Source organism: Notolabrus celidotus, chromosome 10 (genome assembly GCF_009762535.1).
Source record: "Notolabrus celidotus isolate fNotCel1 chromosome 10, fNotCel1.pri, whole genome shotgun sequence".
Lineage (NCBI taxonomy): Eukaryota > Metazoa > Chordata > Actinopteri > Labriformes > Labridae > Notolabrus > Notolabrus celidotus.
This window is the reverse complement of record NC_048281.1, coordinates 29107943-29180031: the sequence shown is the minus strand read 5'-3', so window position 1 is coordinate 29180031 and position 72089 is coordinate 29107943. Positions and strand designations below refer to the sequence as shown.

The window sequence follows — 72089 nt, the reverse complement described above, 5'->3', positions numbered from 1 at the left end:
CTCAGTAGCTCTAGTGACAGGTGCAACTTTTCTTCAGCCTGATTTAAATCATTCTGAGCAGGGATTCAAGCTTTGCCTACTCTAAGTAAAGTGATCTGATAAGGACGTGTGTACATGTATGAAGAAGTTCATCACAATAAAACCAGTTTGAAATGTGCAGTTATTCTCCTGGTCTTATGCACCAAGAAGAAGCATTTCCTCCCACCTGTACCTGTACAAACACTGCTATCACTGCATCATTGTACATATCATGTTAGGGTTATCACTGCACACTTCCTCATTTTACTCCACTGTTTGCTCCTCGCTGTGCACCTGAGGTTTAATTCTCCTCCTCTCTTGCATCTGTGATTTTGATTTGATTATTTTTAGTTCATCTTTTTTTTCCTTAAACTAAACACTGAGTCGTTCTACAAACCTAACTTCTTCTAAAGTCTGCAGTAAAAAATCTGTGCTGGCTACAAATCACTTCTGTTAGCTTCTGCAATGGAATGTATTCTGAAGAGTGGAAACTCATCCTATCACCTGAGGCAGACATGTGTAGTAGAATAATTAACCTCAACCAGGAACTAACAATCTTCTCTTATGTAAACAAAGAAGTTAAGTAGTAATCTTTAACCATTAACCTTTTCAACGTAACCTTAATATAACATGACAGTTTGTATCCGTGTTTGTCTTCCACTGTCGGCCTCTTCTCGTCACACTGAACAGCTCTCTGTCCTCTGTCCATCCTGTACTTGCTCTGTTCCTCCAGTGTCTATTTTTCACTTCTACTGACTGCTGGGCCTCTTCATCTATTTTAGGACTGCTCACCTCTTCTTCCTCGTCTCCACTTTAACCTCCCCTCGTCATTCCTCTTTGATCTGCCCTTCTCCTCTTCATCCACATCTCAGTCTGTCCATTCTCATCCCGTCTCCCCGTCTCTGTCACATCACGTCTTCTCTGCAGTCTCTCAACGTCTCCTCGTGGTTTCTCCACCTACAACTTTGTCACACTGAGGTCTCTGCTCTTTCTGTCTTTCTTTTTCTGTTCACCTCTGCTGTTTTCTCTTTCAACCACCCTCCCACCATCACCACCACTTCATCCTCCCCTCATCTCTCTCTCTCTCCCTCTCTCTCTCTCTGTTCCCCTCCATCACCTCCTGGGTAATGACAGGGGGACAGGTGGAGACCAGACCATCACTACCACCAGTCTGTGTCATTTACACACACACACACACACACACACACACACACACACACACACACACACACAGATGGTGGACAGGGGTCCCTGCCGGCCAGCCTGTCTGTCTGGTGATGGGGTGTTGTTGTTGTTGAGTGCACTCAGCCACACATGATTAGCTAGACAAACACACACATACACACACACGCACACACACACAAACACACACATGTATTCCTTTCTACGTTGCACATATGGGGCTCAGCACCAAAACAAGTCACCTGCTATTCCAGTCACACACACTCGCACACACACACACACAGACACACACACATTCACAGAGAGGACAGATAAGGGATCAGAGGGCTGTGTGACTGTCGGTGCTGATTGGGCATCATTTTTTTCATCACTCTCTGATTTATGTAACACTGTCAGTATATTGATGACACATTCTGCAGCCAGAAATCAAGGTGATATTTTCTTACATAAATCTAATATAAAAATCACATAATTATAAACACTGACACTCAATCCTTATTCATACTTTGAAGTTATTAATGATTCTTATGAGCCCAAAGTGGTTGTTTTGGGTTTTAACTGAGCACCATTCATGGACTGTGAAAGGCTCTAGAGCACAGACTGTATAAAACATGGACGAGTCTCGGTGGCGTCACCTATTTGTTTCTTAGCCTGAATTTTGAAGCCCAATAATGACGGCCACCATATTGGAAATGCTGACTCAATCTAGCTTTTGGACAATCTAACAAAAGGTTGTCAAGATCGGCTTTTTTTATTTATTTATTTTTATTTTATTTTATATGCAACAGTGCAAAGACATAAAGGAGCTCAATATTAAACAGAAAAGAAAAGAAAAGAAAAGAAAAGAAAAGGCAGTTTTTGAAAGCAATAATCAAATAAAGTTACCCGGTATAGACTACCTTACACAAAAAAGAGTTTAGAGAAAGGAAAAAAAAAAAAAAGTTGCACTATGAATGACGATCACAAAACAAACAAAACAAAACAAAAGAATAGGCTGTAAAGAGAAAAGAGAGACACAATAGAAAGAGAAGATAAAGACTAAAAGAGAAAGACAGAAAGAAAGAAATGTTTTTGAGAGGGAGAAGAGAGATTTGTGAAGGGGGATTCTGAATGTGTGTATGCAGTTATATGAGTGTTGTAGTTTGATAGGTAGTACACGATATTTATATGTGGACTTTAGGAAGCTTGTGCTCTGCCACTGTGGATGAGGTTAGGGCGTGAAGGAGGGAGGAGCTGTGGGTACCAACAGGGTGGTATTTGTCAGGCCCGGTTCTGCAAAGGCAGTCCCTAGACCCTTGGGAGGAGACTTGAAAGATCGGCTTTTTTAATGTGTGTGTATGTGGCTTTCAGTGGTTCTGGAGCCAGCCTCAAGTGGACACTGAAGGAACTGCATTTTTTAGCTCTTCATATATATCAAGCCTTGAAGTCGTCACTTGCTCTACAGATCAGGGCAGCATCAGAAATCTGTTTTGGCAGATATCCTAACAGACAAATGTTATTTTTCTGTGACAGTAACAAAGTGTCTCAGAGGTTTTTATGCAAGTAAACATTAACTCCATTAAAAGCTCCTTTAACACTGCTCATTGAAATCACAAATTTGATAAGCTTTATCTATCTCCTCTCTTCCACCAGTGGCTATGTTTACATGAGTCTTTTAATTCCTCTTTAATTCTGAATTAAGATTAAATCCTCCTTAAAAAGATTTAAAATGACCATGTAAACACCTAATTCCGAATGAAAATGATAATTCCGAATTAAACTTAAATCCGATGTAAGTAGCTGGTTTATTCTGATTTTAAATCCGAATTGAATTATTCCTCGACATGTATACGTTCATTACGCTTTAAATTAATTCCGGTCGTTCTGCGCATGCTCGTTCCCTTGTCCTGTCGCAATGACGCACATATTCCGCGCTGGCGAGCTCATATTTCAAGCTGAGGTAGAGCAGCCGTTGCACTAACCGGCTTTGATTCGCCAAAGTACGGTCTTCCGCCTCCCTTCTCCGGTCCTCTATCTCTCTTCTCCTCCTCAGCTGATGAAAGTGAAGCAGTATGTTTGTGTCGAGCTGCTTATTCAAAACTATGATCAAAATCAAAGTGAAAGTTGTACTTATTGTGTGGTCTTCCATGTTGTAACCGAAAATGAAAGAAGCAGGAACTGGAGTCTGTTTTCTTCTGGTAGACGTAAATACGTCACGCCCGCCCCTGTCCAATCAGAACCCTTCCCAACCCCCAGACCTTAAGAGGAATTGAATAAAAACAATTAAATGTGTTTTCCATGTAAACCTCAATTTGGAATTACTATTTCCATGTAAACACCAACGAGAATACTTTAATTCGGAATTATCCATCCATCCATCAATCCATCCATTTTCTTCTGCTTATCCGGGGTCGGGTCACGGGGGTAGCAGTCCAAGCAAATTGACCCAGACATCCCTCTCCCCGGCGACACTTTCCCAGACCAGGCGGGAGATATAATCCCTCCACCGCGTTCTGGGTCTACCCCCGGGGCCTTCTCCCAGTTGGACGTGCCCGGAACACCTCTAAAGGGAGGCGTCCGGGAGGCATCCTTATCAGATGCCCGAACCACCTCAGCTGACTCCTTTCGACGCGGAGGAGCAGCGGCTCTACTCCGAGCTCCCTCCGGATGTCCGAGCTCCTGACCCTATCTCTATTAATTCAGAATTAAAAAACATCATGTAACTGTGGCCAGTGTGTCGCATAGCTTAGTTCACATCCTTATACATGTGATAGAGGAGCAAGATGGGACAGAGGAATGACAGTTTAAGGACAATGCATGTGCATGTTTAACCAACAGGTAGCTTAAGGAAGAACGAGAATAAGCTAAGCAAACAAAAGCCGAAAGTTCAAACTGTAGGCAAATTACAGAGAATTAGTGGTCTGGGAGCTTTTATCCTCAGAGCAGAGGAGGTCCATATAACAGTATCTGCAAAGTACCATCATTATTGTTATAAAGGCTGTGTCACTGCTTCTTATACAACATCACACTATATACTAACCCTGTTGTGAAACACCTTTGAGACTGCTGTATAATTATGGCATTAAGCAGGATATCTGTATCAGAGCGTGCAAAAATGCATTCAGTTCTTTGTTAACTTCATACAATAATGACTGCAAAGGGGGAAAACCGGCCTGACTGGAAGCTGAGCGAAACCGTTTCAGATACACTCCTGTATTTCTCACTCTGCTTTGCTCTGTTACATTTCTGAGCACCAGAGATAACAACACTCCCATCAGTGTGTCTGTGACATCCAGTGATGTGTCACCTTGACATCAAAACTTGGTGACACATGTCAGATGTTTCTAACAAGGAGGAAATCTGGAGGATGGAGAGGTGAAAGTGCCTTTGGTATTTCTTCTGTCAAACAGCTCTGGTTTAGAGGCTCAGTGGAAATAACACCAGACAGTGGCTGTACTATGGAGAGCACGAAATCTGACGAAATCTGTTAAAACATGGGTGTAGTTTCATTGATGTCACAATTGGTTTCTGAAGTCCAAACATGACTGTCATCATATTGGAAATGCTAACTCAGCCTAACATTCAGTCAGTCTGTAAACAGGCTGAGGTGGGCTGAAAGCCTCCTGGTAAACAGCTACAATACACCTACCTGTCTGTCAACTCTGTCCCATCTCTAATTCTGCAGATTTGTTTTTGACTCTTAGCCTTAATATTTGTTTGCATTAATGAAGAACTGAGCTATATAGATAAAAACTGTTGTCTAAAACAGGCTATGAAAATGTTGAAGTTTGCATCCAGCCTCAAGTGGACACTGAAACTTCAGTCTTTTGCACTTCTCCATGGCTTCGTTTCTTGAACACCAGAGGATGCCGCTTGGTTTTTACTTTAATTTGTGTCTTGTATACCAGTGCCAGAACTATGTCACCAAACACCCCTCCCCTCCTCCACACTGTTCCTGGAAGACTATTCCCCAGTGTGTTTGCGTGCGCGCATGTGTTTGTGTGTGTCCAGGGACTGCCAAAACAAAGGAGTGTGTTCTGTTGAAGCTCGTTAACTTCATTAAAGTGAATGTTAGTTTTATTTCCTGGAAATTGTCAGACTGTTTAATTAGGAGCTGATGACGGCCACAGCTGCAAATCACTGGACAAGCTTTAAAATAATCCAATATAACTGAAGACATCAATACTTAAGTAATGAGGAAAGTTAATATAGCTTTTTAGAATTTCATGGCTACGTATTTGATATTCCCAGAGTGTCTATAAATGCGGTTAGATTATTTTAGCAGAGAAGAAATAAATTAATTAACCGAGTAGTCAGAGGAAATACTAACCACTGGTTTAGTCATTTATCCCATGTGTAATTAAATGTTTTAATTAAATGTTCCATCTGTTAACATGGAGGAGGCAGGCTTTATTGACCTATACTGCAGCCAGTCACCAGGGGGAGCTCTTTAAGTTTTGTCTTCACTTCAGAGATTTGGTACCATCCATGTCAGTATACAGTCTGTGCTTGTCCCTACTAACGGACAAATTCCACCAGATCCATGTCCGATCTGTCACAGCACCGGATCTGATAGGTTTCTATTCTAGTCAATCTGTTAACTCCCCCTGGATCCGCTCCGTTGCGTCCTGGCTGCATCTCTGATCCAGCAGGTCGGAACACAACAGATCAGATACGCAAGACTTCTATTTTTGCCGGATGCAGGAGCACGATGAGAGCAATCTCAACAGAGCAGATCGAGCGGGACAGGAAGTCAGGAACCTTTACAAAATAAAAACATCCGGTTCATTTTCAGAATAAAACACTCTGTGTTATCACCAGATCGTATTTCACTTAACTACAACAACAAACCAAAGTCATGATGAGCGGAGCCAGGCCTGGAGTCAACAGGTCAGAGGTTTTCAGAGGACCATAAAGACAACATGGATGAGGAGAGGAGGAGGATATTTATTAATACAGTAATTACAGCGGGAAACCTCGGTCACATGACTCCAGCTGTCTGGCGGTCCAGCATGGAGCCGGACCGCAGCGGATCGGAGACGGACCGGACACAGATCTGGTGGAAGTCCCATGTAAGAGTGAGGTTTCAAAAAACACTTGATCCTACATTTCCCAGAGTGCAGCTGAAGTGCCTCAGGTCCCAAATTGGTTTTTTTTTAGCCAACCTTGAGATAACTCTGACATCATCAAGATAATCTTCTTAGACTTGTCAATGTCTACACGAGCCACTGAAGACACACCGGCCGAGTAGAGCCTGACAGGATGAGTCAACAGATCGTCCCATGGGAGACTTGGTGAAGCATCCTCTAACTTAAGGAACTCAAGGCTTGAGACCGTCGGTCAGTCTTTTTAGCAGGTGCCCTTAAATGACATTTAAGATAAAGTGATAAAGCCCTGCAGCAGAGGTAACAGAGGTACTGATGTGTTGTGGTGATCCTCTTAGAAGACAGAAAGGTAGTCAGGTGAATAAAGAGTGATACATTCTGTTGTTGGAGGAGGAGGAGGAGGAGGAGGAGGAGGAGGAGGAGGAGGAGGAGGAGGAGGAGGAGTTTTGATGGATAAGTTTACAAAACATGGCAGATAATGTGGATTTTTGCTTTTATTCTTTTCACATATCTATTGGAATATTTCCTTTGCTTCAAGTATGAGGATACCATAAGAAATAAAGGTGTAGTTACTGTTGCAAATTAGTAATTCTGATCCAAATTACAGCTTGTCCTGAACTAAATCTGAATCCTCTGACAGAGGGATGGGTTGTCAAAAGAAACAGTTATGTCTATCATTTTGTAGGGTATTTAAAAAACACATTTTTTGGGGGGGTACTTCCTGCCTTGTCCACTATCAATTAACCACAGATTAAGGAAACACCTGGAGTTACTAACACATCCCAAAAATCCAGGAATGTCTTTGGGATTTTGGGGGTGCTGCAACAAGACAAAAATGATGCTTTGTGCTTCCAAGTGTGTCGGTGTGTGTGAGTGTGTGTAGCTCGTATCTCTTCCCTCCACAGTACATCAGCAGGAGCTGTCAGATCAGCATCAGGCCTTGCCAGTCAGATTAAGGATGTTACAGCAGCAGCATCCTGGCCGGCAGCCGAGCGGCGGCAGATAGATTTCACAGACTCTCTGTTCATCTCCCCTCTGACTCTGCCTCCGTCTCCTTCTCTCTGTCTTCTGTGTCTCTGCAGGACTCTGCCGTGCCGTCGGCCCGGGTCCCAGGGTCGAATGGAGGTGAGATGAGCTAAGTGGAGAGGTGACAGGACAGGTGGAGCAACGCCACAGTTTCACCACAGCCGGCAATGAATCACGGAGCACCGAAAGTCCCAATATGGTAAAAATAAACTCCTAACTCTGTGCCAGGTGGTGCAGGAGCAGAGGAGCAGCAGCTACTGATGAAGAGACGTTTCACCAGGTGGAAAGGTAAAATTTAAAAAGCATATTTCACTGGTGGAATAAATCATGTTAATACCTCATTAAGAGGTAAAATAGGATTACCCAATCTCTTACTGCCAGACTCTGCCAGACGCACTGTTGGCTTTTTCTTCCATCGATAACTCGAGAAATGCGTCTGAAATGATGCAAAAAAAAAAAGAAGAAGAAAATTTCCATCTGATGAAATGATGCAACCCTAAAGCACAAGCAGAGGTTTGAATATTTTACTCAACGTGAGCTTCATTCAGTTTGCTTTCAATCAAATGTTGGAGCTGGTGTACTTGGCCCATCATGGGTGTGTTACAGTGATATTTTCTGACTTTGACTTTAACTCATTCTTGCAGCAAATGCAGAAGTTTTCTGTTACTGCAGAGTCTGTTGCCATATTTGGATGGATGCAGTCAGTCGCCCCCAAAAAGGCAGACATTTTTCCAACCCCATTTACATTTGTTTTGTATTACTAATCATTACATGGTTATGGTAGGAACTTGGTTCTGATTGGTTATTCCACTGCAAAAGTTAGTAACAGCCTGCTATTTCTTTATAGCAGACCATTGACAAGACAAAATGATGCTCTGTGCTTCCAGGTGTGTATGCGTGTGTGTGTGTGTGAAGATCTACTAGAAACTGTGAAAACTTTTTCACATCATGTGCAGTATATAACTCAAATACCTCTCCTCCCTACCTGAGTGTAAATATTGGACATTTCCTTTTATATTATATTCATATTGTCTTTTGAATATATCTTTCTACCAGTTTTTATTCTATTTTATTTATCACATGCACCTTCAGGAGCAGCACTTCTAACTTCATTGTACACCTGACAATGACAAATAAAGGCTGTTCTATTCTATTTATGTGAAGAACAAATGATTGCTAAGGATACAGCTCTAATCACAGACTCTTGCAGAATCAAATCATTTCATTTCGCCTGTAAACTTTGACATTGGCTGGTTTATTAATCTGTAATCTTTAATGTCATTGTTTGTAAAAACATAAATCACTCACAACCATACCATCCAGCTGTTAACCTGCAAATGCAAAACCTTGTTTAAACAGCAGTGGATCAGTTGGTCTGTGAACCAATGGCAGCGATCGCATCTTGGTTTTTTTTAATCACTATTTTGAAAAAGTAACAACAAACCATTTCCTTTAAAGATAACTTCCTCTGTATAAGCCATAAACTGTATAAAGTATGGACATAGACTCAGTGTAACTCTCTCCAGTCAAGACACGGACACATGGCATTCCTTTTCTTACAGGTATTTATTTCACACATCTGTGCCTTTGAGCATGCCGTGAGAACTGTGATAAAAGATAATAATATCAGCTTGATAAAACTGAAATACAAATCACATAAACATATGACACACACTACTTAGCGAATCAAATCAATCTACATAGAAACAAGATGCTTTTTAGCTTATCCATTAAAGAAAATAATTCAGCAATACAAACAAACTTTAACACATACCTCATTGGCTTCATGAACTGAAAGGGAGTAAAAAAATGAGTTTCTGGTTTCCCAGGTCCTCCAATGTGCAGCAGCTTTCTCCTCTCTGCCATTAACCTTGCTGCATGGCAAGCATGAGGTGCATCTTGCTAAGCCCCGCCCCCTTTCTCATGATCTTGAAGTACTCTGAATACTTTCACTTTCTATTAAGAACAAATTTTTAATAACTTATATATTAAACAGCAAAATACTTTAACCCTAAATTATTCTAGTTATTAACTTAAATTATTATATTAATTTGAAATTAATTAAATTAATAAACTTAAATCGCTAGCAGCTACACTTAGTGATGTCACCCATTTGTTTCTGAAGTGCTGTTTTGAAGGCTATTGATGGTTAGCCTATTAAAGAATGCTGACTCAGCCTACATTTTGGACTCTAACAAGAGGCAAAGAGGTGAAGATGAGATCGGCTTTTAGCCTCCTCTCTAACAGCTACAGTGTGCCCGCCTGTCAGTCAAATCAGCCATCCCTCTAATTATTCAAAACTTGTATGAACTGCAGTTTCTCTGACTTTCACGTTGGCTTTAGATCTGGAAGTTGCCGCTTGGTAAAACGTGGATAATGTCCCCCTGTTCTGTTCTTTGTTTATTTTTATGGAACCTAAACTCAATACATATCACATGAGCAGACACCGCTTATTTATACCACATACTCCTTGCTGAACCTCACTGTCTTGTGATTTTTGTCAGACTTCAACGTGTAACACAAAGCTGCTGTGATCTTAAGAGCTCCACTGTGAGGGAGCATGACATTCGTGCCAGTCTGAAAACTGTGCACAGCTACAGCACAGACAGCTTTACCGAGCGTGACACGACCCTGTGAAGGTCACTCATCCATGTAAATAATATGGCATCCATGAACAAACACACACTGAGAAACACACACACACACACACACACAATGCAGGACAGTGATACAGAGACTCATGAGGGTATCAGAGTATCAGATGTGAACATGAATAAATCCATAAAGTTGCTGTGAAATATGAGACGGTATGTGTCCCAAGAGAAACAGCTCATGGTCAAAAACACGCGCTGCAATTTAAATTAGGTACACACACACACACACACACAGAGAGAGAGGGAGAGAGAGAGAGAAATGTAAACAACCAGAACAGAAGTGTAAAGGAATTTTCAAACTATTTTGACACATGGCCTGGGACGGATCTCAAAGCTGATTATTCCTAGGGTTCCTATCGCTTTTATCTGGATAACAGATTACAGGGTTGTGTTGAGTGCTTGATTCTGATTGGTCTTGACATAGCAACAGTTCAAGGGTCTGTTATTTCTCTATTTGTTATTTCTTGATAGCAGATCAGGAGATGCATGGAGGCAGTGAAAGTTTTGCACACACGCAGCAGATAGTTGACGAAATGTTCACTGCAGCCCTCAGTTAAGTTAACTACAGGAACGCATTTCTTGTATTCCCACAGTGTGGGAAAATATTCTTGTTTTTGAATCTCCAGCAGTCCACCTCTAACATTTGAGTCTCGTTTCATCTCTTCAACGAAAACAAAACATGCATTCAGTAAAATGTCTTTATCTATTTATTTTCACAAAACCTAATTTTGACCCTTATCCTTACATTAATACTTCAGTCCTTATTCACGACAAAAACATCTGTCATTGGTTCCTACAAATATTTAGGTGTCCACCTGGATATTAAGTTCAGCTGGGAGACCCACATTGATAACCTGTGTTCCAGCATACAGCAAAGATTGTACTTTTTACGTCGGCTCAGGGTGTTTGGTGTGAATCAGCAGGCTTTGTTTTAGTTTTATCAGGCTGTACTGGAGAGTATTATTAGGCATGGGATGACAGCATGGTATGGTAATCTCTCTGTTCAGCTCAAAACCAAACACTCTCGCCTGGTGCAGACTGCCATGAAGGTCATAGGGAAGACTGACAACCCTTCCCTACAGGCCATTTACGAGCAGTGTGTTCATGGGCAGGCTCAGAGAGTACTTTCAGATCCATTGCACATCCTTTACTCTGAGTATGAACTTTTACCGTCTGGAAGAAGGTACAGAGTCCCCAAGTGTAAATTGAATTGTTTAAAAACTCCTTTGTGCCGATCTCTATTAGAATTTTAAATAGTAAATAGCCTGTTAGGATTGGGACAGTGTTATGGTGTTCTCTCTTTAAGAGTATGCTGTGTGTTGTATGAATGTGTACTATTTATGTGTTCTTGTGTAATTGTGGTGATTTTTGAAGGAGCAGGTAACATGTGCAGCACTGATGTCAAAGACAAATGTCCCTACGGGGACAATAAAGTACATCGTATCGTATCGTATTGTAAACTCATTAAAGTTCCTGGTCCCATGTGCTGCAGTGGAAACATGGATTTAGTTAACCATTTGAAACAGGGCAAATATTATACCATGGATTTATGTTTGCTAATAACTGTTCACCTGGTGTTATTGATAACGTCTGTATAACAGGAGCACAGAGACTGAATAGGTTAATATGCAGTGAAATCAAAACAACGTGTTGAAAGAAGCCAAAAAGGTCATTTAAGCTCAAGAGCTGTGGATAATTCATTCTCAGTCTGTCTCTTTGAATGACTCCTTGCACATTAGTTTTAATGTCAGTGATCTGTTATCGGCTCCTTAATCTGTAAATAAAGTAAATTTCCTCTCAAGGTAACTGGCTCAAAATTGTATTATGTATGTTAGCATCCTCGCTGGTATATAAGTACTGATGTGTTTGTGTGCAGGCTGTGAAAGATGTCCCAGCGCTGTCCATGCTCCTCCACTGACTCCATGAATAATGCAGAACTCACATCTTCATACCACTTCCTCTCCCCTCCCTCCGTCCCATTTTCTCCTCCCCCTCTGCCTCCCCCCTGTGCCGTAGTAAAAATAGAACCGCAGACCTGCAAGCTTTCGCTCTGGTGTTTACACCATCATGACCCTCCTCCCCGCTGCTCTCTCTCTCTGCTGACAGTCGGGTTATTACTCTCATTCATCTCGGCCTGTTCTCTCTATCCTCCACGGGCAGAAACAAGAGGAGAGGTTGTTGGGCCAGACTGGGAGAGAGAAAAGGTCCTCAGGTAGCACATAGATGCTTCATCTCCATATCTTTATTATGTGTCTCATAAAAATAGCCGTGCTAAGGCCTCTGCCGCTCGCCTCCTCTCGCCTCCCACTCCTCCTCTGCATGCACTCAGGCTCCGCTCAGGGGAAATGAGACGCTGCTCTTCCCAGACATTAAATGTAGAAATGAGGATGCACAGACAGAAAAATAAGAAGCCTTCTCCTTTCTGTGGATGCAAAGCAGAGATAAAGTTCATTGTCAGTTCATGAATGTGCTCATCAGGGATGTAAGATGTGCACTCTTAGAAATTCCCCTTGTTAAAAAACGGTAAACAACTGGCAGTAGGGTTGCCAGGAAGTTACTGTAAAATTCACGGTATATTGCTGTAGCTGAAATTTACAGTTTGTTAATGTTTTTATAAATACTGCAAAAAGCTGTTATTTTAAACCTTAACAGGAAAATACTGTTGAAAAGTTTAGCAGCTTCTTAACGTATATTTACACTTTTTCTTAAGAGGTATATTTGCAGATTTTTATTCTCCTTGCATGTCATGTTATAAACAACATGTTTTAATGTGATAAATAAACAGCCTTTGAAACTGCAACTTAAAATGTCAACACAAATAATCAAATTTCAAGGTGTCTTTTCAAACCATGTATGTCTTTATTGAAATTAAACATTCATACAGGTATGTACTGTATTAGGTATCGCTGTGTGTGTCTGCATGTGTGTGTGTGTGTGTGTTTGTGTCTGTGCGCGCGTGTGTGTGCGTGTGTGTGTGTGTGTGTGTGTGTGTGTGTGTGTGTGTGTGTGTGTGTGTGTGTATGTCTGTGTCTGCATGTATGTGTCACTGACTACACAAAGTCCCACTCGAAGTCCATTACTCTTTTTAGGAGACTTGAGAGCGGAGATCTGCCAGAGCTCTTTTTGACCTTCTCTTTGCCCCGTACAGCCTTTGTGCCCCGCTCAGGGTTGATCCCTATGTCCCGCCTGAAAAACAAGAGTGCATGTTCAGAGTTGGGACTATTAGTTATTGAATTACAGGAAACACTTTGGTGGCTCATCTAAACATAAAAAGAATAAGAAAATGTCATACATACCATGCAGTATCAGCCGAGGAGTTGTGGGAAGTGGGAGGGTTCTCTCCATATCAGCTGCTGTGACGGATTCCTAGGACAGTTCAAATTGTAAATAATTTTATGATAGGTAGTTTGAAAAGAAGTTAAAAAGTATGACAAGGACAAAATAAAAGTAGCAAAAATGCAAAAATAATTATCTGTATTGTATTATTGATACTATTATCAGTGTCTCCCTTTTTGAATAAAGAAAGAGGAGGCCTGTTCTGCTTGTCAGACCAATCTCTGGCATCATAAAGAATAATAAACAGAAAAAGTAGACTAGAGAAATGTTTACTGTACCTCCTTCTGAATTTCCTTGCCAGACAGGAACTGCAAGGATTCTGTAAAGGGAAAAAACAACATTAGAACAAGAACAATCTAGAAATATTCAAGCAGCTACTCTCTTTATAACAACGTGTTTATTCTATCTCATGAATTGATCAAATGAAAGACACAGAAGTTTACTGCTTCACTCTGTTCAGCTGGAATGTTCCTGACTCCTGAATTGTAATTATGTTTCTGTCCATTAATAATCGATATGAATCTATAATATTTCCTGCAAAGTGCAGGCTACTTCTCAAATCAGGTCAAACTTTTTAACAAAGTTCATACGCTGAGCTTTTATCATTCAAGTGTCCCTCTGTAACCAAATAATATGAATTAATCCATACACTGAATATTAATTAAATATATTATAAAATATTAATATGTTATGCTGTTAAAACAGCCTTTTTGGAGGTTGCCACTTTTAATTTATATGTTTCAACGCATTGCAGACCCATATAACAACCCCTACCAACATTTAAATTACAAGAAAATGTTTTGTGGAGATATTCCATTTAGCAACTGTTAAGATCAAGCTAATGTTAGCTGGCAAAATTTACTCACTCTGTGTGACTGCTGTTTGTGTGTCATGTCAAACTCTAGCTAATGCTAATCTTACAAATAGCTTCAAACTCAGTAAGTGATGGTTTTTGCCTATTCTAACACGCAAAGCAGGAAGGCACTCACCTGTTTGTTGTTAGGATGGAGTTGGGTGGAAATTTGTCTTGTTACTCTGCTCTCCTTCCAAGCATGTGGTCTCACATTCTTTTTCCCAAAATGCAATGCAAAAATTACAAGAAATTGCTGTTTTCTTTCCTTGAAGCAATATTACAGTAAAATAACGTTATAAACCGTAATTATACAGGGTTGTCCTGTACTTAAACATAACAGGATCTTATCGTTGAAATTTCCTTGTAAATTTACAGCAATTCGTTAGAGTGTGGAAACTTAGACTCAGGCATGTAGTCGAACTGAGATGGTTTGAGCTGCTTTTTGGATCAGGATATAAGGAGACAGAAAAATCACAGAAAAACAACTCAGGCAGCTATCACACTTCCTGAAACCCTTAAATGTATTAACTGGTTCAAGTGTTTTATTCTCTTTTGTGAAGTTGTTTGAAAAGCATTTATGTAGCAAGACAAACTGAACATGTGCTCTAAAGCTAATGAAAACTGGCAAATCAGCTCAGCCTTGCATGTTTAAATGATAACGTCAAATAATGTGCCTTAACTCTGATAAATGAAGTCAAAGCTAAGTTTGTTGGACATTTTCTTGTAAGTTGAAGTGGTCCCACAGGACAAATGATCACCTCCTCCAGAAGAAATTGTTGTACCTTGCTTTTTCTAGTCTAGCGGGGTCAGACTATAGACTGTATAATCAGAATCAGAATCAGAATCAGCTTTATTGGCCAGGTATGCTTGAACACACAAGGAATTTGACTTAGGTAAACTGTGCTCTCTTTGTACAAGGCATAAGAATAAGGCATACAAATAAAAAAAAAATTAAAATAATAACAGTAACATCAGCTATAAAAACAGCAGAACAACAAATAGGCATGACTAATATGTACAGACTAAAATAATATGATAAAAGTGCAGTGGTGAGTTGCAGAGGTAGTTTTTACATTAAAAAAAATAGTATTTAAATAATACAAAAAATGGAAATATGGAATAAATAATGGACATAGTATCTGTGACGTCACCCATCTGTTCCTGAGCGCTGTTTTGAAGCCAATTGTTGGCGGAAGCCATATTGGTAATGTTGAACTCAACCAAACTTAGTGTAAGGTAAAGAGGCGGAGTTTGAGCCTCCTAGCCAACAGCTACGTGTTCCCGCCTGTCAGTCAAGTCAGTCGTGTCCTTAAATGGGCAAAACTTGTGATCTTAATATCTTCTGAACTGTCGCGTTACAAAAAAAATTCACCCCCTGTACAGTGTGTGCCAAGAGAGAAATTAGCTACTTCGACTGAAGCTGTCTTTTGAACCAGGCTGTAAACATAATAATAATAATAATACCTAAGTTTTATATAGCGCTTTTAAATAACTCAAAGACGCTTTACAAGAGAGACAATAAATAAATAAATAAATACAAATAAAGACATACAAGACAAGCAGACGACAAGGGAAGAGGTGGAATAATTAATGTGTGGGGAATGCCTGTTTGAAAAGGTAAGATTTTAACTGTTTCTTAAATGAATGAAGTGAGTCAGAAGCACGGATGTGTGGGGGGAGAGAGTTCCAGAGGGTGGGGGCGGCTATGGCAAAGGCAAACATGTTTATTTCTGCTGCAAATATCGTATTTTTTGAATTGGTGTGTATGTGGTTTCTGGTGTTTCTGCAGCCAGCCTTAAGCGGATGCTCAATTAATCGCAGTTTATAACACTTTCGCATGGGCCTCATATTTTGAGACCAGAAGTTGCTTCTTGGGTCAAACACATGGAGCTGTTGGTTAAGGCGGCACCTTTGCCTCTCAAGTTCCCCTTAGTTGACTTTTTCGAAAAATACAACAGTAAATATAAAAGGTGTTAGCCTGTATTTGGCTTAAAAAGTATTGTGTTATGAAGCAATATTACAAAATAATATTGATTTATTTTTTAGGATTTGAAATGTATTTATTTTTACAAACATTCAAATAAAGACACACAAATAATGACAATGCAATAAAAAGATCAAGAAAAAACAAAAAAAAAACAAAGACAGAGCAGAACAAACACAACCAAAAAAAACAGACAAAACAAATTCAGACAAAAAACATAAATTTGACAGATTATTTACAGAAAAAACAGAGAACATAACACCTTGTCTATGAGAGAAACATATACCAAAAACAATATTGATTTATGATGTAAGACTGCCATGGTTCAAGAGGAGCTAGTTAGCTTGCAAGCTAGCTACAGCTAAGGAAAGCTTTTGGGAGTTACTTTGAGAAAATCAATCATTAAAGATGAGAGGCTACTTTGTGAAGTTACCAAAGTTAGGGCCCATGTCTGTTAGCTGTCTTTTAGGCTAGAAGCATCCACAGTGTCAATTCTAGAGAGCCAGCACTTTGGGTGGCAAGGTTATGAAAGCTGTCATCTCTGCCTATCTTGGTAGAGACTGTTGAGTCTGCTTTAAATCTCTCTGTATGCTTGATAATGGATTTGTTTAAGGGAATTTTAAAAAGAAAATATCAAACCCACAGAAAGGAATCATCTTCTGGTGTAAGCAGTAGCTCTAGAGCTGCAACTTGTATTGGATAAAGCATTCAGCCTTAAAATACAGCTAACACTGAGCATGTTTTTAAACTTAGGACTCTGCTGAAAATGCTGAGCTGCCCTGGTTTTCTTTGGATGACAGGTAATACTAATGAAGAAAAAACTGGAAGTAGACACAGGCCCTTACTCCTATGCTTCTGAACAATATGACAAAGCTAGCCAGGCCTAGCAAGCAGTAATTTTGGCTACTTTCCACCAATTCACATATACTATATCTACTTCATACTTTGATTTTCAACGTGTACATTTCATCTTTTTGTCCTTTGTGATGTTACTCTGAACAAACTTAAGATCCTGTATCATAAATGATTACTTTTTTCACAGATACATATGAAAAAGTAAGAAACAACAGTCTAGTTAACACTTTTCTTTTTGGGTGGCAAAGTGGAAAATTGCACAATGAGGATACACTTCATTTGTAAAGGTCTCCACTTCCCTCTTCTCCTGTCTCCTCCCCCTCATCCTGCACTCTTTAAAGGTCACAGTGGAAACAAGGAGAAGATAGATGGAGCCGACAAAACCGGAGTATTTTAATATCAGCGCATGTCTGATATGAAAAGGTGTTTGAAGACGCTCTACCCACACATGGTTCCCTCTACACACCCACTCTTCACACAGCAGATCTGTGGCTGAGAAACAATGAGTGTCAGACTGCGACTTCAGGTGTGTGGGTATGTGTTGAGTAGACTTAGAGTACAGCTGTGTGTGTGCCGTGCAAACACTAAATCTGTGACAGACACTGTTTGAATGAAGGAGTCAGTTCAGGAAGCAGAGAGGGAGATGGAGAGAGAGGGACCTATGTTAAATGAGAGAGAGGTATGCTAAACAAGAAAGAACGAGGGAGAGAGGGTAATAGTAATTTATGGGCTAGAGTCCCAAATTTCACGGTTTGGCAGCTTCAAGGTGACAACATGTTAAAAGATGTACAGTTTGTCAGATATTATCAAGTATGCTGTGTACGGTAATGCTGAGTCGTAATTTTGCTCATGAAGTGAATCCCCCTCTTCTTGATGTGCCTACTTTTTTCAGCTTACTTTAATAGATTATATTTAATGGAATAAACATTTTACTGGGTATATTTGAACCTTTATTTGGACCCAGTTTTAAATCTGTAGGACAATAAGAGTATTCTCAAGCTCTTTAAAACTTCCAATTCACATATTTTTTCCACACTTACTGTCTAAAAATGTTTTTATTGACCCTACAACAAATATGCATATCATAGAAACAGGAACTGTAGAGTCAAATTTGCATCGACACATAGCTGAGGGTTTGTGTGTCATAAATTTATTCAAACATATAACATACCTACAAGCATGCTCCAGGGCTGTCAAAACAAGTTCTAATAAACACAAGCTAACAATTCATTTAACCCACCGTAATTCTAATGACATACATGCAGCTGAAGCGTAAACAGTCTGGTTCAGTTTGGTAATTTTAATAATAATAATAATAATAAATTTTATTTAAAGGCGCCTTTCTCGGCACTCAAGGACACCGCACAGATAGAAATATATATATACACGAATTCACATTAAAGGAAACAAAATCAGAGTCAGAAATGAAAACAATATAAAGTAACAAGGGGTAAGAAAAAAATAGAGACAATAACAAAATGACAGAGCAATTGGAGTCAGACGGAGTAAGCGGTTTTGAACAGATATGTTTTGAGTTGTGATTTGAAATGGGGGAAAGAATCTGTGTTTTTGAGTTGAGGTGGCAATGAGTTCCAGAGACGGGGAGCAGAGCGGCTGAATGCTCGGCTCCCCATAGTGGTGAGACGGGCGGAGGGGACAGACAGGTGTGGAACATGGAGGAGGTCGGACAGATATGGGGGGGCGAGGTTGTGGATGGTCTTGAATGTCAACAGAAGGACTTTGAACTGAATGCGGAACTGAACAGGGAGCCAGTGGAGCTGTTGGAGGACAGGAGTGATGTGGTGGATGGAGGGGGTTCGGGCAATGATACGGGCAGCTGAATTCTGGACCAGTTGGAGTTTATGGAGGGATTTGTGAGGGAGGCCGAAGAGGAGAGAGTTGCAGTAGTCCAGACGGGAAGTGACAAGGCTGTGGACAAGGATGGCGGCAGTGTGGGGGGTGAGGGAGGGGCGGAGACGATTGATGTTACGAAGATGGAAGTAGGCAGTCCGGGTGATGTTATTGATGTGTGATTGAAAGGATAATGTGCTGTCAAGGATGACACCCAGACGCTTAACCTGGACACCTCTCCACACTCTCCACCTTCTTAATGTGACGAGGCACGGGCATGGAGGGACTGTGAGGTGGTTGGATTTTTAAGAGATGGGTAAACAACTCACATTAATCCACAAGTTACCGTCTATAAATCTGTGCATGTTGCTGAATCTAAAATCATTCCATATAATGTGTCTCATTCTGCTGGGTGCCATAACTATCTGTTCAGCATGGAGGCCGTGGCTCTGTTGGTAGAGTGGGTCGTCTATCAATCGGAAGGATGGCGGTTCGATCCCAGCTCCAATGTCCTTGAGCAAGACACTGAACCCCAAATTGCTCCCGCTGTTGTTCAGCGGTGTGTGAATGTGTACAAAAGAGATTAGCTAATACTGATGGTCCCTTACTATAGCAGCCTCTACCATCAGTGAGTGAATGAGTGTGAGTGGGTGAATGTGACGAGTTGTATAAAGGCACTTTGAGTGGTCAGAAAGACTAGAAAAGGGCTATATCAGTACAAGTCCATTTATCACAGTACTATAGTCTCTTTTTACCGATTACAACCTATTGCATACTGGACTGGACTGGAGTGTTTTTATCAACACCCTCTATTAAACCACAAATCTCTAATTACACATTCTACATGAATATACCTTATCTTTGCCTGTCCTTTTTTATTGAATCCAAAACTGGCGAGGAAACTTCCTTTGAGTGTGTAGAGCACCTTGCTTTCATCTGTCCTCTCCTCTGACATGATTTGAACTGCAGTAGTAGCCACACTGTGTTAAAGGCTGGCTGGCTAGCTGGTTACTGAGTCTTCTTCTGCTGCTGCTTCTTCGTCATCCCCCAATACGGTTGTTAAGTCGGTCGTAACACCCTTTCAAAATAAGATTTCCGGGTCCAAGCGCCTCCTTCGATCACAGTGTCACAATAGATAAACAACAATGGCAGAACCGGTTAACCTTTTTTACCATCACTTGTTTCTTTAGTGAGGCATCACATCGGGTAATGAAGGGACTAAATTTGTTTTAGTGGAACAGAGTGGTGAGTTTAGCTGTTCTTCCTGGGGGTATAATGAAGGGCAGTGTCCAGGCATCCATGAGAAGAAAATATTACAAAGTGGAGGTGAGTTAGTTGTTAGCAGTAAGTAGAGTTAAGCCAGCGAGTTGTCATTTAAAGATGATAAGCCATGTTCTGGCTGACATGTGCATTTAAATATAAGAATGCACATGACTCATATAACTCTGAAAGTATAAAAAGATAATAAATAAATAAATGAATGAAAACGTGTCAGGTTTTTTAGGGTTAACGCAAACATTAGGGACGTTAGGTTGGCAGAGATATAGATATGCTACTCCATGGCTAGCAGGTATAGGCTGCAACCAGCATAAAGAACTAATACTATGAAACAATTAGACAGTATTACTGTAAACTTATTTTTTGCACAATATCAATATATTTTGGATTTTTAAAAGACAGTAATTGTCGATAGTTTTATTGCAACAGCCTTATCAGGATGCTTAAATTCATCAACTCTCACCAATCACTAACTGTGCTTATAGCTTGTAAGTTTTAGTATACAAAATAAAATAAAAATTGCTGCCTCTCCTGTGGTAGAAATACCAGAATATTAACTTGCCCCCCCCCCCCTCTACACTAAACCCTGAAATTGTTTGGGGGTAGATGAGAGTGCCATGGTTGGGGGGGAAAAAAAGGCACAAAGAGATTCAGACTGGCTAGTAAAGTAGACTTTAGACCAATGTCTACACAGACGATATGAAGCAGCAAACAATCACTCTTTGCAGAATCCACATGCGCGGCTTTATTTGAAGGACAACTGAACAAAACCACATTTTGTGAGAGAGAACACAGTCTGTAACACTCTGAAACATGCTGATAGAAGTGCTGTGGAGGAATCAAAGTGCTGTTTTCGGACCCTTTGTGAATATGAAACATATTGCAGACAGACTGTCACACCTTCTCTTTGACCGTCTCCCCCTGGCAGCTTTTTTTTTTTCAAATTACCCCCCGGACATCCAGCAGCTTCCAAAGCCTCTCAAAGAGCTTTTAGTTTGGCATTTGATTGCCTGCTCCCCCTTTTCTTTAGACGTGTCTGTGTTCCCTCTTTTCTTCTTCTCTTTCATGCAAAACACCTTGGCTGCTGAGAGGGACTGTTGGAGGAGTCTGCAGATAGTCAATGGGGAGAGGAGAAGAGAGGAGATAAAATAAGGGAAGAAAGGAAACAAGAAAGGATCGGAGAGAGGGGTATAACAAGAGGAGAAGTGAGAGGTGATGCAATATGAGAAAAGGAAACAAGAAAAGGAGAGGAAGGGATGAAAGGAGAGAGGAGACGGGGTGATGAAAGGAAAGGAAACAAGGAGACAGTAAAAAAGGAGAGACAACAAAAGATGTAAAAGGGAACCTATTGGCTATCATGTGATGAGGATACATGCCTCTGAGAATGAAGATCAGCTTTTTGGGACGTATAACCAGCAGTTAGAGAGAACCGACTTCCTGTCCTTTGCTCTGCATCGTTTACCGTCCAATGAGCAACTTATGAATCATCAGTGTGTTCAAAACAAAAGCTGATATTAATCTGCCCCTCCAGATACATCTTCAAATAAAAAAAAGGAATTTCTTGGGTCATTACTTCCCCAGAGGATTACCACCGGATCACTTGTTTCTGGTAGGTCTCAGTTTCACTGTAAATAGAAAGTTACACAGAGTTTGGCATAGTGGTATGAACCTGAAGGGAAAGAAACTGATTTTCTTTTGATTTATTTAGAATTTAAAAGTTTTAAGTCTGATGAAACAACATCACGATGCAGATTCCAGTTTTATATTTTAGTGTAGAATCTGTAAATACAGGTTGAGAGAGAAGTAATGATGACAGGAGAGGATATAAAGAAGAGCAGAGAAGAGACAAGGAGAATATAAGGCCAGATCGGGGAGAAAAGTTCGGGGGAGAAGGAGAATAGGGAGGAATAAAAGGGGAGAGGCAATCTAACCAAAGAGAAATAAGGAGTAGAGAGAGAAGATGAAAGAGAGCTTGTGGAGTAGAATATGCAAATCTGGAGGATGCAAGTTCAGGTCCGCATTTCTGGGACCACATCTCTAAGACCCTTGTTGTTTGCAAACACTCTGGATCCAAAGGGCCACATTTGAAACGTCTATCTTAACCATTTAAGGTGTGTAATTAAAACCCCTTACCACTAACTGTTGCAGCAACACGAGAGATGCAGCCCCAGAATTGCGGCCCTGAAACTGCAGCCTCCAGCTCTGCAGACACATAATATTGGAGAGGAGACACGTGGAAAGGAGAGGAGGAAAACAAACAGAAAGGAAAGAAGACAGGGAGAAATCATGATGGTAGACAAAAGGTGAAGAGGAGAGAAAGAAGAGAGCAGAGGAGACAAGGATATTGAAGGACAGAAGAGAGGACATGGAAGAGGAGACAGGAGAGGACAGAAAGACAGCATGAGAAAAGAGGGAGGACAAAAAAAGAGACAAGGACATAGAAGCAGACAAAAGTTACAGGTATTAGAAATTAAAAGGGCAGAGGAAAGGAAACGAGGTGAAACGAGAGGGTAGAGGAGGTAAAGAGAAGAAAGGGAAAACCATAGATTATAAAAAATTGGACAACATGACAACTCCCTAAAGGTGAAGCCAGACTATTTGGAGCTCCTCCACTGACTGGCTGCAGTATAGATCACGAAGCCCATCTCCTCCATGTTAACAGATGGGACATGAGTCAGACTGTAAAATCACAATACACATCAAATATGTTTTTCTCAAACATCGTTCCTGTCATTAAAGTTAGTTCTAATCATGCTTAATGATATCATACTATAAATTTTGTTTTTCAATTTTGTTTTTAATTTGTTATTTGATGCTAAAAATGAGATATAACACCATGATAGACAGCTCTGTCAACAAATGCAGCACCAGATTGGCAGAGGAAGAGGAGCAGTGAGAGAAAATGAAACAGAGACACTAAAAGTCACCAGACTCTCCATATTTGTGTGTTTCTGTTTCACGCCGACACAAGAATCTATCACAGTGTGGAACATGTCGACCTTAAAGGATCTTTCAGGATTTATTGGGGAGTTAAATGTGTGTTTTAGTGAGCAGAAGGGGCGGGACGTCAATACTTTGGATCAATACCACACCTCCAAAAGCTGATCCCTACTGCCCAGGCTCTACGAATGCACAAGATGTCAAAGCCCATTGTGAGGGATTATTTTGGCGTCACCTTTGAACACTGAGATGAGGTGGAGACGCATGGTCCACATAGTCAATAGGTTGAACAAAGGGAAGGAAATAAGAGGCCAAGGAAAGCAAACATGGACAGAACAGGAGATGAGAAAGGGAGAAAGGGTGACATAAAGGAGCAGAAGTAAGGAAAGGGAATGAAAGGGGAGAACGGAGAGGAGCCAAGGTGTGGAGATAAAAGGTGAAGGAAGAAGAGGCGGGAGGAAGCGAGGAGAGCTAGGAAGGGGGTGAGGAGAGGAAACAAGTGAAAAGAAACAGGGAGCACACATGTTTAAAGAAGAGCAGAGCCGATAAAAGAAGAAAGGAGAAGAAGAGGAGAGAAAGAGATGGACAGGAGGAGGATGAGAAGCCAGTCGTTTTTTACTCAGGGGGGGAGACACAGCAGGGGGTGAGGGAGGTTGGAGGGGGGGCTCCTCATCCCTCTCTCCTCCGACTGAGCCTCCTTCCTCAAGGTCAGTCAAACACACACTCACACAAGTACACACACTTAAACATGTACACTTGCACACAGGCAGGCAGGTTGGCAGACATGGTACACACACACACACACACACACACACACACACACACACACACACACACACACACACACACACACACACACACACACACACACACACACACACACACACACACATTTAGTCGGGCTCAAGTAGAAAAGACGCCTTCTGCCTGCTTTTCTCTCCGACTCTGTACCAACCAGCCAAGTCTCAGTCAACCATCTGGAGATAAAACACACCATTCTTCCCACACATACACACACACACAACACAAAACACGCAACACACACACACACACACACACACACACACACACACACACACACACACACACACACACACACACGTACTGTGTGTTTATGATAATAGACCAAATGCCTCTATTGATTCTTTCTCTTTCTGTGTCTGCTGTCTCTCTCTCTCTCCCTTTTTGTGCATGTGTGTAGTTTTATCTCGACATGAAGATCACACTCCACTCTCCATTTTCCAAATATCCCCCTTCATTTCTCCTTTGGTCTACTACGGTCTATTATTCTGTCGTATACATCTGTTCCATACAACTCGCTGTTAGTTGTACTGATCTCATTTGAGATTTCTCTTCTATGTACAATCTCTCTAAAGACACTCAACAGATTTTGTTTTTCTGAAGGTGTAAAAATCTCTCCAAGTGTTTGAAAAAAAAAAGAAACGTGAGCAAGAAGGTTTGGATTTCAGTGAAGGTTGAAAGCTTCTTTGCACACAGAACACACATTAAAAGGAACTGTAATTAAAAATGGTCAAACATGGAGATATTGTGGGGTTTAAGTATCTGGCTGACTTTGCAGAATTATCACTTTTGTGTATTCAAAAGGACAATTTGATTTATACTTTGACAAACATGTTTACTGCAGCCACAGAGACATTAGCAAACTGCACTTTCAGCATTATTGCCCTGTTTAAATGTAAGGTAAAATGTCTAGTGAGAGGGTTCTGACAGATTTGGAACCATTGAATGGACAGTGTCACTTCATTTCTGTCTATTGAGAGTTTTGAAGCCAAAAGATTGCCTACATGAGCGTCCACATTCATGCTGTTTGAGTCAGGGCATGCACTCAAGTGACCTGGCTGCATGCATCAGGACTGACGTCACACCCACGACGCTAACCAAAATACACATTAAACTTACCAATAAAACATCAAAGATCCCTCACATGCGTACATTTAACAGCAGAACAGATTCTTGTGTTGATTTGAAGCAGACTTTTACAGATTTGGAAAGTTCAATGACTCTTGTTGTAGTGTTTGTTACTTTTTTACACGCTGTTTCTACTTTACTCTGCAAATCTGGCACTGAAAGCCCAGAAGAACCTGCATTGGTCAACAGAGCAGCAAATCAAGATGTCCACTCTTTCTAAAAAAGAAGCTTCTGCCATCATGAAGCCTTTGTTCTTACACATTGAACCTAGCAACAGCGTTATATTGGTGTCCCAGTGTGTGATTAAGTGCTTATTTCATGCACCATCTTCAATTTACCTGTCTCTGTCACAACCTCCAGTTATGTCGTTAACTACTCCACCTTTCCTCACTTTGTCTGCCTCTTCTTTCTTGTCCCATGATAAACAAACCAACATCAGATTAACTGGACTTCTTTCATTACTGAAATGATTACAGTTAGTTTGGCAGAGTCTGTTATTAGAGCCATAGCAATGATGTGCTGTTGAGGAATATCAGACCACTGCAATGGAGTACCGACCAATCAGAATCAAGTACTGAACACAGCCATGTGTTTATGCTAATCTACTGAGACAGGCTGGTGATGTAGTTTTGAGGACAATGGTTTTGGACAGGCATTCCAAAGTTAGCATTTTAAGGCTTCTTGTTTTTTATCCAGCAAGCATTCAGTGTTGTTATTCTTAAATATGTTATGGTTTCCCTGACCCCTTTATAGGACTTTATATGACTCAGATAGTATCACCTTCTCAGTGGTGCCCAAATTTGGTTCCAGGAACTAGTCCTGAGAACACTGGCAATAGAAGTGACAGTATGGGGTCAGGTTTTGTTGAATTCTTGCAGTGGAGAGGGACTCTTAGTGAGGTTTAGTTTACAACTAGCAAAAAGAAAAGCTTCAGTGTTTGAGATTTTAAACTTCAGGGATGAACAATCTCAAAATATATTCCTTTTACTTTTATATTTATTTGTGTTTCTCTTGTTCTTGTTCTTGTTCTTGAAAGTGCTGTCTAAGCTAACTAGTTATCTCCCATGCAGTTTTATTGGCCAATGACTATAATCTGTCCTCCAGGTCATTTCTAATATTTCAGTGAGCCCTCTTTAATCAGTATTGATACCATTTCCATCATGTTCACCTCTGATTTCTTCAGGTTTCTCCTTTGTGTCCTGACCATTTCTTTGTTTCTTTAAGCGCTGAACCTGCTTTTGTTGATTTGTTTTCTGTTTCTATAATTAGTTTAATATTGTGAAATGGACATATCTTGCTCAGAGCCATAAACCAACTAAAACCCAGCCATTTGAAACCTCTAATGGGACGTGGAGAACAGGCATCCTCCCCCCTCCTGTAAAATATTCCTCCCCTCCTTTTAGGGTCAAAATTGTCTCCCCCCCTCGGCCCTTCCACCCTCCTCCCTTATACTGTGTTTTTTTTTTTTACAACTGGCTGCAAATTCACTGCTGTTCATTACCCAGGCAGGGTCAATTCCCCAAACAATGTGTTTGGTGTCACAATAAAAAGGGTGTTTTTTATGGCGTGTAGCCGTAAAATGCTATTAAACAGATAAAACACAGGCAACGAGCATCAGGAGGATTATAAAAAGAATTGCCTTGATAAACTCCACATATCTGCATGATGACACACCAGCAGCTCTCCTCTCTGTCGCTAGGGAGGGGGAGGAGGTGGAGGAGGTGGATGAGGAGGAGGAGGAGGGGAGGCGCAGACTGAGGAGCACATGGTCGGAGAGTTTGCACAGCTCTACAGCGCCACCAGCAGGGGAGATCTGAAACAACAGATTTGTGGTTCCTGGAAAGAAAACAAGAAAACCCTGTCAAATTATATCTTAAAATTATATGTGAAATTATATATTTCATTCTGGTAATAAAAAGGACGAAAGACTGACAAAATCACTCTAATTCATAGGGAAACGTTTCGCTCCACAATTTTAAAAGCAACTACAAAATCAAGACTTACATAACCCATTGATTTTTCAGCATTAGTGCAGGCTTGTTGTAGGTTTTTCTTTCAATATTGAGTGTGCTGGTGCTCCTTAAGTACAGTAATTTGCAGCAGCTGAATGAGGGAGCCTTGACATTTTTAGTTATAGGATGATGATGTGGTGAGATAAAAAGAAAACGCTGATTTAAAGAACTCTCAACATGTATTCAAAGATGTATCCGTATCCAAATAGGCTAAATGTTATCTATATTTTTACTATATGTATTTAATTTAGAGATACATTAAAGATTCTTATAATTTGGTTTAATTGAAGTGTAACTTCAGATCTGTGCCTTACTCTCACTGTTGCATAATCTTAAATATATGTATATTTCTGTGTGGGCAGGTAGCTGGCACTGGGATGGGAGGGGGCATGGCTGTGTGTAACAGACGTTAATGTAAACTGAAATGTATTAGAAAAAGCATGAATATTCTTTGGATTTAATTTTATAGATACCAACAAGTCCCCTGCATTAGCTTTCCAAGGTTCAGGACTGTGGGTATGTGAAGCAATATCAACCAAAATAATTAAGTTTTTCTAATAAAAAGTGTTAAAAAATTTAATATGAAGAACATTATTATACTAGCATTGAGGTGAGTCATCACAGTAGAGTCATATTGTTTAGACTGAAGCACAAGAAACACATGTTAGTGTGCAGTATCTGTTTTATAAACCATACCTTGATGCCTGTCAGTGCTCATCATCGAGTTAGACTAGAAACCAATGACGCAGATGATACATGAGATGACATCTGATGCTCTGTTCCTCCCTGTTACAATGATGCATGAGAGAAAAATGTGAAGTCCTGAGCATTATGCTTTTAAGCTACAGTAAACTAACCAATTTTCCCAACTTTTTTCTCTGAGATATATTGTTTATATATTATGTAAGGTATTACATTCTGGTGTAACTGCAGAGCCCTGCCTCTCGTGCTTTGAGGTGATCTTATGCCTCCCTCTAGTGGTACCTGTGAGGATTGTATCACCAACATGGGCCTTTTCAAGTCAACATTTTGGCATGTCAGATCATGCCATATAAAGGCTCAGTGTTAGTTGCTAATAACATTACCTCAGGTCCTGTTTTCTATGCATGAGGTACAGTGAGACAGAAAGTACAACAACAAGACTCTCTAAGGGGAACTGATGCAGCTAAATAGTCTGAGCTACCATTTGTGTCATTATTTACAACCATGCGATGGAAAATACCCATTCCTTCAAAAAAACAACACAATTTTAAATGTGTGTGTTGCACAAAAGCCAAATGGTGGCATGGTGGTGAAGTGGTTAGTCCTGGCAACACCAAATAGGTCCCAGTGGGCATATATCCCTTTATGTATCTCATACATTCTGTATAGCATATCCTGTCACTGCTGGAATTTTGGGAGCTCTGCAAAACACAATATATTGTCTTGCAAGAAATACTGCAGGGTAACTGAAGATAATTCCCTTATGTCACTTTAAACTGAGGCCATTTCTTCACTTGAAAATGACAGAGCTTCCTAAATTACTTTCTTTTTTTATATGCTAATAAAACCAGAGGCATTATTTTTTATTGTATCAGAGTAGCTAGGAGACTGCTTAAATTGTTGTAAACATTAGCACACATGCCCGCCTTTATGTTAAGTAAACAGATGTTTGTTCTTGCAACATAAGTATCTTCCTTTAAATCACAGCTGAAAACATATTTTATCGAAAGGCTTTCTTGTAATTTTGTTTTATCCATGATGCTACATTTATTTTTAAATTTACTTTTAATGATGGTTTTCCTTTATTCACTCCTTGTTTTTATTTGTTTTACTGATTTTTAATTGTTTTATTCTTTTAGTAGTTTCTCTTCTACTCTTTAACTCAGTTCCTCTTAAATTGTCTTCCTAGTTCAGTCTCCCTTCCATGCTTTGTTTATTATTGTTGGGTTTTTATGATGTAAAGCACTTTGTAACGTCTGTTTTGGCAAGTGCTATATCACGGTGACCCTGAAGTGCAAATCACAATGACAAATCAGAAAACACAACGACAAATCAGAAAACACAACAGCAATTGCAAATAAACAATGTCCTTCCGGGTCAAGGGATAGACCAGACCAACTAGCGACAAGTCATGTCACCCGAGGGTACCTACTTCTTCCGGTTTGGTTTATGTCGTAGTGTTTTCTGATTAGCGGTTGTGTTTTCTGAATTGCCGTTGTGATTTGCACTTCAGGGCTACCAAACTATATCAATAAGCTTTATTATCATCATCATTATCATCGTTTTGAAATGTATTTTATTCTTTTCATTCATGTTTTATTATTCTGTTGTTTTATATGATGTTTTTATCCTCTGTGCAGAGTCTTTGAGTTTTCAGAAAAGCTCTTTAGAAATACAATGTATTGTTATTATTATTATCATCATAATTAGTACTATTATTATTATTATGTTATTTATTCCTTATTATTATTTATATTTATTTATAAATTTTTATTATTATAAAATAATTATATACCTCTTAAATTGTATTCCTAGTTCAATATGTCTCCCTGTCATGCTTTGTTTATTATTGCTGGGTTTTTATGATGCAAAGCACTTTGTATCTGTTTTGGCAAGTGCTACAACAATAAACTCTATCATTGTTTTATGATTTGTATTGTTATTATGATTTGTATTGTTGTTGTTGTTGTTGTTGTTGTTGTTGTTGTTGTTGTTGTTATTATTATTACTATTATTATTATTATTATTACTTTTATTATTATTATTATTATTAATAATAATTTTATTATTATTATTATTAATAATAATTTTATTATTATTATTATTATTATTACTTTCATTATTATTATTATTATTATTATTATTACTTTCATTATTATTATTATTATTATTACTTTCATTATTATTATTATTATTATTATTATTATTATTATTATTATTATTATTATTATTATAACATACCTATCTAACCGCTTACTGTAAATTTCCATCATTCCCCTAAAAGCTACTCCAGGCGGAGGTCGTCGTTAAGATCCGTCTCTCTTCGGCATTTTCCGCCCCGCTTCGTTCGTACCTCGGGCATTTCCGGTCAGTGTCGCCATCTGCTTTCTCGTCCTTCTCCAATCTCCGTGTTGTTGTTCCCGGTGACGCGGCGGAGGTGTAGCCTGACGCGGGCTCTTACGTGTCGGCCAGAATAAAAGTGGAGCTCCGGAGGCCCGGGAGTGACGAAAGGAGCCTGTATCGGTAAGGACGGAGCGGTGTCCGGGGCTCAGAGAGACCACACGAAGCCGTAGAAAGTGTCGGTGTGGTCGGGTTCGGCCCGAAGGAAACAAAGAGATCATGGCGCCGCGGTGTGTTTGTAGCAGGATGGAGGGAGGGGAGTCTGCGGCTGTAGGGGGAGAAACACAGCGAATGTGGGGCTTTGAGAGAGAAAGATAAGGGACTGTTGGCGCGTTTACACATCATAAAGTGACAGGATCAGAGAGTCGTGAATACGCAGCTGTCACATTATCATTACGCAGGGTTTGCGCACAGATTTGCGCCGTTTTCCCCTCAATGGTTAATCGAAAGCGCAAATATGCTGAGTTATGTTTTGTCTGCTGAATCACATTAATGCACTTTCCATTGCACATTTTTATTTCAAACATCTGCTTCTGTAACATCTGTTAAATGCATGAACACCTTGTTGATGTTTTTCCAGTCACTCGGTGTGGATGGGAATCAGCCGTGTAGGCCGTCGCGTTTGGCTGCACGCTGAAAACATGAAATAAGAAAGGCCTGTAAGTTTAACACACACCTTGTATTTGAGTTAGGATCAAGTTGAAATCGCTCCTTATCTCCTGGGATGTGACCGGAGCCGTGTGGAGGGGGCGTTGCCCGGCCATGTGGCTGTGCTGTCACACACACACACACACCGAGCATCAGAGTGATTTTTGAAAAGCAGAGGGAGAAATGTGTAAAGCCAATCATGCAGCGGAGAGAAGCTACGCACAGTGTGAGATCACTGAGCTCCGTGAACAACACGGCCCAGATCAACTCTCTGTGCCGACGCCTGAAGACAGACAGAGAGCAGATCTAAAGCTTGTTATTAACATGAATGAGTGTAAGGAAGAGGAGTTTGTTTTACACAAAGTTCACTGTTCTTGTATGATGTGAGGAGAGACAGTGCTGGATCACTGATGAAGTCCCAATAAAAAGAATGCATCTTCATGATTATCATATCATTTAATTTACATTAACTTCATTTCCAACCCCAAAGTCTACACATTTCACCTCTACTGTTTGTCTCTATACACTCATATCTGCTCAGGAGCTGGCAGAAGTTTAGTTGAATTTAGTTTGAGTTGTTTTCTTTTTTTTTTTTTTTTTAAATAAAAGCAGTCGCCTTATTTTCAGCATGAAGTAAAAAAGTTAATTATAGTTAATGTGTTGTGTAACCATGAAAGAAACAGAAGCAGATATATCTCCAATTAGGTTTACAAATACATGTTTTTTCTGGTTTTATGGTGCTTTAAAATAACATACAAATTAATATTTCACTCTGAATGTTGAGAAAATTAAAAGATTTAAAATAATATACCATGAAATATGCAGAATGTTTATTTATTTTTTTAAGTGCACTGATGGAGCTGACAGAGCTGAAGTTTGTGCAGAACTTTGCAAGATATTGTCCAGAGACTGTGCAAACATTGATTTAACTACGCTCATCTAATTTTGATATTTAAAATGTAACAAATATGAAAATTCAACAACAAACACATCCCAGCTAGCTGTCTTATTTATCTCTCTTTCTTCCATCAGACTTGTTCTGATTCTTAGGAAGCTAATCATGGATAAATGCAGATGTTATTACAAAGTACACGCTCTCAGTGTCAACACTTTTCATGTTCAGTGATTTCATTCAGATTTTTAAAAGCATTGTGCTGCACGTGGCAGAAAACCAGCATTTTAATATTATATTCTCTTGAGTGATTGAAGATACTTAGGATTAGATAAGAACGATTTGATATCAGTATTAACTTCATTTTGGGAATCAGGGGGATTTTCCCTAATAATAGACTGCAGGCTAACACTTGAAAATTGTTTATGAAAATACTTGATACAAAGAAAGTTTCCTCAGTATGTCTGCAGTTTGTTTTTCATACAGTAACCTCAGTTAAGAGACCCTTAAACAAAAGAAAAATGTATTTCCCTCTGAGATGTAACAGTCTCAGAGCTGTTTAGGATGTTTAACCCACTAACACACAGCAGAAGTGTGTCATGTTACCTGCACCACTCTCACTCTGCTTCAAAACACACATCTTTGTCCTGTGTTCAACATCATGGCAGCAGCCAAAACTAATATGATAATAGATCCATATGTAGGACATGTTTCAATACAACAGGACATTTTCAAACTTGAATGTTATTTCATGTTGGTGAGACTCAGAGTCAGGATCATTTAAATCTTCAACATTTCTGTGCAAGAAAAAAAAAAATTCACTATGATTAAATGTAGTTTTTGTGATTCATTATCAGAATAATGTCAGTTAAACGAGCTTCAGGGATCTCAAAGTGATCCTAATTATGATACACAGAATAAAGTCTAGAGATTTGGCAGTGAGATGCTTGGAACTCGTATATAACATTTGGATTTTTATTTTGAACATTTGTTATTCAAGGTAAAATTTGGTTAACGGCTGTTTCACTAGCAAGGACCACGCCACACAAGGATATAATTTGAACATTTAATGAATTAGTTGTGCGTGGTGTGCCCAGCAGAAGGAGACTCAGGATGGGGGTTCCGTCTCAGCGTTATCCTGCCAGAGCTGATCTTGACCCAGGTTGTACCTGGAAGTAGACAGGGCATAGAAGGAGCGAGCACGAGTTGAGTAGGAGAGGACAAGGAAATAGGTTAAGTGCAGTAGAGTAAGGGGAGGGAGGGTGGGTTGAAGAATCACGGACAAGCAGTTGGAGTAGGCTGGATACGTTTAGGAAGGCTTGTCAGGTGATTGAGGGTGTGGTTTAGGCGTGGTCCTGCTCCCGAATCTAAGTTAACACCTTAACTTCATTTGCTGATATTTCTCAGCACTTCATTCAAAGTAGCAATTATTTTATATATATATATATATATATATATATATGTATATATATATATTATGGGGAGCATTTTTTTCCCATATTTGACAGAACAGCTGAAGAGAGAGAGGAAATGCAGGCAGCAAAGAGCAGAAATATGTTGTGGCCAATAGCTGAACTAGTGACCTCCACGATGAGGAGGTTCATTTTGCTGGTGTAAAAGCATAAGTGCCCCTGCATTTGTGTTTTAAACACACTAAAGTTGTTGTTTTCTCCTGATTGTAACTTTAATAATGGGTCAGTTTTATTCTGTTTGCTTGTTTGTGTTTTTGTTTTGTATACTTTTCTGAGGATGCTGCATAAAACCATGAAGGACCATGATCTTACATGTATAGATTCCCTGGTCAGAGTTGAGTTCTAACAGCCTCTCTGTAAATCTTCCCCCTCAGCTTAACAAATGAAGATGGAGTCGGCAGTAGAGGCTCAGCAGGGGGCGGAGACTGCTGTGACTGAGACGGAAAGCCAGCAGATCACTCCGGCTCAGATCGCCACCTTGGCACAGGTAAAAGATGACATTTATGATGATGATGATGGTTACATAATCACATTTATGAAGATGTTACTGTTTAAAAGAGTGGGTCATAATGACACATGGCAGACAGCTAGGTGTACTCTCTCCTGAATTTCAGGTGACCATGACAGCAGGCCACGCCTCCGCAACAGGTCCGACAGTCACACTGGTTCAGCTTCCAAATGGACAGACGGTTCAGGTCCACGGAGTCATCCAGGCTGCACAACCGTCCGTTATCCAGTCCCCACAGGTTCAGGCTGTACAGGTAAAACACACACACACACAGAGTTAAAACCATACAGTGCTTGTTTAAGATGTTTCATATTCAGCCACTCTTTCTTCTTTGTCCTTCTGATCCAGATCTCCACCATAGCAGAGAGCGAGGACTCTCAGGAGTCAGTGGACAGTGTGACTGACTCTCAGAAGCGCAGAGAGATTCTGTCACGACGCCCTTCATACAGGTGATTTAGGATTGTGTGTCTGCGCACTTACTGTAAACTACAAAGACAAACATGATATCTAATTACAAAGTCAAACACGTTGCAAAATAATGAATGTGCGTTAAACTTTTTTCTTCTCTTGCATTGTTATATATATATTTGACAGAGTACTAACTTTAACATTTCTTTTATTAAACAGGATGTATGACAAAACTCAAACAAAAGTTTAACTGTGCAACACAAGTTCTTCTTTAAGCTGTTAACCATTAAACATATAATTGACTTTTTTAAAATTAGTCTCATTATTTTCTATGACTTACAGATTTTTTTAGCTGTATTCAATGTAAACCTTCTTTCTTCTAACCTGTTATTATTTTTTGTGGATTATGTCACAGAGCACATATTTTTAAACATAATTTAGTATCGGTGGATTGAAATTAGTTTAAGTGAAAGCCAAAAAAGTAGGCTTATAGAAATAATAGTAGCTTTTATTTATAAAGCACATAAGAGAATACAAAGCAAAAGGTTAAAAAGAATAAACACAAGTTAAACAGATAAAGTGATGAAACAGTAGACCCATAAATCCTTGTTATAGGTTGGCTTTTTTAAAAGCATATAAGGACAATAAAAAGGTTTTAAGAAGAATATGACACATCAGAGAAAATCTAAAAGGATAGATTAAAAACATTGAAATTATAAATGAAGAAAAAAATAATAAAACAATAAATAGTCAAATAAATAAACTCAAATTAATTAGTTCAGTAAAATTAAATTAAAAATTTAAATAAATAATCATCAGAAGATGCAAATGTGTTATTTTCTACCATGACAACCTCAGCTGGTAACAGCCCTTTAACCACATCCCCCAGGTTTTGTTAATCAAATATCAACATTTGTTTTTTTCCCAACAGGAAAATCCTGAACGATCTTTCATCCGACGCTCCGGCAGTCCCTCGAATTGAGGAGGAGAAGGCGGAGGATGATTCCTCTGCTGCAGCTGCCACGCCTGCAATCACCACCGTCACCGTCCCCACACCCATCTACCAGACCAGCAGTGGACAATACAGTACGTGATAAAACATCGATGTGACTGAAAGAGGGTGATGGGATTTTATCATTGCATGTACATTACCAGTCAAAAGTTTGTAAACAACTTCTTATTCAACTTTTTAAATTTATTTTGATTATTTGAAACACTTTAGATTGATAACGAAGACATCAAAACTATAAAGGAACATATATGGAATTATTTAATGAACAAAAAAGTGTTAAACAAAGCAGAACATGTTTTATATTTTAGATTCTGTAAAGTAGCCCCCTTTTTCCTTAATGACAGCTTTGCACACTCTTGGTATTCTCTCAGTCTGCTTCATGAAGTGGTCTCCTGGAATGGTTTCTAATTAACATGAGCCTTGTCAAGAGTTCATTTGTAGAATGACTTGCCTTCTTAATGTGTTTGAGACCATCAGTTGTGTTGTTCAGAGGTAGGGTTAGCACACAATGGATAGTCCTTTTTGACTACTGTTGTAATCCAGATTATGGCAAAACCAGATTATTTCATAGTTTTGATGTCTTCAGTATTAATCTACAATGTTGAAAATAATTCAAACAAATAAAAACCATTGAATGAGAAGGTGTGTCCAAACTTTTGACTGGTAGTGTAGATGATTGTGGACGAATGTTTGGAGCGGTTTCCTCTGGGTTTGGTGTTTTGACTGTAGACAGTGTAATTGTTTATTCTCTCAGTGCCTCCTGAGGGAGTTTTTCAGATGCCAGTAGACCACATGAACAGTGGGTTAATACTCCAAACATGATGCATCATGTCTGAACAAGATGTGAGGCATACGAGCAGAAAAAAACACCTTAACATAAGTTTAATTTGAAGGTTTCTTTATGGACTGGAAGAACGTTTTTCATGGCAGTTCTGTCTGGGTTTTGTTCCTGCACACTATCTTTCTGTGGATATTTTCTTTCCTCTAATTCTGTATTTTCCCTATTCCCTTGTCTTCTGCCTCTCTCACCAAACACATAGTTGCCATCACACAAGGCGGGGCCATTCAGCTGGCTAACAACGGTACAGATGGCGTTCAAGGCCTTCAGACTCTCACCATGACCAACGCGGCAGCAGCAGCTCAGCCTGGAGCCACCATCCTCCAGTACGCACAGACCAGCGACGGACAACAGATACTGGTACCCAGTAACCAGGTGGTGGTCCAAGGTAAGACTCAGCTCTTCTCATATCCTTATTTTTTTTATGAATTTGGTGATAACTTGTGTTTTTTTGTTTTGTTTTTGCATAAAATGTTCCCATATTTTTTTAATCTCCTCCTCATCATGGTATAACCAGTTTTTGTTTTACAGACATGTTTTAATATTTAACATCTGTAAAAGAGCTAATATTGACTTAATGATTCTTCAGAAGTGGTTTTCTTAATCAACAAACAAACTGTAATGCCCACTTTCTGCCACTCTAACTCTCCAGCTGCCTCAGGAGACGTCCAGGCCTATCAGATCCGAGCAGCCCCCACCAGCACTATCGCCCCCGGAGTGGTCATGGCGTCCTCCCCCGCCCTCCCCGTCCAGGGCGCTACTGAAGAGGTCACCCGCAAACGGGAAGTCCGCCTCATGAAGAACAGGTATGCGTAGGGGATACTCTGCTTCCTGACATCATCAATCTTATCAGCTGCTGTACTGTAGATTCAGAAATTCCAGATCATCTCATCCTTACCTGTGATCATTCATGACGGAAATATTTATCATTGTGCAGCCAGCCAGCAACTGCAAAGGTGAACTTGATTGCAAAGAATCACATAGTATGACTGTATAAATCAAAATTTTAAGTTTAAAGGGAGATCTTTTTTAGTTAAAGTTATATAGTAAGTTCACACTAAATACCTCAGGAGTCCTAAAACAACAAAAGCCTAATGGTTTCATTTCTTCTCTACAGAGAGGCGGCGCGTGAATGTCGCAGGAAGAAGAAGGAGTACGTGAAGTGTCTGGAGAACCGCGTGGCCGTCCTGGAGAACCAAAACAAGACACTAATCGAAGAACTGAAAGCCCTTAAAGACCTTTACTGCCATAAATCGGAGTAGTTCCTGTCTCCAGAACAGAGAGCTGGGCTAAGTAGCACTTCAGTTTCTTCAAATACTTCGACTGTTTGATTCTGCCTGCCTGGCCTTCCAGTTTGCACACGGCTGGCTCTTTTTGACTAAAACCCCCCCTCCTGATCAAGGTTCTGCTCACACTGTCCTCTCTTATGTTAGTGTTAGGGAAAGTTTGGAAACATAAACATCCAGTGAATACTCTGGAGAATGTCAGTCAATGATTCTGATAACTGGTGTTAGTAAAGTGCTACCTGAAAATGCATAGTTGAAAATATCAGCGTTATTAAAGTTCTGATCAGCCGGGGATGATGTGCTTCACACCTTCTCCTGTCAGCCTGTATCTTATTGTAGATCTGGGTTATACTCAAAGAAGATACATGACTGAACTCATTACAACTGTTGAAGAGATACTTCATGTTTAACTGGCCTCAAATAATATCTCCAGTGGTTGACTGACAGTATGTCTTTGAACAGTTCCCATGGTGTCATGGCACTTACTTTAACTTGTGTTCCTGTTTAAAACAGCTGTTAAACTGTACACCAGGACTTTATTTAAGGCAGTCTGTTGTGTAGTTTTATGGAAACCTGTCGGATATTAATGTGAAGAATAAACTCTTCAATAAAGGGTCCAGTGTGGGGAATAATCAGGCCAGCTATGACAGAAACACCCAGCTTTAAAACACAGATTTATTTATGAACAGTTAAAGTTTTCTTGGTGACATTTTGCCCTCAGAACAAGTTTTTTTCTCTTTAAAAAATGTGTTGAACAGTGAAGGTTGGGACATTTCTTCAACAGACAGCCTCAGGCAGCTGCAGTTGAAGCTTTTGGATAAATGATGAACCTCTACCTGATGAAACAGCCTAATATATTTCCATTTGTATATCCGACTCTACAACTAATTAGGCACAAATATGAAATTATAGCACAAATAATTCATTTTTTTCTAAGTGGTTTTAAAGATGCTACCAACTGCCAACCTTACAATAAGCCGAAACCTGTTGTGTTCAATCATCTCTCTGCTTCTACAGAGTAGATGATTTTCAGAGAGGCTTGTAAATGTGAGTCATGAGGAAGGTACGGTCGAGCTTTAAAGAGAGATTATTATGACTAATAATTTAAAGACTTGGGAGCACTTATTTTTTATTTTTTGCTGACATTTTTAATCCTCATGGAAACATTTTACACTCTAGTGTGAGTTCAGTTTAAACCATTCTGAAGTGAAAACAAATCTGAATGATAAAGTTTCTGTTCAAAACAGTCACAACGAAAAAAAGAGACGTTTCTGACTCATCAGTAGTTTTTGAGTCAAAGCACAGTACTCGTGTTCATTCAGGTGTTGTCATGTTCAAGATCGTCAGGGGTTGCTTAATACTCGATGTCAGCAGTTAACTGGTTCAATAAAATGTATCATAGCACAAGAGTGTTGCCAAAAAAGGTCAGAAAAAGAAGATCCAGGTTGTAGAAAAACACACATTCAATGTGAAGTCACCAGAGAGCTCTGTGTTTTATTATTTAAGTCTAAGGTGAGGTCAAGCATCATCTCATTGTGCCACGGTAAACGGTCCGTTTCCAGGACTTTTGATTTTTCACATGTTTTACATCGTCGTGTCTGTTTTGCTTTGTCTGTTAAATGTTAAAAAAAATGAGACATGAGATTACAGGGCCGTTTGTTTGTTGTTTAAATGTAGCAGGTTGGATTCTTTGTGAGATCTACAGAAACATAGTCTACAACAACTACATTATATAAACACTAAAGATCCATGGGGACGCGTGAAAACAGATTGTTTGTGTTGGACTTTTATGAAAAGATTTCTGTATTTGTGTGTTTATTTTTTTATATTACTGTACATAGGATCTACAGCATGTGTAGACATCATTGTTTTCTGTTTATTTGATATCAAAAAAATATTCTTATGACTTTTCATATTTGTAATATACATCAGTGTACAATAGGAGACTATGTAAGTGTGTATTCATGTAATCTACCAGGCCTACAACCGTCATGGCAGCTAAGTGTATGAGAAGAGGCCTTTTGTTGGAGATGTGATGTTGTGGAGTGCCGTGCTGTTCAGGATCCACAGTGTTTGTTTGTAGAGAAGAGCAAGTCTGTTGAGAGCAGCTGGGGTCCACAAAATATACCCGTTTTTATAATTAACGGTTTTGATGAATCAAAATCTGCACAGCGAAACCCTTGATGGCTTCACACTCAAACTCATGGTTAGATTTTATTTTTATGGTTATATTTCTCCCACCAAACCCTTTCTGACACCTCCAAACGAAAAGCACAAATTTCCATCCCACTAGAGCGCTTGTGTTTATTTGACCACACTCTAACTCCCTAATTTACTACAGTGCTACATGCTTTCTTTTAATTCTGTTAAAATACATGTTTGTTTTTTTATCAACAACCAACCCAAGTTCTTTAGCTAGCTCCAACTTGAGAGTAAAGAAAACCAGCTATATGCTCTGAGAGGATGTCCTCAATAATATATCAAACTTTCTTTGTTTTGATTATTAAAATATCATGTTTTCATGGTAGCACTGCCATATTCCCTTCCAAATTTTAAACATTTTGATATTGTACAGTTTGAATTTGTAATGTATAGAGTTTAGAAGAGTTGAATCAGCGTCAGAAACCACACGGCACTTCAAAGACTTTGAATAAAATCATCTCATATTGACCCTGAGCACATTCGTATAAGCTGTAGGTGTTCATGGTGACACTGTTTGCTCTCCTTGTGCCCATCAGAGGAATCCAAACGCACAGTGTGTTTATTATGATGCATTTTTAGGGACAAGTCTGACACTTTCACCCTTGTGAACAGGCTGGACAGCATTCTGAACTTTAAGATACTGGTGCCATTGTGATGAAATGTTTACTGGATAAAAAATAATTTCCTCCTCTTGTAACTCACTCATCCATTGCTGGTGCTGAAAAAACATATAATAACCTTTCTTTTGTTGATTTGGTATAGTGAGTGAGCTCAACTTTGTGATGTGTTATACAATAATCTTACAACAAAACCAAAAGTGTTTTCATTTCTGTGCCACGATAGTTTAAACCCAAAGGGCCTCATTTGTGCATGAAACAGATTGTTATCCATGTGTGTAAAAGTATATATAAATATATATAAATATATCATTTCTAGAACAGTAATAATGACTTTTTTCTAACTTTTAATGTGATCTGTTTGTATATTGCCACTTTTGCAAGCCATCATCTGAAGATGCCATGTATTGTATAGTATGTTGTAGAGAAAAGGTCACTAAATGATGCTGTTTGTTTTCAACACATGATAAAACTACACCAGCCCATTATTTCAAAGTGCTGTTACTCAGACGTTCATCACTCTTTTGTAAACACTTGCTATGTTGCAATAAAATGCTCTTGAAGACTGTTACATATTGTGTTGTTAGCTTTATCAATAATGTTTGACTTGGATAGCAAAATATAAAATTATGGAATGCATTTTATTTGATGAGGGAATGTTTTGTTTTGGAAATATTTATTTGCAATAGTATGCTCTTGTATACACAGTATGTGGGTCAAAGACGAATAAGGATTTGAAAATTGAAAAAAAATCAAATTGCAAAAAATGCCCATTTTAGCCACCTTCTATTAATATTTTGTCTTTCTTACATGTAAGATAGTACAAATATTAATAGAAGGAAGGAATAAAATAAGATACAAATTAAGACATAAATAAGAATCAAATAAAATGAAAATAAATAGATAAATAAAAATGAACAAATTAAGATAAAATAAAATAAGATATAAATACAAATAAAATAAATTAAGATATAAATATGAATAAAATAAGATAAAATAAAATAGAATAATAATAAATTATGTACAGAAGTGCAGAATAGTTAGAATTAGCTATGTATAAAAGCGATGGGTGATATATAGAAGGATATTTAAGTGTTAAGGATATTGCACAGTGTAATGCATGGTTATTGCACAGAGTACAGGTTACTGTTCAGTGATCAGAGGGAGATGGCCACAGGCAGGAATAACTTCCTGTGGTGTTCTGTGGTGCACAAAGTAATTATATTACAAAAGAAGAACTAAATGAGCCATGTCAGACTTGGTCTGATATTTAAATGAGATTTTGTAAAGTTAATTTTTTTTAAGCTTCTGTAAGGGTTTAGTTGGTTTTTGCCCCCCTCAGTGGTCAAAGAGGTATTGGTTAAAAAACTTCTCACTGGACCTTTATATATGTAATGACACAGCCAGGCAGGGCTCATTAAATTAACTACAAAGCTTGAATGAGAAAGAAAGCTTTGACTGACAGGTAGATAAAGCAATAGAGGACAGCCTTGAGGTTTCACTGTCAAAAAAGGGTGTGGATCGGTGACGATACCAAAATAGCAGCGTTGTAAATACATTTCATCGCTTTAAATCCACTCCAACAGACAGCGCTATCAACCAATGAGAAGCTTCGAATATCCTTGTTTTGATCTATCCGCCAATGGGTGTGAATGGAATTCCTAAGTGGGCGGGGCTACGACAGATCCGTTCCAAGCCGTATCGTTTGTGAGCTCCGGCAACAGATGGCGGCGGTGGCTGGGAGGACCTCTAGCACAAATTCAACGGGGTGGTGGTTCTGTAGGGGGAGTCCGGACCAGCTTCAAGAGAGGGACAGGACTTTCACAACCTATTCTTACTAATTCCAGTCTACAGTTTTGGGATTTCCCCCTTTTAAACCTTGGAATTCTCCTGAAGGCCGCAGAAGCCTCGGACTCGATTTATCAGCTCACTGATAGAAGGCATCTGAGGGACTGCTTGGAAAGTCTCTTGAAACGTGTTTCTCGATTTGAAGACTTGGATTTTTTTTTACCGTCTAGAGTCAGTTGTGTTTACTTGACTCATAAAAAATGAATTGATGCTAAAGAGAATTAAATTAACGAGACAAGCTAGCCAACTTGCTATGATGCTAGCTAGCTACTTAGCATTGAAACTTTAGCATTTTGAATGAATGAATGAAAAGCCAGACGCTTGAATTAAAGTAAAAACTGCTTGTTATTTCACTGTTTCCTGATACATACCAACAAATGGACAGGAATGCGGCTCCTGGGAGAAGGTGGACAGCAGCGATTTAGCATTAGTGTTGTGCTAATACTGACTATAGTCTGGTAATGTTAATGAGGTTGGGGGAAGCTAACTTTAGCTAGCTAGAATTTTTTTGCACTACTTGGACTTGGCTGCAATAGTGTGAAGCTTACACCCGGTTTGGAATGGGGAATACGGTGTCATGCTGCGTCTCACCCGAATCGAGCCCGAAGCTTCCGTCGAGACAACCGGCAGAGCGGCTGGAGGAGTTCCAGACCAGCACCGAAGTGAGCGATGACAACACGGTGCCCTACCTGCAGCACATCAGCGACAGAGAAGTCCTTGATGGTATGTATAAATCCATGTCACTTAGATTGCTTCAAACTTGTTTTCCCTTCATTGTATTTCAGCCCATTGAATATGAGTCACGCCCATAGTGTTTGTTTATAGGGAGATCCATCTTAATGCAGTCACTGTCATAGTGGAAAGCCTCCTGGTGACTCTCTCAAGCACACAGGTGATCTTTGGAAGGAGAACCAACACATTCAAGATTCTATACAACAGTATATGAATCCTTTAAAGATCTTTCAATGTCATATTTAACTTTCCAAGACTGATCTCAATACCCGAAGTTGTCAAGGAGTCGATACAGAGTACCAAGGCCTTTTTTATTCTATTTTATTTAACCTTTATTTAACCAGGTTGGTCCCATTGAGATCAAGGCTCTCTTTTCCAAGGGAGACCTGGCCAAGACAGTCAACAGCAAAAAAAACACAAGTTACAGACATACACACAGAGAACCAAAGTACACTTCACAAGCAGGAGGAGACGGTTGTAACAAGATACACTATAAACAACAACTTTCTAAAGATTCAGCTTCAAGGTCTTTCATTGTTGATTTAAAAATATTCAGTGACACCAGCTCCTTGAGTTTCAAGCCATTCTGCATTAAATTCCATGTTGAGGGTGCAGAATACCTAAAAGCCCTTTTCACAGTTTATGTACCAGCTTTTGGGACAGAACGCATTAAAAAGTCCTGGGAACACACTGCAGTGAGTACTGTCCAGCACTTTTCTGTGTGATAAGGACACATAGGTAGTGTGGCATCAACCAAGAATAGCCTTACAAATGAAAATGTACCAATGTACCAACATACAGGTCGCCTTGCAAGTGTGTGGGTCTTACAGAACAGCAGCTATACATGTCCCTCTAACCTCCTATGGGTGTGATACATATGCTCCTGTTCTTTTAAATGATTTTGTGGCAGCTAGGGATAACAGAGAGCCAAAATGAATCATGGTTCCAGGCCTGCACCATGCTCTCACAGTAACTTCACTTTATGTAGGGTTCAGATTTTTCTATTTAAGCCTCATTAAAACTGGGTGTGACAGATAGAAGGCTTCTGTTAGGTATGGGAACAACAATTGGTATTGGTTGTGGCAACAGATTTTGTTTGTGGACCAACATCTGACATCACATCATCCTCATAGTAAGACTGGTAATGGATTTTGGTGTGCCTTGCAAGACTTATTTAGTCAATAACAGTGACCAATCCAAATTAAATTATAAAATATATATTATTCACTGCTACATGAACACTTAGTAGTTTTTTTGTTTTTTTTCAAAGATCTGTTTATATGAATTTTTACACATTATATACAGAAATCAATGTAAACAATTAAAGCAAGCGAATCAATGAAAAATAAACTATAATGATAATAATAAATCATAAGAATTAAAAATAAAAGATAAATAAATAATAGTGAAAATACAATAAAATAGATAGGTTAAAAAAAGTGTAAAATAAACAATGATAATAATTAGACCAAAAACAAACTGAGAAATAAAAAGAGTAAACACAACATGTGATAATCTAAGCACAAAGTAATCTAAGGGTTGCCAATAGCTAGCTTGAGCTTCATCAAACTGCATCAAAATGATGCAAAAACATGGTCTCCTGGCCTCCATCTATGAGAAAGCATTGCATGGTAACACCAAATCATTTGTCTTATATATTCCCAGTTGTAATAAAATTGCATTTAGTTGTGCATCTCTGAGTTCCAGGCCTGATCCAGTGTGGCGGGGATCTGGTTCGTCACATCTCTTTGACCTGATCCTGCGTTTAAAGCCGTATTGGCAGTATTTTCCTTGCTGGTATTGGCATCAGAGCAACTCTACAACCAGTATAGATATACAAACGGGTTCGTCGTTTAATGTAACGAGATATAACAACCTGATGATAGATTCTCTTTGATGTCTGCAGGGAAAGACACAGACAGACACCCTATTGCCAAGTCGTCAGACGTGTTTACTGCCATCCCATCCTGCTGCCAGCAGTGCCTGATGGTACCGAGGATGATGATGACATTCTTGGCTCTCTATAGTCGGGCATCGCTTCGTTTTGATCACACTGGTGTCACGTTACCAAGTCTGACATTAACAATGAAAACAAGCCCCTTATCTCCTTGGCGCCACATTAACCCCTCAGATAGAAGCTATGAAAACAGACCATATTTCAGTTACGAAGTTTTATCCCTAAACGGAAGCGAAAGCCATTTTTATTCAAGCGTACGTGTCTTTGAACAAGCTGCATCTTGTGATGTGTTACTCATTGAAATTAACAGAGCATCACCACCCCCTGCTTTGGCAGAGAAACGGTGTAAATGAAGTGATAGTGTCTTAAGACCGCCTCTCATGCTGTGACCTCAAGCTGTGATACAGGCCCCTGATCGGGAAGGCATCTCAGATATGTCTCTGTGATGAGGGCCCCAAGCTCAGTTATGTACTGTCAGACACAAGTGTCGCCGCTCCTCATTGACTACCAGACATGCACAGTCAGTGTTCATTCCATTCATGTTGTTATGGACAGTCCGTAGTGTAATATGTGTGTGTGTGTGTGTGTGTGTGTGTGTCCAGTTTGGTGCAACCGGCTGTTGGCAGGGCGAGGGTCAGAATCAGTCCAGCAGCCCTTTCTACATTCCTCGTGTCTCTTCTTGCTGTCTTCACTTCACAAATGCAGCCACGGCCTAATCCTCAGTCCTTTATGTAATGTGCTGTCTGCACGGATTTAGATAAAGAACACAATTCTCTGAGCCGTGCTTGTGTATAAACCAGCGCTGTTGTGAATTTCACTTTCAGGCCTTTCATGTGTGCATTACTGGAGCTTACAGTCCTCTATAAATACCTCCATGTCTACAAGTAGTTAGCCTGCTGCAGTTAAACTTCTCTAAAGTCGACTGATTAGACTGTACATTCACATTTTGGTGATGCATAATTATCACTACACATAACTTTAGAGACACATTACAGTCGTGAAAGTGAGGTCACATACTGGTATCTTTTTAATGAATTAGTTGGAGTTTATTTGATTAGGACAGTGCACATTAATCAACATTTCAACAGTAGGCCTCAATGTAAATATGCCCGAATTAGCACAATAGCTACATTTCATCCGTAGTCCTAAGGCGGGTTCTTACATAAAACAACAAGATTTAAAATTCCAGGATGTCACAAGACAGTTAACAGGACACTACACGGACGGACTTACTACAGATTTTACATACACAACGTACACTTGAACAGCCAATCATGTCGTGGGGTGAGAGGTAGGTGGGGCTTAAAGACGTTAGGAACTGAATGTAAACACAGCTGAGAGGAAAACTCAAAACCTACCAGCTCAAAGCAGAGTCATTAGTCTGACGCTGTGTTGACTCTGAGTTCACTTTTAATACACTTTATTATTATATATACTTTCAGGATGTGGGTAAAGGAAGAGCACAGAGGCAACTTCTGCTGTTCATTTCAAACACATTTAATGTCCATCGCGACTGAGTACAACGGCGGAACACCAAACGACCGTGATGCGTTCACTGCACTGTGGAAAACAACATCACTCTGCTTGTAACCCATAGTAATCTAAAAGTGGAGAGCACAACTCAAAACAATACTCTCCTAAACTGATACACGGTATACAGTTTGATATAAATTTGTTGTAAATGTAAATCAAATTATGGAAATATCCTCAATCTGAGAAAAATAAGAATTTATTGATTTTATTTTATTTTTAAGTACTTTATTTATAATCATGCCTTTTATAATTTTACCATTGCTGTTGTTTTCTGTGTCTCTGTATTCTGTGAAGCACTTTGGGCTGCATGTTTTTATGTATGAAAGTTGCTTTATAAATAAAGTTGAGTTGAATGATGGAGGGGTAAGCCCATTCAAAACTTTAAAACAGGACAGATATCAGTTTAGATTTGAAAATGTTCAATGTTTAAAATATTATACTTCCTGAATATGCTGCAATAATGGAAATGGAGAGGTTTCCTGTCTAAGAGTTTGATGGTCTTCTTAAAGAGAGACTAATTTTAGTGATTTTTTTAATTTAATTTTAATTTTAGGGAAATTTAAAAAAGAAAATCTATTCAATAAACCGTCTTCTTAATCACAGAGACACTCTCAATCGACTGATATCTTCTCTGATGACTCTGAAAATGTGTGTGTGCTACTGTGTGTTTGAACAAAGTGTTTGCTGATGGTTTTCCTGTGTTTTTCTTTCCTTCTGTTTTTGTAACTACCAGGGAGTGAGAGCTGAGCAGCACACAAAGAGCCTTTGTTGTTGATTGTCTTTATGAATGGCTCGTGTGTACTTTATGTTTTCTCAGAGCTGGGCTTGGAGTCAAACCCGTCAGACCACGCCCGGGGAAGTACCATCTTCCTTAGCAAGTCCCAGACAGACGGTGAGCAATCCTGACACGACACAGTCAAAACAGTGATTCACATGAAGGAGAGCAAACGCACAAATCAGCTGATTTATTGAGGAACCGTTGACTACGTTTTATAACTACCCCATGCCTATTTAGTAGTTGTAATACTTGTGACAGTAACTGATGTCACTACACAGCTTGATTAATTAGAAGTGCATCACACAACCGTTAGACATCTCTAACAGTCAGTTCAATAAGTGATCAATCAGGCTGACTTTGAAGTCTTCGTCTTTTGCTGCTTGTAAACAATCCTCCAAGTTCAGGTGTGAGGCAACATTTCAGTCTGAGTGTTACCCTCTCTATCAGGATGCATCATATTCAGCTCTGAGCACTGACCCCTGCTTCTGTCTTGTCTTTGCTCAACTGTACATCTCTTTCTTTCTTTTCAGTACGAGACAAGAGGAAAAGCAACCACATAAATCATATCAGTCATGTAAGTGTCACAGTCATGAATCATAGATCTAATGGTTAAATGTTTAACTGTTCAGTTTTTAATGACCTGTTTGAATAGTGCCTGCTAATTTTAATCCAGAATGTCAAATATGTATTCAGTGTTAATCCATTATTTCATTCGCAGCCAGTGTGGAAAGCCTTTAAAACAACATTTGAGTCCTGACTGCTGAAGCTTTGTATTAAAACTGAAGGAGCTGTTCATAAAACTCAACAATCACATTCAAACAAAAGTTAACATGGAAGCTTATGACAGGGTGGGAATCGATAAGGTTTTATTGATACTGAGTTGACGCCGTTATCCATTCTGTTTATTGATCCAATTCTTTATCAAGTCCCTCATTAATGCCTGTTGATTCTCCACAGCCTGCATGCGTAGTGTTAAAGTTATCATGAGATAGGACACGCATACCTTCACTGTTCTGCTGTGATAGGATGTACTTATTGACCGGTGTTCTGGTTTAAAGAGTGACCCTGTTAACTTGTGTCTTTCACCTGAACTCATCTATGGTTGTTTTAAGATAAGATAAGGTATTACTTTATTGACCACTGTGGGGAAATCCGGTTGTTGCAGCAGCTCAGACACAAGTACAATCAAGAATATGTTTAAATAAGTAAAAATAAAATAGAAACATAAAATAATACAGATTTAAGATATATACAAATGTTACAAATGGTTTAAATAGTGGTGATTACAGGAAGTATTAAAAATGATTCAGTAGTGACAGGTTGACCTGGTGTGATTATGGTTTGGTTATGACAGATTAAGCAATATAATAAATAGATATGGGTGTGTAATATGACTGTATGAAGATAAAGAGTAGTGGAATTGTGCTATATAATAGTGCTATGATCAGTTGCAGTAAATAATAATAATGTAGTATGACATAATGTAATATTTAGTTACAAAAGCTTCTGAAAACTCTCTCAGGAATTCCTGTAGGTTTTCATTAAAGAGGTGTTTTATTAGTTTATTTTATTATGATATTGAAAACAGAATCGAGGGTGCATTCACAAAGACTCTTTGTGTTTCAACCAATGGCTGTCATGTCTGACAACTCGTAGGGCATTGGGCGGAAAGTTACCAGATAACAGGGTCACTCTTTAAGCTGAAACACCGGCAGTGTAGAGCATCAAACACATGGCACTACTCATATTTAATGCCGTGCTGCATTGACAAATGTTTCAGCATGTTGCTGATGTTTCTACCCTTGCTTGAAATCGACCATAGACATTACATGTTGTTGCTGTTAACGTCATTTTGTATAAAATTAAGCCACACTTTGACCGCCTCTGTCTCCTGTCCACCATGATGACTTCATTGACTGCTTGGTTGTTGGTTTTGTAAGGCACGCAGAGTGGAAGGCACTGATATGGGAACTGATCTCGATGTTTTGCTCAGTTGGAACTGGTTCTTGTTTCCCATCCCTCCATATAACTGATAAGATTTGTTTTTCTATTTCCAGTCATTGCACTGTAGAAACCTCAAATCATGTTCTCATACAAAACAAGAACAAAGATCAACAAGCAACCTCATCTAGCACTTGTGGCTTGGAGACACAAGTGCTAGATGAGTGCTTCCTTGAAGGAAAAATAAATTGTCCCCTTTAGTATTTCCAATCCTGCCTGAAAGCTCAGATTGCTTCAGCTAAATGTCTGGTTAAGACATCAGTGGCAACAACAACAACAGAGTCTCTATGAGACTGTTTAGAAGCCTCAGTCAAAAGAACTAAATGCTGCTTCCTGTTGTTGAATCTGTGATTTCAATGTCTCATCAAGGTATCTCCTGGACCACTGTCAAAAAAGTACAGCTCCTGCTCCACAATCTTCATCGATGACAACACGGTCAGCCAGCCAAACCTCAAAAGCACAATCAAATGGTGAGAATACCACACACAGAGTTATTAACACATAACGTGGAGATGTCCCAAAAGTCAATCATTTCACAGAGAAAATCCTGTTATGTCACAGGGATGTAATCCTGAAGTAATACTGAATGGATGCGTGACTAAACCAGATGTCCTCCTGGTTCAGGACTCTCCTCTGTAATGACATTATTTCAGTGAATGTGGAAACTCTTCATCAGGATTATGACGGCGTGTTGAGACGGGGATTCCTGCTGGATGTGTGCAAATGTTTTGTCACTGTGTTTGGTCTGACACATAAAATCATAGATAGAAACACACGGCATGCTAATCCGCTGTTAAGATTATTTTCACTGAAAATACAAAGCGAGAAAAAACTAATCAGAATGTTTCTCTGATCCCTCTCTTCTCTCTCCTCCCTCAGTGTCACGTTAGCCATATACTACCACATCAAAAACAGGTACATGCATATTACATTTAATCTGAGCTACATGTTTGTGGCACACTTGTGTTGTGTTTGATGTGTATTAATGAACGCACTGTGTGTTCTTTAGGGACTCTGACAAGTCACTGGACATCTTTGATGAGAAGTTGCACCCCTTATCAGTGAGTATGATGACCAGGTTCTTCACTAGTCAGCAACAGTTCAACTTATAACAGGGTTCCCACGCGTCCTGGAAAAACTGGAAAACCTGGAAAACAGTTGACCAATTTTCCAGTACTGCAAAACACCTGGAAAATGGGAGAAAAAGTGAAATGTCCTGGAAAATCACGGATTGTCCTGGAAAATTTTTCCAACATGACTGCGTGCGACCTGACAAGGTTAAAAAAAACACATCCCCATTCAACATGTGTGACCATTTTTGTCATTCAGATCTATTTAGGTCAATTTATGCACTGATTATTATTATCATTTATTTATTTCAGTTAAGATTCCAGATTCCTTTGCTGGCTCTTTTGTTTTTTACTTCGCTAATTTTCTAATTTTTGAGAAAAGAGAAAGCTGAGATGAGAGTTGCCCATCATTGTTACTTGGTTGCACGAATGAAGTGCTGTACATCTGCGGTTGCATTATTCTATAATCAATTTGCCATCATTTTTAATCATGTAAGAGATGATTTCATGGATAGCCATAGACTGCACGTCTTCAATGTAGACTTCCACTGAGAGGAACATATTAGACTATTTAGGAACTAAATTAGGAACTCAATTTGGACTGTCATACCAGCTTGATCATCAATGAAAATGTCCTTGAAATGTCCTGGAAAATGATCTCTGGAAAAGAGTGGGAACCCTGTTATAAGCCCTCTTCCATGCAGCCAAGCATACTCCAACCAACCCTGATTGTTAGCAGCACATAGAGCTGACTGGAAACAGCCGAGCACATGAAGGGTAGTGAACATTTCATGAAAAACAAAGAAGAAGAAACAGTTTTGTGTCGTACTCTCCTGCTGTTATTATAAGTGAATTACATTTGGTTGTAGTCTGGTGATAATCAGCTATGAGTGCTGCCTCATGCCACAGTGACTCTGTTTTAGCTCAGGTTTTGGAGGACCTCTCAAACCTGGAGTAGAGAGAAACTTCACACTGAGCTGATATTACACTCGATGGGATTCAAAAAAAAATCTCTCCGAGATTGAAAAATGCTGTTTGAGACTCAAGTACCCATGACCTTTGAGGGTCTCCACTTGGGTCACATTCTGTGTCTGGAAAAGAGGAGTGATACAAAGCTACTGCAAGTGCTTTTGGCAGCCAGTAAAAAAAATCAATCACTAGAAGGTGGCTTAAACCAGCAGCGCCCACTGTGGATGACTGGTTTGGAATCATTTTGGAAATGTTTAAAATGGAGAAATTGCCGTACTCTCTGAGGATCCACTGAACAAATTCTGTCAAATTTGGAATAAGTGGATTCAATTTAAAACCTAGTGTGGGCAGATTTTGTATGACTCCACCAACAAGGTGTTAGCCCTCCCCTTAGAGAATAAAACACAAGTGTAAGCTCCCCTAGTTCCTAAGTATATAGTTATATATCTCTCGGTTTGTATAAGGGATACATGCAGGATTATTACTGTTCAATAGTTTGCAGTAGAAGTGAGAGGTCTAAGTGTTGATTAATGACTGAAGAGGTGAAGATTAATGTACATGTGTGTGTAAAATTCAAGAGTAGACATGGATGCATTCACCTGGAAAGACAATGGAGGACCGAAACATTTCAGGACTGAGTGGACTTAGACAGGCCATCAGTGCATTGGCATATTAAAGACTACATAACTACAAGTATCTAAGTGTTGTAAATTTTGTGATGTTACCCTTTCCCAAAAAAAAGAAGATATTTCTTCTCATATAAACTCCCAGACTGAAGTGACTCTCCCTGACATGTCAGTTTAGTGCAGAAAGTTTAAGCTCTTTCTTCACACACAAGAGCTGCTTAGCTTCAGAGATACTTGTCACTGTCTCTGACATTTCTCTGTGTGTGTGTGTGAACTGTTTCTTCTTCACAGAGAGAGCCAGTGCCTGACGAGTACTGCCGTGTAGATCCAGAACACAAACTGATCTACCGCTTTGTCAGAACACTCTTCAGCGCCGCCCAGCTCACTGCAGAGTGTGCCATCGTCACTCTAGTAAGTCTGTCTCTCTTTTTATTTAGGAGTGTTTACATCCTACATTAATGGTTGCTTCTAAAGATGTCTCAATCTGTGGTGTTTTATGAATTTAGTATAGCATGATTGATACTTTATTAAAGAAAGAGTGTGTTGTTAAAAGTAGTTCATGTTAAATGCAGTGGTGTTACTTAGTCACCAGAGGGCAGTAAAGTCCTGCAAACTGGCATTGTCCCAGATGACAGGGAATAGAAGACTGTCATGTGTAGCAATCACACAACACAGAAGCTGCATTTGAGTGTTTCCAATCAATTACTTATCAAAGCAGAATAAAATGACACTTGACACCTCAGACATGTTTTCAAAAGAGAAAGTCCTTTTCTACAAAATAAACTGATAAAAACCAAGTGAACTGTTCTGTATCCAGCTGCCCAAATCTCCCCAGTTCCAGGACTTCCTAAAACGTAGTTCTTCTTTCTCCTCCAGGTATACTTGGAACGTCTGCTGACCTACGCTGAACTTGACATCTGCCCCTCTAACTGGAAGCGCATCGTCCTGGGAGCCATCTTATTGGCCTCCAAGGTCTGGGATGACCAGGCTGTGTGGAACGTAGACTACTGCCAGATCCTCAAAGACACCACTGTGGAAGACATGTGAGTGATCTGTGATATTAATGATTAATAGATAATTGATCGTTAACATTTCCAAGGATCAATAATGGAGAATACTTAAAATTTACATCCCTAGTTTGTCCTCTTTTATTTTGAGAGGACAGGACAGTGGATAGACGAGGCAACTGAGAGAGAGCAGGGGAATGACATGCAGGAAAGGTACTGCAGCCTGGAATCGAACCCGAGACGACCGCTATAAGGGCACGGGACTTAACCATTAGGTCAAGCCCGCGCCCACATTTCTACTTTTGATGAATCTACATCACGATGTTGGATTCTAGCTCCGGTTCATACAGCTGAATTAAGCTTGAGTGAAGCCTCTGTGTAACTCACTATTTACAGTGAAACTGAGACTCACCAGAAACAGATGAACGGGCGCTACTCTGAGGGATGTGACGAACCAAGAAATTACAGCATTCACTAAGCGAAGCAGATTTCACATTGCTCTCAATCTTGACCAGATGATGACTTCATTAACACAGGGGTCCGTTTATGGATGTAGTGATATCTTCATTGTTGAAAAAGGAGTCCTATTTATATCACTCCTCTAATATTTGGGCTTCTGAGCACCTGAGATATAGACAAAAGAACTTCTCATCAGATACCACAGAGCTCTGTGACTGTACACTGCTCTTCTAATAACGGAGATGTAACAACAAAGACGCACTTAAAGCAGACAGAAGAAGGGAAGTGCTGGACGAGATGGAAGCTGCAGCATCTCTCGCTTGGGCTGGTGAAGAGGCCAGGGGCTGCACTTGGAGCACCCGGGCTTTATTTCCTACAATTGCTTTCCCTCTTTGTGTGTGTGTGTGTGTGTGTGTGTGTGTGTGTGTGTGTGTGTGTGTGTGTGTGTGTGTGTGTGTGTGTGTGTGTGTGTGTGTGTGTGTGTGTGTGTGTGTGTGTGTGTGTGTGTGTGTGTGTGTGTGCGCGTGCGTAAAAGAGGTTGAAAGTGCCTCCTTGTTTTTTGTGATTTGGAAAGGTGCGTTCACTGCCTGCATCCTTCCTCTCTGCCCATGAGCCTCCATCCGTCTCTCTCTCTCTCTCTCTCTCTCTCTCTCTCTCTCTCTCTCTCTCTCTCTCTCTCTCTCTCTCTCTCTCTCTCTCTCCCTCTCTCTCTCTCTCCCTCTCTCTCATATATGTCTGACCCGCACTCTCGGCGCTCTGATTTCATAGCCATCACTGAAGTGTCTTTGTAAGCTGGGTCGGGTCTGCATGGAGGGATGGAGGAAGGAGGTGTAGAGAGGGAAACAGACACACAGACAGATAGAGAGAGAGAGAGAGAGAGAGAGAGAGAGAGAGAGAGAGAGAAATGCAGGGGAGGGTCTCAAGTGCTCTCACTGCTTCTACATAATGGCCCCCAGCTCTCGCCCACTCCATTAGTTGCCCCGGGAGACCAGACATCACACTCACACACTCAGGCTCACTCTCATCACCTTTGCTGACCAACAAAGCCTCCTAGATGCTGTCTCCTTGGCGACCACCTCCCTTAGCTGTGATGATGAGGAGGAGGAGGAGGAGGAAGGCTGATGAGGATGATGGAGGTTGTAGTCTAGAAAGATGAAATGTGATATTGATAGATGTCTGATTGAGTGAGTGTGTGTTTATGATATTCTGCGTCTTGTTGTTTTGAAAGTCAGAGCAGAGAAAAGTTCAACCTTTAATCGTGTATCACTTTTGTTATTACAGCTGAGCGTCACAATAACTTCACACGAAACAGACAAACGTGGCACAAAACACAGACAGACACCTGATGCAATGTAACCATAGACTGTATAAATAATGGACGTGGTATCCGTGACGTCACCCAACTGATTCTGAGGCCAATCGTCGGCGGGAGCCATATTGCTGCTGTCGAGCGATTGTGACATAAAGAGGCGGGCTTTGAGCCTCCTAGCGAACAGCTACAGTGTTCCCGCCTGTCAATCAAGTCAGCTGTGCCTCTCATTGGAAGACTTGTAATCTCAATATCTTCGAAATTGCCGCGTTATAAAAAAATTCACCCCCCGTACAGTGTGTGCCGATCGAGACATGAGCTATCCAGACTCATAGACTGTAAATAAAATGGACAGCGTTGCTCCGCCTCTTCCTGTTGTACGGTTCTGAAGCCAAAAAATCCCGCTCCTGGGCGCCGCCATTGTGCAGCCAGAGCCTGTGAAGCCTTTGTAATAAGCTCCGCCCTACAGCGTGACGTCACAAGACGCTGTGTGTCCTTTGAAGTTTCCCTCTACGGCGGCTGTGAATCAAAGGAAACCAGGAAGTAAAACCCCGTTTTTTAAACTCTAATAACTAACGAAAAAGAAACTTCAGGAAAAAGAGGCCTTGGACACAAAACAGTCAAATACTAACTACATATCACCACAGCATACGGATGTGAGAAACATTCGTACGATGTGTATGTTTTTTTTAAAGTTTGACTGCTCCCCCATTCAAATGAATGGGGAGACGGATTTTTTGACCTATACTGCAGCCAGCCACCAGGGGGCAGACACTCTGCTGAAAGCTTCACCACCAGGGTCGCGTCCGGCTCGCTTGTCCAGACTACACATGTTTATTTCTGCTGTAAAAGATCGGCTTTTTTGAATTGGTGTGTATGTGGTTTCCGGTACTTCCGGAGCCAGCCTCAAGTGGATCCTTGATGAACTGCAGTTTCTAACACTTCCGCATCGGCTTCATATTTTTAGACCGGAGGTTGCCGCTTGGTTAACCCTAAGAAAAACTGACACGTATTTATTTACTCATTTATTTATTTATTTTTTATCTTTGTCTTCTTTCAGAGTTCTATGAGTCATGTGCTTTCTTATATTTAAATGCACATGTCAGCCAGAACATGGCTTACCATCATTAATTGACAACATGCTGGCTTAACTCTACTTACTGCTAACAACTGACTCACCTCACCTAATATTTTCTTCTCATGGTTGCCTGGACACTGCCCTTGATTATACCCCCAGGAAGAACAGCTAGACTCACTACTCTGTTCGACTTGAACAAGTTTAGTCCCGTCTTTGATGCCTCACTAAAGAAAGAAGTGATGGTAAAAAGGTGAACTGGTTCCGCTATTGTTGTTTATCGATTGTGACCCTGTGACCGAAGGAAGCGCTTGGACACGGAAATCTTATTTTGAAAGTGTGTTACGACCGACTTAACAACCGTATTGGTATGAGTATATGTTACTGGGCTTTAGGGCAGTCAAAATTGCTCCAAAATGACGTTCGAATATTCGCTCTAAAAAAAAACCCATAGGTTCAAACCATTCAAATATCTATATTTGCGCATTATGTGGACAAACTAATACAAGGAGACATAACTACTTGTATATGTATTTTTATTTCAGATTTAACATGCCTAAAACATACCTACACATTACAAAACAAGTAAATGACCTAATGGTCTATACCGTAACACTTTGAAGACAGGAGACCTCTCGCTCGCTCGCTCCCCCCTCTCTGTGCGCAATGCACTGAGTGCTGAACAAGACTTGTGCGAGCAATTAAAGGTCCCGACTCTTGTCCCTAATATAGTCAGTGATTGAAGCAAATATTATTAATATTAATTGAAGTTAAAGTTAAAAACGAAAAAGTAGTCCACTTACCTTCTTGGCACTTGTCTAAAAAAAAGAGGAAAAACTGCATTTTACCCCAGTGTCATTGATTGTCTGGCTCTTTTAGTCCACTGTCAATGTAGGGTCTTAGGCCTGACAGGTTATTTGCTAAAAACACAAGACAGTTCACATGTGAAGAGGCCAGTGCCGATCAGACAGTCCACATGTGAAGAGGCCAGATCTCTATTTATTCACTATGTTCCCAGCGGAGGAAAAGACGCGTTCAGGGCGCAGGATCCGGGGACGGAAGGATTTCTCTCTGCCGTCTGCTTCACGCTGTGCATGTGTGACTCCTGTGACCTGTCCCTGACCCGTCATGCAGTGTGCCCACTCACAAAGCAGCCGCTGATGTGTTTTTTTTCCACAGTCGAATATTAATTTTCACAATCGAATCTCCGTTTTTTTTTTATATTCGAATTTAGAATATTCGTTGACAGCCCCACTGGACATTCTATGAATGTGTATCTGTGACAAACCTAAGCGGCAACCTCCGTCCACAAGAATTGAAGCAGCAGACTCAATGGTTGACATGTGATGCGTTCTATTCCTTTAGTCCTTCCTGGCTGACAGATTGTGGAGCTTGCAGTGATTCAAATCAAACCATGTCTGTTTGTTCAAAGTGGCTCCTCCTTTAGCTTCACCTGGGTCACCGATGTTTGAAGCTTTGAGCTCTCTGGCAGCTAGCTTAGTGGAAGCATGTTGTTCAGTTATGCGCGTCGTGACTCTTGGCGGTGGACTAAGTTCTCCTTCCTGCACATAGACTGCGACTCACCACTCTTGTCCTTTACCTCCAGCAGGGACAATAATGCTGGGATTTCAGAGATAGACTTCACACCTGAATGATCATCAGCACAAGATGTTCTTTCTTTCTCCCAGGGTAGAGTAGAATCATTAACCTGATGTAGTTGTCGTCTGTTTGATGTTAAATAACAGGTCATTATTGAGTTTGATAGTAACCTAATGTCCCGATAGTTACTGTAAATGGCATTGGAGTTACAGAAATCTGCTACTTAATAATGCATTTCAACACTGGTGACAATTCACTCTGACCAATCAGAGGTCAGCAGTGTTTTTGTCATCTCTTATTGGACTTTAATCAGCTTGTTGGAAACTCAGGGAGGAAGTGAAACACCCTCCAAAAAATGACAAATACTGTCAACAACTTTTGGGTTTAGAAAATCAAAATAAGTTTGAAGCTCATGAGATTGAGTACAACACTTTGGAAAGTCACCGCCTGAGAAGTTGACTTTGCTACACTGAAGGGGTTGCAGGACTTAAAACTTGTTCCCAGGATTTCAATCTTGCACTGAGTCGTAGTTTCCTGTAGAACAGAATCCTTGGTCTGAGTTTTAGAATGAAGTCAGAAAAGTGTTGCCTTTGGAATAACCCCCGACTTATCTTCCCTTTCTCCAGGAATGAGATGGAGCGCCACTTTCTGGAGCTGTTGCAGTTCAACATCAACGTGCCAGCCAGCGTCTATGCCAAGTACTACTTTGACCTGCGGCAGCTGGCTGATGACAACAACCTCAATTTCCCTCTGGAGCCTCTCAACAACCAGCGAGCCCAGAAACTGGAGGTGAGTTTCTGAGACCTCCAGGAGTAGCTTCAGTTTGTCTCAGAGAATAACACATCCTGTAACATCCTCTGAGGGCTGCATGGAGGCTGCTGCACTTTGATGTGTGGATAGAGGGATATGTTTCCCATGGGTTAAATGTTAAATGTTAAACAGAGGGTTTACATTGTTGATCATTTTCCGAGTAGTTTGTTGTAACTCTTCTTTTCTCTCTCCAGGCCATTTCAAGACTTTGTGAGGACAAGTACAAGGACCTGAGTCGAGCCGCAATTAGACGATCCTTCAGCGCAGACAACCTGATAGGTATACGACACACCAACGCTGTGCTCTCATAGGTCAGACCTCTGCTCTCTGAAGACCCAGCTGCCCCACAGCCAGTCCTGGACAAACAGAGCCACCACCACCACCACCACCACCACCACCACAGCCCTGAGGCAGGATTCAGCCTGAGAATGCTGCTTACTGTTTCACCTGCCTGAACAGTAACCGGCATGGCGGCTGGAGAGCTGTGCGATTGTCAAATTTAACTTGAAATTCAGGTGTTAACCCAAAACTTCACTACACGATTATTATTTTATGTATCTCATATTTATTTCTTAATTATCCCGTATTTCCAGGACGGAGCGTTAATAAGAACGGCTCTGCTGTCTCTGAGGGGAGTCTCTGTAGTGTTATCAAAATGTTCTTTTCCTCACAGCCAGAAGAGATGAGGCTGCTGTGCATTCAGGGTTTTTAGTACTTGTCAACAAACTTCATGGAAAGACCAAAACAACAATGTTTATGTGTCTCTGTACTTTGTGACCTCTCTGCCCGCCTGTAGGAGTCTGAAAAACACTCAAATAAGCCGCTGTCTTTACTGAAGGAATAGCTCTTTAAACGGGTCACGCATGTATAGTTATTAGTATTAACCTAAAACATGCAGCTGTGTCATCACAGTGTACTTGAATTCAAACAGAAGGAGGTTTTGCATATTTGTGGGACTATTTTTAGCGGTGGATTGATACACTTTGCTGCTCAAAGTGAGTATTTAAAGCAGAAGAGAGGTGGAGCATCATGTCATCATGCTGAAAGGACAAGAATGGAGCTCTGTGGCAAAGATGAATAAGATGCATCAGGTGACGTTGGCTTCCTTGTTGCTTCTGTCTTTTCATGGGATTTGTTGACACGCTTTTCAAAAAGGCTCATAACATCAGACGCAGAAGTTGTTCCTTGTAAATTAGAGTTAAATCTAAAAGTTGTTTTTGAGTGGGGGTGTCATGATTGTCAAAAAGCATGACATTTGATCTTCAAGTCACGACTTGATTCAGTTTAAATAGTTTATCTTGATGTGGTTTTGATGATATCCACTTAAAGCTGCAGTTGGTAGGATTGGGGTAAAACAACAGTACTTATTTTGCACTGTGTTCGGCAAAAAAGTCACAACACTCATCAACAGCCATCAATTAATGAGGTATTTTGAGATTATGGTGAGACCTCTGTATTTTCCTCTGCCTCTGTATCCAGAAATCTATAAAGTCCAATCACTCCCGTCAGCTCTGACCAATTAGGGGTGAGTATTGCCAAGAACCTCACGATACGCATCATGATACTTGGGATAGAATCACAATATATCACGATAGCACAATATTGTGATATATTGTGATATTCTACACAGTAAACTAAGAAAAAATAGGGATGGTGTAAATGTAAATTACACAATATTACTCAAAATTGAAAGGACAAATTAAGTCAAAACTGTTTGATTGAAAACAACTTATCCACTTTATTGTTTCTGAAATAATGAAGTCGTATTTTAGGTCCAACTCGGCTAAAATGTGAATTATTATTATTACAAAAATATCTATATTAAGAGTTGAAATACCGATATCATATTGGAGGTTAAAGTATCGCGATATATTGCTGTATCCATATTTTTTCACACCTCTATGACCAATCAGAGCCACTCTCCTGATTGGTCCTCCTACATCGTCCTGATTGAGCGTGCACTAGATCTGTTTGTGGGCGGGGCTTACAGGAGCAGAGAGGGGTGTAGTGAGAGGGGAAATCTGGTGTGGAGGGGTCGTGTTGACATTCGATCTCTCCCTGAATGGTTTATTCCAGGACTACCAACAGCAGCTTTAAAGCATCAGCTACAAAATGTAGTCTCTGAAGTCAGCCGAACATTGGTGGATGATTCTGTTTCAAAAAACCTCTGAATATTGCCACACAGGTGACTTTCCAGAAGTAGATCTGTTGAATTATGGGAACTGAGGCTACATCCACAGAAGTAAGCAACACAGTTGTCACTCCAAAACATTTTTTAGCTTCGTCTTTTTCTGACACTATCAAGAAAAAGTTGTAAAAAGTTATCAGATCAGGTTATTGACTTCAAAGCTTTGTATCATTTTTAATCAATAATCATAATCATGACACCCCCTCTCATGAGATATTGATTTGTTTACGGTTGAGTCCAACGCTTTATGACTTTATATTTAGTAAATTATCTACACGTTTTGTATTCTTTTTGTATTTGGATGGAGCAAACGGCATGTTTCAGAGATAAAGTATTGAGCTTAATATTCCACAGGAGCTGACTGAAGTAAACAAACCTTCAGTCAGCTGTAAATCAGGAGTGCCAACCTGAAGTCAGTGTCACGTATCAGATACACGTCATGTGGTCAAATAGAAACTGTTTACAGAATCTGGATCAGTGTTGCTCCAGAGTGTCTGGGTACAGATGAGGGTTGGGTCTGAGTATTGTCCCCCTTAAAAAATCCTGCCATCCTGACCTCCAAGAGCCCCTAAACTGATTTACAGAGTCCGTGCTCGCCCCAGGCCCCGACCAGAGCTTTGAACAAACTACATAGATACTGAGGGGGAAAGACTGATGGGTACTCCCCTCCTTTTTGCTTACTATGTAGGCTACTAGCTGTGAAATTTGTCTTGTTTTTAATTGAAAAAAAAAAACATTTGCAGATGGAGTATTTTAAATAAACACTAATCATGTAACAAAGAAATACTGTCCTCATTTTGTTTGTGTGATGTGACTTTTAAGGTGTTAGATGTGTGGCATGGAATCCTTCGCTTGAACTAAAACATGAAACCCTTACTTACCTCCATGAAATGCTTACTGTGCAGTTTCTACTGTTCGTGGTCACATGGTGATGATTTCCTCTTTCAACAGGGGATTATGGGAGTTGTTGTCTTTATTTTTAAATAACACCTATTAAACATGACTTTAGCCAAAAGGTTGATAACCAGTCTGGTTGAATACATACATTACCAGTCAAAGGTTTGGAAACACCTTCTCATTCAAGGGTTTGTATTTATTTTAATTATTTGAAATACTGTAGATTAATACTGAAGATGTAAAACTATGAAAGAACATATATGGAATTATTTAATTCACAAAAAAGTGTTAAACAAAGCAGAATATGTTTCATATTTTAGATTCTGTAAAGTAGCCCCCTTTTTCCTTCATGACAGCTTTGCACACTCTTGGTATTCTCTCAGTCTGCTTCATGAAGTGGTCTCCTGGAATGGTTTCTAATTAACATGAGCCTTGTTAAGAGTTCATTTGTGGAATGACTTGCCTTCTTAATGTGTTTGAGACCATCAGCTGTGTTGTGTAATTTGACATAGAGTGGTCTAGACCTCCTATGTTTGTAAAAGCGTCTTGAGATAACATTTGTTGTGATTTGGCGCTATACAAATAAAGGTTGATTAATTGATTGATTGATTGTTCACAGGTAGGGTAAGTACACGATGGATAGTTCTATTTGACTACTGTTGTAATCCAGATTATGGCAAAACCAGATTATTTCATAGTTTTGATGTCTTCAGTATTAATCTACAATGTTGAAAATAATTAAAATAAATAAAAACCATTGAATGAGAAGGTGTGTCCAAACTATTGACTGGTAATGTATGAGATCAGCGTCTCTTTAGTCTTAGTTTGAAACAATCGTAGAAATGTTAACCCATGTTTACCTTTAGTGATCGAATGTGGTCTTTAGTAATTACAAAGTATGAAGGAATATGACTATATTTATAAACAAAATGAATATTCTACTACCTTGAATAAAGTTATGGATGTTTTACTTGGCATTTCTGGAGTCCTCGTCACAGTGGTCGCTTGCCACAACCCCTTGCTGCATGTCTTCTCCTGCCCTCCATCCCTCAGATGTTCTACCTTTCTTCAGCTTTACCATCAAATTTAAAGGCTGAAAAAGTCCCCCCAAAATCTAAATGATGGACACTCAAAGTTTGAACATTGTTGTAAATCAGGCATGTCCAAAGTACGGCCCGGGGGCCAATCGCGGCCCAAGGTCCATTTATTTGTGGCCCCAAGCTTCCATCTTAAAATGTGTTATTTATAGCACAGAAGTTAATCACCTTCTGAACCATCTGTACATTTGCAGTTTCTTTCAAGTGCACAAACAAAACTAAAGTCAATCCAGAAACATCTCAAAAAGCTTCATATGGACTACTTTTATAAAGCCAAAGCTCAAAGGAGGAAACACAAGAACTCTTAAAGCTGACAGGTTTTCAAATTAATGTTTTTATCATGATGTGAAAAAGTTCTTGATGAACACTAAAAGTTCAGAAGACACAAAAGAGGACACAAGACAAGATACAAATTAGGAAATTGTACAGAAAAGGCAAAATTTTGTGCATCAAAAATGTTCAGAACTCAGGGAAATAATTCTTTTGTTATAAAATGTTGTCTGCTGGTCAGAAAAGTCTTAAAAACGACATGAAAAAGAAGTGTGATGAAATCAAGATCGTGATCCTGCCATAGGAAAATAATGATACAATATTTTTTTCTAATGAAAAACATTTTCCTCCAGAAGAAGATAACGTTTGCTCATGTTTACATGGCTTGTGGAGAACTGAGGACTTCCTAGTTACTGATTTATTGAGAAAAAAATTGAAATGATTGTTATTAAATAATATTTCATATATAACTTTTAGGATTCCAAAGTCTCAGTAGGAGCCACTGGCCCTGAGGTATTCTGACAACATCATATGTGGCCCTCTTTGAAAAAAGTTTGGACACCCCTGTTGTAAATATTTCCTGGTTTTGTAAGAAATACGAGCAAACCAGAGCAAAATGAATTGATTGGAGCTGAAATGAAAAGAGGGTGAGGTTTTTATATTTGAGTTCTCATTCGGTGTAGAAGTCTGGTTTAGTTTGAAGACCTGTGAAGTGCTTGAGTTTGCTCTTGTTAGTAGCCATATTCATGATCTCAAATCTAAATTTACATCGACTATCTGATCAAAAGGGATCAGTGAGAGGACCGATGAGTGTGTGCATGTTGTGTTAAATTGTTGTCTATGAGGCCAGCAAAGAGAAGTCCTTGCAGGCGGTGCTTCATGGATGGTGGATGGTGCTGCTCCCAGGAGGTGATAAACACATCAACACACTAGAGAAGAAGGGGTGAGTAAAGCTTCTCTGAATGTAGTGAGAGTTTTTAGGCCCTCAAGCAGCCCAACTTTTGCATTGTTGCAATTCTAAATATAGCAGTTTTTGCAACTTTCCAAAACAAATTCAACTTCTTCATCAAATTATTGAACAAATGTTGCATTCTCTTCTGCTGAGTATCAGAAACAAGTCTAATTTATTTCACATATGTGTTAACGGAGTCCAGAAATCCTCACTCTTGCACTCTGGAACCATCAAAGGTAGAATAATAAAGTGTTCAGCTCTCAGGTCTGGAAACCTCATATAAGTCATTTAATACAGAAACACATGAGATGCACTCAATTCAGGTTCAACTCAGTTTTAATTCCACAATATGAATCAAACTCTACAATATCTGTACATCCTTTTAGGAACTCTATCAACATGACAGCAGATTCTCACTCCAACACATAAACCTGAGTGTCAGTTTGACAGACACTTCACCTCACTCACACGTTCACATTCACTCTCACAGCAGGCTAATAAATTAGAAGGATCTAGCATGCAGACGCGCAGTAGTCTTAACAACACAGCTGACCAACAACACTGAATGAACACATCACAGCAGGGAGAGAAGGGGGGAAATCAAACGCTTAAATTAACTTCTTTAAAACAAAGTTCAAACATTTCATACATTCGGTCATTTTGACATTGAAATCCACCCAGATGATCCCCACAAGACCACAGACCCCTAACACTAAGATTCTGATTTATAAAAGTGATGAAAAGCAAGGAGTTCTCAGAGTACTCCAGTGATCGTCTGTTATCAAAAAGAAAGAAATGTTAAAAGGTGGTCTTTAAAATGTTTCTTTTGTCCACCCAACGTCCTCAAAACTTTGAGGGTGAAGCCTGCAAATATGTTGTTTCATATTTAATTAATTTAAGCTCATTAACATTTAGCATGTTTTTAAAAAAGCATCACTAAAACGAATATTTCTGCAAACCTTGCAGCTGAAAGGGGGAATTTTAACCAGATAAAGACACTCAAATGGAAGTCATGTTGTTCAAATAACATAACAATGATGTAGTGGGTCAAAATATAGTTTGAGAATCACTTAAGTTACACAGTAGAAATGTTATTACATCGTCTAGTCATCTGATTTCTTTATTGAATATCACATTTATGAAGCAAGCTTAACTTGACTCCTAAAAAGGGATTGTTTCCATCGATCAGGAGTCCAAAAAGAAAGATGCAAGAAACATGAAGCTCACAGTGTTTCTAAGAAAAGGGATGAGCAGCAGGAAAATGACAACTATCTAGTGGATGCAAAATCAACATCCAACAGTGGAATGATGGACTAACAGACTGAGACGTGGATTATAATGGAGGAAGTGATAACACAGTTTAAACAAAGATGGGCACCTGTAGCTGTATTTAGCTGACTAGACAATCTTTACATGTTTGTATGAAGTTGATTTTTGTGTGAGTGAAAATTGACGAAAATCAACAAAAAAAATCAACATTTCTTTTTAATTTAAAAAACATTATTCTTCTGGATTTCAAACTGCAAGCTATTCATGTTAAATTTAACTTCACCTTGTTTAATGAGATGGAGGGGCTTTGTTAAGAACTGCTAAAGAGTGAATGTTATCACTCTATTATGATGAAAGATGATACATGTGGTTAAAAAAGAGAAGGCCTCAAATTCCTACATTAGAGAGGCTGAAAACATCTTCATCAGTTTTCTATAGAAGTTGAGTATTTGAGTTAGTTCTTTGATAAAACAGAGCTGTGACTGAAAAAAATAATAGCAGACATCTGCCTGTTAAGCAAGAATTGTGGTTCTCAAAGTGAGGTCCTGGAACCTAGTGGTCCCTGAGTTAGTATCAGAGAAGGCAGGGCAGGGGAGTTAAAAAATAACCTTAAAGAAGTTAAAAATTCTTAAGGACACATTTTTATAGGCCATTTTCGATCAGGTAACACTATTTTTTATAACACCATTTCACAGACAATCTTGAATAATGTTGTTACTGTCAGGGTCTGTGGTCTGATGAGGTTCTCTATGGGGCTCTTGATGTGGGGAACAGTGTGCAGCTCCACTGTGAACCAGCAGGTGGGGGTAAAAGCCACTCATTGTCCTCCTGCTGCTTCAACCTGATCAGTCATGTCAGTTCAAACAACACGGACCAGACAGACGCTCTCTTCACAAACACACTGTAGTGTCTTTAAATGTGATGGAGCCGGACAACAGAGGTCTTAATACTCCTCTGATGAAAATTAAATCCTTTTTGTTTCACTTCTACGTGTCAGACGACCTCGACAATTTCTCTCTTTGTGATCACACAAAACACACCTGATATCAAACTCAAACACGGACATTACACGGTCACATTTTTGTACAAGTTTATACAATCACACAAGATGTGTTCCTCTTGTGTCGTACTCGAGTTTGTGGCAGTGACATTGGTTGTTTGGAAACTAAAAAATATCACACTACACACCTAATTTATACTTTTTACAGCAAGTTTTTACACTATGTACAAAAATAAATATGTTTCTCTCTCTGCTCAGGATAACAGATGTGAAAAAGGACGTGTATTTCCTTTTTTGGATCCATGATACTCTGAGGTTTGAAGAATGTTTTTCCAGTAAATGTTCAGTCAAATATTTTCCATCTTTCACGAGTTTCAAGCTTTTGAGTCGGTTTCTTTAAAACACAGACTCGTGTTTGTATAAAATTTTCCCTTTTTAGTCTCTGAATCTTTTGGTGCGTTTTCCTTTTCATACAGTCGTCTAGTTTTCTGGAAATTCAGAGCAACACACGTTCACATGGTTCTGCTGATGTTTGTCCGTACTCACACTCTGGTGTTATTTCTGAGGGGTTCAGAGAGTTCACAACAAACCCGGGTCCTCCTGAAACATGGTCCCTATTTGTCAGTCAGTTCATATATGTGACGGAGCAGCTTTATGGTACATCCCTGACGTCAGCCCAGTTCCAGTGTGACCAGTTAAAGCAGTACTGACCTCACTGTACATGGAGGGGGGAGCTGTTGCTTTCTGATGCCAGCAGGGGCAGCATCGAGCTACAAACCTCCTCCAGGACTCCAAGGTCTTCCCTGACCAAATCCAGACTCCTGAGGTGATTCCCACCACAAGGCACATGAAGTACTTGAGCATGAAGACCGCGTAGTCCGGGCCTATGCCCAAACGCTGTCGCTCAGAGAGACACATGCAGGCCAGGGCTCGCTCCCAACCAGGCCGGTAGTGCTGCTCGTAGACCAGGCAGGCCACCACGATGGTAGCAGGGACGGTGTACAGAACCGTGAAGAGCCCGATGCGGATCATCAACCGCTCCAGTTTGTCCGTCTTGGTGCCGCCTTGCTTGATGATGCTCCTGATGCGGAAGAGTGAAACAAATCCAGCCAGCAGGAAAAGAGAGCCGGTGAAGAGGTAAACCACAAGAGGGGCCAGAACAAATCCCCTCAGGTTCTCCAGACTCTGGTTCCCCACGTAGCAAATTCCAGCCACAGGGTCCCCGTCCACAGAGCTGAGAGCCAGGACCACGATGGTCTTGACACTGGGGATGAGCCAGGCTGCAAGGTGGAAGTACTGAGAGTACCCCGCGATGGCCTCGCTGCCCCACTTCATGCCTGCAGCCAGGAACCAGGTGAAGGACAGCACCACCCACCAGATGGAGCTCGCCATGCCGAAGAAGTACACCAACAAGAAGACGAGGGTGCAGAGCGCCGGCCCGGTGGTGTCATACAGGATGTGCAACTGGTCGCCACCAATGCTGCTGCTGGAACCGCACGCCACTCGCTCATGGCCGGCCACCAGGCGGATGATGTAGCCCAGAGACACAAAGAGGTAGCAGGCGGCCAGGAAGATGATGGGCCGCTCCGGGTACTTGAAGCGCTCCATGTCGATGAGGAATGTGGCGACGGTGGTCAAGGTGGAGATGAAGCACAGCACAGACCAGAGTCCGATCCAGAAGCTGGTGAAGGCTCGCTCGTCAGCTGAGAAGTACGGCTGGTGGCAGGGCTGGGCGCAGTTAGGAAGGGGGCCGGTTTGGACTTGGCCGTACAGGGTGTGGGACTCCCTCTTGATGGGAACAAGAGGGTCTCGACAGCGACACTCCCTATCACACTGAGGTGGACTTGGAGGTCTGGTCCGGCCTTTAGATGTAGGCTTTGGGAAGAGTGGAGCCAGGGTGGTGGTCTCGCTGCTGTTCTGGTCCATGCACAGGATGTCGTCGCCCTGCTGAGGCAGCTGTTCACAGCTCATCCTCTCAGGCCACTCAAAGCCGTACTGACTCATGAGAGGGGAGCATCCTCGTTTGGCCCGCTCACACACAGACCGGCACGGGGGTAGAGGCTTGCGGTAGTCTGGCAGACAGATCGGAGTGTACATGCTGCAGAGGAAGAACAGCAGGTCCGGTGAGCACCTGATCCGGACTAGGGGCCAGAACTGGTGGACCTCCAGCCCAACCTCCTCTTGCGTGTCGTGGTTGAACTGATTGGGCATGTAGGTCAGGTTGTAGCCGATTCCCCTGCACATGGGAACAGTGATAGGCTCACACACCAGGTCCTTGGAGGCTCCTGAAGTGAGATCAGGACCCCAGAGGAGCAGCAGAAGCAGGAGGGACACCAGGCTGCACCACAATGATGCCATGATCAGAATAATCAATTTAGAGTCTTTAAAAGAAGAAAATGAAAAGTGGAGCTTCTTTAATTTGAGTCCATCTCAGAGAACTGAACCTTCATGTCCAAATTTCATCCTGCACCTGAGAGAAAAAGCAGCTTTCAGCCTCTTTATGTTCTTTATGATGAAAACCGAACAGGTTGAACTCCAGACGGCAAATCCAGAAAGGGTCCAGAGAGCAACAGGTCGAGCCTCTGCTGTCAATCATTCACCAGAGCTCGCGCAATCATTACGGAGAAAGTTCATCTCCGGTGGTCACGTTCCAATAAATTTAACGACCCTGGAACATTTTGACTGACTCTGCGTCTCCTTCAAAGCTCACAAAAGGCAGAAAAAGTCGCATCATGAGGCGCACAGCTGGAAAAGTGGAGAATTAAAAACTGTCCATGAAAATCAAAGTGAATGAGCAGGAGTGTCCAGTTTCTGCAGCGTGGAACCTGATGCGTAAAATCCACCTGAAGTCTCGGTCTGTTTATTCCTTGCAACAAAAAAAAAACAAAACTTTCAGGTACCTGTTACCTTTCTGCTTCAGGATTTCAGATGTCTCGTGTCTGCTGTTTCTGCGTGGGAATAAATAAATAAAACACAGAAAAATATTCCTTCAGATTGAAACTTATTCCCCGTCATGAACTCCAGCAGCGCGTGGCGGTCTGAACCTTCACTGAGCCCGAGGACGGAATGAAGTCCGTCTGAGGCTGCAGCACCTCCTCATCACACACAGGGACTGACGCGTTCAGGGGCAGTAGGAAATGTCACAATGAGACACAGAAGCTGTCTTTTTTTGTGTCCGTTCTGTCAAACAGTACTGAGATAAGTATGAAATGTAATTCTTCGGCTGTTCCTTAACGTGCAATTCTAAAGAAGGGCCAGTTGATTTATAGGACTGAAAGAGAAAGGTGATTTTAGAATTGAGATATTTGGATATTTATTGTCATAAAGGTAAATTCTCACTAGATGTTTTAATGACATCCTATTATCAGTCACTCCATCTTATCAGTTGATTTGAAGGTTGCTGTTGTTTTTTTGTTTCTTTTACTTAATACATATTTTGTTTTATTAAAAAAGAAAGAAAATTTCATGTTTTTAAGATGTATTGGAAAGTGTTATAATGACACGATATCTCAATAAAAAGAGAATTTAAAAAAAAGAAACATAATTCTTCTTGACTTTGAATTAGATGTGAAATACACAGACAACATCAAGCAAGTTGAATAACAACATAAAGTGATTAAGGATATGAAAGATAACAAAACAGAACAACTGAAATCAAGACAGAAGAGACAAATCAAAGGTTATTATCAGCAACAAATAAAAGGAAATAAAACAATGTTGGAAGAATAAAAACAATAAAAGATAAAATATTAAAACTATAGAAAATCAGAAATAAAACATGTGAAAATATGAAATATAAAATTATAAAATCCTGAAAAAAAAAGGAAACATGCTCAGGTAATAAAAATGTGTTTTTAAAGAGGATAAAGTCCTCTGCTGCTGATGGATGGTCTAAATCAGGGGTTCACCTTGTGTGGGAAATAACTTTTTTAAGTTGTCTAAAAATATTTATCATTATTATTCATATTGTTTGTTTATTTCCCTTGTTTTTTCGTGTTTATCTTCCTTTTTGTTTGTACTGTTAATTATTAATATTACTGTATCATTATTATTATTATTTGTATTTTTTTTAATGTATTTATTTATTCTTCTCTTTGTTGGTTTTGTTCACTTATATACAATTTGTTAACTTGTGGTGAACAAAGTAATACTGAAAAAAATGCAATAAAAAAGTTGAATGAAAACTGAAAAACAAGGAGAAATAATGCAATTTAAAGAATCTAATTCAAATACAGACAATATATATATTACAGTTTAACATTAGGGTTTTAATAAATGTCAACATGTAACTTTGTTACTTATTTTAAGTTATACAAAGGTACATTTTGTGATACTTGAATATTTTTATTTCGTGTTTCATGTTGAATGTTTTTTCTAAACACACAGCTTTTAATATTTGGGAATTAATGTCAACCAATTTACAGATTTACAAATGAAAACTAGTTTTGAGAACATTTTTCATAATTTGTTTGAATTGAGATCCATATCATCAATCTACAATATTTAATGCACCGCTGACTGTTCACAGTCCACTCTCTACTTCAAACAGTTATGTGTAACTCTGTTATACTTAAAGACACTGTAGTCTGTGCTATTACTCAAACGTTGAATACAGTTTTAAAGAAGGAGTCTTTATAAATGTGATTATTGCATAAATTAAAGATCTACCTCTAACTCAGATTAATTTATAATCTTTAATATAATCTGAGACCCTAATTCTAATCTGGATTTTTCATGTTAACACACACTTTAGGTAGGAAGTAGGAGACATGAAGGCTGTCACATCTCCTTTTTAAAGAGCTTCTGACCCCACATCTCACTGCCTCCATAAAACTGCTCGAAATCCACTCCCACCAACAGCACCTGAACGCATCACTGAGTTGTATTTATGACTTCCTGCACTAAGAGGTACAAGTTTACCAGGAGAGCTTAGAGGTATCAGATATGATGGATCAGGTCTCCCTCTCACTAACACCCTGACCACACACACGTGTGTCTCTCTCAAAACTAAACTGGCAAACTAATGCTTCCTGTGATGTTTCTGTTGTTTATTTTTACATTAACTTTAAACTCAGTATGTTACCTCCTGACTTTATTTATTTCTAGATAAGTATTAACCACACTCCACTTTTAGTTTAGCATCTAACTATCATTCATCTATTTGCAGAATTTTCTCTTAATGAGCTGCAAAGAACACATTTTTAGAACGATGCAGGAGGAAATGTTTACAGTACAGCCTCTGAGTTACAAATTCAATCAAAAGGAAAACTATGTGAGATCACAAAACAACATTCACAATAAGAAACAATGAGTTAATATTAAATGTTTGTATTCCTGTACTGTTTTATAAAGCTTTATGAAACATTGAAACCTCTACCTGAATATTGTAGAAGCAAATTAACATCTCTACCTCAGTCCATAAAGTATGATTTCATTTAAGGTGAATTAAGTTTGATATTTTAATGTATTAAACTGAAGTCAACTGTTTACTGTTGAGAGGAATTTGTGGATTGTTTTAATGTACGATACGATACATACAATACCATACGATGTCCTTTATTGTCCCTGTAGGGAAATTTGTCTTTGACATCAAAACAAATCACCACAATGACACAAGAACACATAAATAAAAAAGAAAAAATACAACAAATAATACATATTCATACAACACACAGCATACTCTTAAAGAGAGAGCACCATGTTTTTAATGCCACAGATTATTTAGAGATAATCTAAATCAATCCATTCCTTCACCTCTTCTTCCACCAATCCATCACCCTCTTTATTCACCTATCATCCATTCACACATCCATCTGTCTGTCTGTTCATCCAAACACACGTCATATAGATCCTTTAATACAGTTTAGTTTACGGGCACATAAATTATCAGCCTTTTTGGAATATCAAAGTTTTAGTTGTGATGTCAAAACACATTTTTTATTCATGTGTAACCTGAATCAAGTAAGTTTAAATTCAAATTAAAAGTTATAATGATATATTTAATTTCCATTTAAGATAAGCCAGAGTTCATAAGTGAAAAATCAACAATATAAAATGTTGGTGATCAGACGTGTTGAGCTGCACAAATATAAAGAATAAATACTGTAAGATCTTTGTCATCAGAACGAAAGTTGTTGCAAAATAACGGCTGCAATAAAACAAAGTCTTAAACTGGAGAAGGTCTGGCTTTAAATCAGGAACAGTTTACTCTTGATAAGATCAAAGTTTCATTGTCCAGATAACAAACTTCAGTTTGTGTACAGAAAGAAAAACGAGAGAGTAAACGCTGACAGCAAACAGCTCATGAGTGTTCAGGTTAAGCTGCTGATGTTTAAATAGAAGTATATCAAAGAATAAGTGTGATCTGTGTGACTCTGCTCTCACTCTGTCCACACACACACACACACACACACACACACACACACACACACACACACACACACACACACACACACATACACACACACACACACACAAACACAGCCATGGCCCGATTAGGACAAAGGTCACAACACTCTCTAGGGGACAAAGGTCTCACAGGGTGTGTTTGTGTGTGTTTGTGTGTGTTTGTGTGTGTTTGTGTGTGTGTGCTCAACAAATCAGCCATGTCGAGTCACCCTGCGCTGATTTACCTTCACTCAGGTTACTCTGATAAA

At 39.8% G+C, this 72089-nt stretch overlaps 3 protein-coding genes and 1 long non-coding RNA gene across 5 annotated transcripts; 2 read left to right on the top strand and 2 right to left on the bottom strand.

Annotated features, from left to right (window-relative positions):
- Positions 1-12931: 12931 nt before the first annotated feature.
- Positions 12932-14537, bottom strand: LOC117820196. Its single transcript, XR_004632717.1, has 4 exons — positions 14290-14537; positions 13579-13619; positions 13261-13330; positions 12932-13150 (listed from the first exon to the last, which is right to left on the bottom strand). It is a non-coding gene; the product is annotated as an uncharacterized LOC117820196 (long non-coding RNA).
- A 15495-nt stretch (positions 14538-30032) lies between these two features.
- creb1b (cAMP responsive element binding protein 1b) lies at positions 30033-40558 on the top strand. 2 transcript variants are annotated; one of them, XM_034693898.1, is made up of 8 exons: positions 30033-30227; positions 33491-33603; positions 33731-33877; positions 33973-34073; positions 34964-35118; positions 36085-36270; positions 36535-36688; positions 37000-40558. In XM_034693898.1, the coding sequence occupies exons 2-8, from the start codon at positions 33499-33501 to the stop codon at positions 37142-37144; spliced, it is 993 nt and encodes a 330-aa protein (XP_034549789.1). In that variant the 5' UTR covers positions 30033-30227; positions 33491-33498; the 3' UTR covers positions 37145-40558. The 2 variants fall into 2 exon arrangements, with proteins under 2 accessions (XP_034549789.1, XP_034549788.1); XM_034693897.1 differs by having other exon boundaries at positions 30048-30227; positions 33704-33877.
- A 1102-nt stretch (positions 40559-41660) lies between these two features.
- Positions 41661-60732, top strand: ccnyl1 (cyclin Y-like 1). Its single transcript, XM_034694112.1, has 10 exons — positions 41661-42558; positions 46875-46949; positions 47366-47409; positions 49206-49306; positions 49716-49751; positions 49846-49897; positions 51793-51912; positions 52378-52544; positions 57577-57739; positions 57955-60732. The coding sequence occupies exons 1-10, from the start codon at positions 42396-42398 to the stop codon at positions 58069-58071; spliced, it is 1038 nt and encodes a 345-aa protein (XP_034550003.1). The 5' UTR covers positions 41661-42395; the 3' UTR covers positions 58072-60732.
- Positions 60733-63482: 2750 nt separating this feature from the next.
- On the bottom strand, positions 63483-68548 carry fzd5 (frizzled class receptor 5). The gene has a single exon (XM_034694754.1). It carries the CDS (start codon positions 67789-67791, stop codon positions 66064-66066), a length of 1728 nt encoding a protein of 575 aa, XP_034550645.1. The 5' UTR covers positions 67792-68548; the 3' UTR covers positions 63483-66063.
- Between the last annotated feature and the right edge of the window lie 3541 nt (positions 68549-72089).

Coding starts and splice junctions, on each gene's coding strand:
- creb1b (XM_034693897.1), top strand. CDS start 33,499: ATGAAGATGGAGTCGGCAGTAGAGGCTCAGCAGGGGGCGGAGACTGCT. Junction 33,604..33,703: donor AGATCGCCACCTTGGCACAG/GTAAAAGATGAC, acceptor CATGGCAGACAG/CTAGGTGTACTCTCTCCTGA. Junction 33,878..33,972: donor CACAGGTTCAGGCTGTACAG/GTAAAACACACA, acceptor CTTCTGATCCAG/ATCTCCACCATAGCAGAGAG.
- ccnyl1 (XM_034694112.1), top strand. CDS start 42,396: ATGGGGAATACGGTGTCATGCTGCGTCTCACCCGAATCGAGCCCGAAG. Junction 47,410..49,205: donor ACATAAATCATATCAGTCAT/GTAAGTGTCACA, acceptor TGTCTCATCAAG/GTATCTCCTGGACCACTGTC. Junction 52,545..57,576: donor GACACCACTGTGGAAGACAT/GTGAGTGATCTG, acceptor CCCTTTCTCCAG/GAATGAGATGGAGCGCCACT.
- fzd5 (XM_034694754.1), bottom strand. CDS start 67,791: ATGGCATCATTGTGGTGCAGCCTGGTGTCCCTCCTGCTTCTGCTGCTC.